Source organism: Acipenser ruthenus, chromosome 49 (genome assembly GCF_902713425.1).
Source record: "Acipenser ruthenus chromosome 49, fAciRut3.2 maternal haplotype, whole genome shotgun sequence".
NCBI lineage: Eukaryota > Metazoa > Chordata > Actinopteri > Acipenseriformes > Acipenseridae > Acipenser > Acipenser ruthenus.
The window spans coordinates 7,069,411-7,136,853 of record NC_081237.1 but is presented as its reverse complement, the minus strand read 5'-3'; the positions used below and the strand labels follow the sequence as shown (position 1 = coordinate 7,136,853).

Here is a 67,443-nt window from a genome sequence, read left to right as displayed (position 1 = left end):
GTAAGTCAGTAAGCTTTGGATCGTCCTTGTGTAAGTCCGTGCCAGTAGTTGGTGCAGGACTCTGATACGCTATGCATTCTAAGTTAGCATAAGGGGACTGGAAAGCTGCAGCTGTGAGGTTTTTCATCAGTACTCTGAGATAATACCCCATACCATACAATCTAACGTGAGAACAAGGGGTGAGCTGTCCATTTTCATTTCAACTCCTAATAGATCCTGATCTATTTCCTCAAATATCTCCCAAAGAATATAAAAATATGCTATCCCTTTTCAGCTCAAGCGACAGCGTCCTTGTTAACAGTCAAGATGCTGGGTTTTGGTGGGTCGACATCAATTTTAACCTTTTAACCATAGAGATACACACAAACATGCAAGAGTTCACCAACAGACCCAAAACAGCAGGGAAAAAGAGGTAAACACCCTGATTGGCAACTGTGATAGACTATTTGAAACCTGAATGTATTGTACAGTAATATAGAACAATTTAGTCTAACATAATTAGTCTTCTAACATGGAAAACTAAAAACATTTCAGTGCTTCAGTGTCTCGCTGTCATATTCTGTTTTATAATGAAACATGAATCCATTGTGTATTACTTCTTATATTCTTCCCATAGTTCAGCGGTGCACTTCCTCAGAAAGACAGGAAACAGCCTTTGTTGGCTGCCTGGTTCATTTACATGCTACAATGATTGTATACCACTTTCAGAGCATGGCAAAAATCACCTGCTTACCTTAATAACTGGTGCTGCAGTAGATGTTTATAATCTCTTATGCTGCAGATATTGTTGCTGTTTAGCATCGGGTCAGTTTGGCTCAACTCTTGCATGTTCAGTTCCGGATCACTCTTAAAAAAAGCCACGTGATTTTGGTTTAACTTTTTTTTTTATTACAATATTTGTATCGCTCGTGTAGAGTATAGGCATACCAAAGCCATCGATTGCAATAGAGAGGAAGGTTGGCACGCACTGTACGTGGGTATGCCCTCAATGAGGGTGCCACAGTGGATACACAAGATTGGGTATCAGAATTCAAGAATTCAAGGCTAGAAACGGGCAGCCTTTATCTAGCACCAGACACACTCGTGGATTAGAGAACGACCCTGGTGCGGAGTGCTCGGAAACGCAGAGACCAACAACGAACGCCCGCTAACACCAGCTATCCAGCCCAACAGAAGGAGCCCCTTCCACCACCTCCAATAACCCAGCCCCCCGACAAGCCCCTTCCCCAGCATTGCCCCCAGCATTCGGATTCTGATACCGGAATCCAGGGACCTTTAAAAGCCAAAAGTCACAGTAATGTAAAATAACAGAAGCAAGTAAGTATCTATTAGACCGTATTATTTCTCGGTAGTGACATCAGATGATTTATAATTTTTTAAACAAAATAAAAAATAAAAAATAAAATCAAATGTATAATCACTGTTTTATATACACTGCCACATTATGCATATCTAGTAGCACTGGAATAAAATACTGTAATGAATGAAGATCAGTTGCCTTGCTTTTATTTCTCAGTATCTGGGCTGTTTACTGCTTTGTGAAAATATTAACATTGAGGTTCTCGTGCAGCATGGGGGAAGCTGCGACACTACAACACACCACCAGTCATCCAGCCATTAAAGAGAGAGCTATTACATTTAATATAGTGTTGACAAGCCAGTGCAGTGTGATATAGGAGCCAGCCAATTTAAAACAGTACAGAGAATTCAGCGCCGGGGGATCTGAGAGCCAACAAACTCAATGCAGCATAGAAAGTGTATCGGTTGTGCACGGTGAGTTCAGAGAGCATGAAAAATCAACACAGCATTAAGTACATGGGAATCCATGAGAGTCAGCAGACTCACAGTTTAATTGTTCATATGGACACGCTGGTCTCTTCTTCCTTACACGGTTGGCACAGCTTCTCCACTCCCCTGCCCCCCTTACACATAGAGTGTGTCTCCTTGGCAGCACAGGCGTTCAGATCTCATCAATAACCGCGCAGTAACCACATGGCACGCTGAGCGAGCAGATGGTACACGCATTCTGCAGCAGAACTGCACTGCTCACATCCATCAACCTGCCCCACAGCACTCATACAGAGAGAGAGAGAGAGAAGGAGGGGGGAATCTATCAACCTGCCCCACAGCACTCATACAGAGAGAGAGAGAGAGACAGAGAGAGAGAAGGAGGGGGAAATCTATCAACCTGCCCCACAGCACTCATACAGAGAGAGAGAGGGAAAAATAAAGCATGGGAGACTAATAGTGCGAGATACAGAGAGAGAGAGAGGAAGAAATAAAGCAAGGGAGAATAAGAGTGAGATACAGAGAGGGAGAGAGAGAAGGAGGGGGGAATCCATATCCGTACCCCACTGCACCACACACACAATACGAGGGGGGACAGGCAGTGAGAGAGAGGAGAGAAATGTTATTTTAATCATTACTCTGAGCTGTGCAGGGAGTCTGTGTGTGTGCCAGAATGAAACTAATGAAAAATCCCCTGTGTAGGACACCCCCGTCTAATGCCTGACAGGGAAAGAGAGAAAAGGAGAGGGGGGGATTTACCGAGAGGAGAATGAGAAGAAAGGAGAGAAAAAAGAGCTGGAGAGAGAGAGTGGGTAATAGAGGTGAGAAACAGAGTAATAGAGAACAAGAGGGATGAGAGTAATTGAGAGAGACATGGTAATAATAGAGAGTTTGAGAGGGAGAGAGAGGGGGTGTCCTGCTCCTTCAGTCTGCACGTGTGTGCGGAGGGGGGGGGGGGTGGAGGGAGTCGTGACAAAGCAGTGCATTGAGAAAATCATGCAGCGAAACACACGCACACACACACACACACGCACACACTGAGACACACATACTGAGACACAACACACACACACACACACACTGAGACACAGCACACACACGCGCACACACTAACACACACACACACTGAGACACAGCACACACACACACACACACACACACACTGACACACACACAGCGGGGAAACAGGGAAACAGGCAATCTCCCAGACAAGAAACCGAGAGACTGCGGGGTGGAAACAGGGCGGGGATTAGAGACGTCTCCCAATTAGCCACTTCAGGAGTCTATCAGTGAAGAGAGTGGGGTTCTATTCCAATCAATGCCACCACCGACTCCAGTACCTGACTGCTTCCTCTTCTCTGTTTGCTTTTCAGACAGTCAACGATTTCCCAGTGGGAGGGCTAAGCAAGCAGTCACCGATGGTGCTTTAATTCAACCCACATAAATATTGCTTCACTTTCGCATTCTTTTTGAAATGATGTTCAAAAGCATACCCACTGCAGTACCGGTACGACAGTTCAAAAGCATACCCACTGCAGTACCGGTACGACAGTTCAAAAGCATACCCACTGCAGTACCGGTACGACAGTTCAAAAGCATACCCACTGCAGTACCGGTACGACAGTTCAAAAGCATACCCACTGCAGTACCGGTACGACAGTTCAAAAGCATACCCACTGCAGTACCGGTACGACAGTTCAAAAGCATACCCACTGCAGTACCGGTACGACAGTTCAAAAGCATACCCACTGCAGTACCGGTACGACAGTTCAAAAGCATACCCACTGCAGTACCGGTACGACAGTTCAAAAGCATACCCACTGCAGTACCGGTACGACAGTTCAAAAGCATACCCACTGCAGTACCGGTACGACAGTTCAAAAGCATACCCACTGCAGTACCGGTACGACAGTTCAAAAGCATACCCACTGCAGTACCGGTACAACAGTTCAAAAGCATACCCACTGCAGTACCGGTACGACAGTTTTGTTGTTTGTTTGGGTTTTTTTTTAATTGTTTTGCTTTATAACACAGTTTTGTTCATATTACAAAACAGGAAAGAAAAAAAAAACAATGGGAATTTTCCTTTTAAAAAGGTTTACTGGAATCGGAACCTCTTTAAAGCAGTTTTTATTTCCGATTGTTGTTCCAGCAGACGCTCGCGTACAGACAGCGATGAGATGTCAACACTAAAGGTCAAAGTGTCGTAGAGCTTGGCTTCTCTGTATGTCTCCAATCCCCTGGTTTCTGCTGCCAGCACAAGCTGTAGGATTAGGGGGCTATTCAGCATCCTTATCTGATATTACCAAACATACAAACAGACCGCACTAAACCCTCTTACACCGCAGTATAGAGGAAACTTATAAAATGGTCTTTTTTCCCCTTGAAAAATGTCATAAAACAACATTTTCAAACACTGATAATATTTGAGATTCCCTTATTGAACCTCAGTACTAGATCGAACAGTAATTGTTTTCTTGGCCGCCATTCCTTAAAGAACGCTTGACGTGATGGTTCTTGAGTTCCGCGTTGCAGGTGCAGTCTGGGATACAGATTTCCTGGATTTTGTGGCCAACTATGTAACAGCTAACTGATGTAGGACTTATATACAGAACAGTCATCTCAATCCCCTTTGATCCTAAACTTGTAAAGTGTCAGTGTTTATGAGACCAATAAATCTTTCTTCTCTTTCGGGAAATAAAATCAGGCTCTATATTGTTTTTAATTATGCAGTGAAGGGAGATCCATGCCAAACCTTTTCCAGTTCCACTGATGGAGAGAAGCACACTTCGAGTTTCATTTTATTTTGTTTTCCTCCTAAAATCCAGCTAAACTTTCCCTTGTTTGGGGATTGCTTTAAAACACACACTCTGCTGTAATATATCCAAGCTGACCCACAATCGTGCAAGGGAATTAACGCTCCAGTCAAGACCAGCGATCGGCACTGGAGCTGCTGAGAGATTCATGGGTGTTTTGGTGTGCCAGGCTGGGTGTAACTGGAGCCATGGGCGATGGGCTTTTTTGAAATGGTGAGCCTGGCTGAGATAAATCCACCCACGCATAGCTCTGCTCATGAGTAATTTGAATGAATTAGCATTGAACCTAACACAGCAGAAAGCGAGTCCCTTCTGCGCAGCTCTGTAGCTCTGTTGCAGCTCGTACTGCAGCAGAAAAGCCCATTGAAGTGGTTGTAGCTATACACTTGTGTTAGCTGCTACGACTCTAAGCCCTGTGCTGTACCAGTTGCCAGCCCTCACCCCTTCCCTTTGCTGCACCTGCACTGCAGACATTCAGACAGAGACTCTAGTTCTGCATGATGCAATCAGTGGGTTTTAAATTAAGCTACTTATGCACCCTTTTTGCGTATTTGTAAATTGCAGTTTAATTTTAATTTCGATAGATTTCAGCCCTAGCCATGTTAAATTCCAGTAAAGGTATCGACATGCAATTTGTGATGACAGTGCTAGTTCTAAGTATGTGCTTGACGGTGCAGCTGCAGTGGAAGTGGAAGGTTTCTGCACTGTCTGGCCACGCTTTGCAGTACCCTGTGCCAGTTTGATGGTGCTGTTTGTTTGTTTTTTGGTTAAATACTAAAGTTGTTTTCCTGACAAGGCTGTCAGGGGCCTGCCGCTCCACCAAAAGGTTTTTCTGCCTCGCTAGAACCACTGGCTTTTGATCCCCCAAGACATCTTTGAAGCCTAACATTTACAGACAAGAAAGGGGACCCCCAGCGAGCCTGCGCTGGCTGTTCCCTCTGCAGAGACACAGAGAGAGGAAACCTTTTCATTTCCTTATCATCTATCCCGGGCTAGACAATATTAGGATTTAAAAAAAAAAAAAAAAAAAAAAGGATTTGGACAGTATAACAATTTGTCAGTACTTTTAAACATTCAGCGATCAATAAAGCACTTATAGGAAACCAAAAGGACATATTTCCAAAGGGATTCCTCCAGGCATGTTGCAAACCCTGGTATATTATAAACCTTAATGACCTTGGAGGGGTGATGTACATCGCTGAGAATTACTCTTTAGCAGCATTGCAGAACTATCGCTATATGATCACTGGGTTGGTGCAGGTGAAGTGATCGTTCGGAGCATGTTATTTTATGTCGTATTAAATATTTTTGGTTTTGAAAAAAAATACATCACAAAAAGTGTTTAAAAACAAGAAATGCACCCTTTGTGGAAGTCAAGCAGGTATTATCTGACAACGACAGTAACGTGTTTGCTAAAGAATTAGATCAAATCAGCACAGATTTTGATACAGGCAGTGCGGACAGCAACCCAGAGGATTAATGATTTCTGAAAATACAACAGCATAAAATTTTGAGCAATTCAATTTCCAATAGTATACAGACTCCAGTTCAAGGATAAAGTAGAATTATTGAGCGTTACCCATCTACCTAACCAAGCAGGCTGATGTTCCATTGGCAACGAAGGATTGGGAATGAGAGGGTTAATTCAGTATCGCCTCCCATCAATAATTCAAGAGAAAGAAAGACAAAAACGAAACACAAAAACACAAAGCCCGTTGCCCTTTTTTCAGTTGCTTGATTGTGTGCCAGGTATGTGATGCGACTCTTCGAAGCCTGCTTGGACGGCCGAGAGTACAAATCAATAAGTGCATCCACTCGACTCGCCCATTTCAGCGCGTCAGCAGATGAAACCGGATCACTTTCCTCACAATTTCTCCACTTCAAACAGCCAATCAGACTCCGCTGCGGGCAGGTTAACCCCTTACATGCCACGACCCACCCACTGCTTAGCACCTGTGAACCCGTGTCCACTGTGGTTCTCGTGAACCCTTTAAAGGGGTATTCAAAGTTGTTTATGGGTAGTTGATATTGTCCACAGTTACTGAATCAGAAGGGAAGTGGTAAAAACACGACCGTGGGGTGTGCAGGGTGAGTCATGCAGTCAGGGAAGCGCAGGTTTGCATCCTGGTAGTGCCGAGTTGTCGATCTTGCTTTGGGATTGCCGGGCGTCCGGTGAGATCGGAGGACGCTCCCGAACCTCCCGTTCTTCTCCTTTTTTCGGAACATTGACAAACACACTTGACAGAAGTGAGTTGTTTGCCCAATGCTTTCCAGCCTGTGGGTGCGATTCCTGCCTCTCTAACTCTCTTTCAAAGCGGGCTCGTGCAGAGCAGCCAGCTAGTTCTGGTGTCTGTTTACAGGATCATTGGAAATGGCAGCTGAGGGGTGGCATCTCTGTTTACACATGTAAACAAGGCTTCTTGTTTAATCCCTGAGAGGTAATTGTTGGAGATGGTGACAGGAATTTATTAAATTACACAACAAGCCTTCAGTAACAAAGGGCAGGGTTGCTGTGGTACGTTCGAGAAGCGGGGTGGGGGGGGGCAGATCGTGTCGCAGTAGAAAAAAGGGAGATGATTGATTTAATTCCATGCCAAGTACCTCCATCGGCCACAGATTAATTACTGCACGCTAATACACAAATATGCAAATGAGAATTCAATTCTTTTATAACATGTTCTTTGAAATGAGGGCAGGACCCCGGCAAACTAGCTGGATATTTATGGGAACGGAAACAAATGACTGTTCTTTCTAAGGCAGCAATTTCAGTGCTCATTTATTAGAGCTGCAGTCCCCCCACACACGCTGTGAAACAGTTTGATAATTAAAATCCTATGATTCCTTGGTGTACGCTAACCCATTCCCGAAATTCAGTATATTCCCATACCTGTACAATCGACCATTCCTGCAAACCTCTAATTGAGTTTCACTCCCTTGCTAGCAACACTTGATTGAGAGTAGTCAACACACTACCCTCTATTCCAATACTTTGTTCTCCACATTGCCTTGCACAGACAGCATCATCTCCACATTGCCTTGCACAGACAGCATCATCTCCACATTGCCTTGCACAGACAGCATCATCTCCACATTGCCTTGCACAGACAGCATCATCTCCACATTGCCTTGCACAGACAGCATCATCTCCACATTGCCTTGCACAGACAGCATCATCTCCACATTGCCTTGCACAGACAGCATCATCTCCACATTGCCTTGCGATAGGGTTAGGGACGGTCATGCTTCAGTGAGAAGGATGGATGGGTTTTTCCCATATACAGCTTTCTAGAAGTTTTCTGATCTCTTGGAAATTGTAATGCATTTTCTATCACCAGCATCGCTCAGTGTGATCTGCAGCCTCTCTGAAGTGGCTCTGAAAAGCAGCAATGCAAATCTCACCACCTGACAGGCAGTCGGTGTGTTTGATTCTCTTCCCAGGCGTTGATGCATCGCCCGGCAGCCCTTTAAAGGCTCTCTCCAGAGCGCCACTTCAAGAACGTTTACAAATCCTAAATCATTTCTCTGCTCGCAGCCATCAAAACAGCGTGATAATCAGGATCCTGACTCCACAAAACAACTGAAACCTGAAACTTTCAACAGTTTGTGCTGAAACACTGACACAGGTCCTACATACTGTACCCAGCAAGAATGCCTACACAGAGACTTTAGAAATATTTGTAGACATTTACAGTTAAGTAAAGGTTAGCACTTAGATGCCCTTTTTAGGTAAATTATTGAATAGTTATTTTTTTATGTATAGTTAAATATGACCTTGTAAAGGCGCAGCGCTGGGGAATTCATTCAGACCAGGGAGTTTCATACTGGAGTGATAAGAGAGAGAGAGAGAGAGAGAGAGAGAGAGAGAGAGAGAGAGAGAGAGAGAGAGAGAGAGAGAGATAGACTACATCAGCAGGGATAGGGTAATGAAAACAGATTTCTGGTTCTGTAACCTTCTGGGATCGAGAGCTGTCTGTGCAACATTGGTACCAACATGAGCAGCCACTACCCTCTGCTGGTCAGTTTGGGATAGTGGAGAAAAGTTTCATTTGTGAGAAGCTTTTAACATCAAACTTTCACATTTTCACCATTTTTTTCTTCTTCATTTCCAAAATCAAAATAATTGCACTGGGGGCTTTGAAAACAAAAAAAAAGCATGATAGAGTTTGATGGCAAAATAGAATCCAACCTATTGTATTTTGTGATCGAAACACAACATTTGCACTCAAATTTCTATAATCTTATCGTAAATAACAATAAAAAATGTACAACCTGTTTCCAACATTGAACTACACGTATATCAAACAAATGCATCACTGTATCTTGTGATACTTCAGCTGTTTAACGCAACTGGTCACTGGTATGGAGAGCGATGCATTAATGAACCCCCTTTTGGGGGTGTGATAGCTAATAGTGTGACAGGCTCCAATCAATGCTTTAGATACACTCTATTAGTAAGACCCATTGCCCAGGTGGGGTTAAAGATCACTTGAGGTTTGCATTAGTAGTGAAACCATGACAGTGTAATAGGAGTTCCATTGGTTGCATCTGTAGTTGGGCGCATGCTATGAACCTCTGTTTCAGTTTTATGATCTTGTCTTTTTGTCACAAGTGGTTTCTTTTTTTTGTTTTTGTTTTTCTAAACGTCAACGAGAATTGTTTTTAAATCATTTTCTTGTTCAAGGACGAATGTTTCAGGACTGCGCTGGTAATGAAGCATACAGCATTGAGAATTCTGATAACTGTGTGTGGGAGAAGCTCAGTGGGATAGTTTAAGCGTAGCTGCCACAGTGTCTAACAAACACCCTGGAGGAGAGTCTGTGTGCCTCCCGCCCCTCTGCAGAGTTCACTGGTGGTAGCAGCCACCTAGTGTTTGCAGGAAGCAGACAGCTGAGAATGAGTTTCAGGTTTAATGTTTAAACTGTGGTTCTGTATTCACTGCTCATAGATAAGGCAGCTGACTCACCTGTGCAGACAGAGGAGAGCAGCCATTTTAACAGTCGCATGTCTCTCAGAAAACAGCACAGAACTGAGGAGAGTGCTCCTGGTTACCTCAACAGCAGCCTCCGTGGACAAGGTATAGTCATTCGCTATGCAGTACTGGACCCTGTCACTTTCCAGAGAACTTTTACCAAGATCTTGAGCCTTTGTTAAAGTTTTTTTTTCAACAAAGATAAATAATTTAATTGTTAAACTCTTACTAGTTTTGTAACTTTACACTGTAAAACTGGACCTCTGTTGTCAGCTAAGACTACAAAACAAAAAAAAGAGTTTTTATATTTACCAGCAGTAAAGCGTTAATGAATAAGGAGGGATGGAGGCAGGGAGGTAGGGGTCTGCTCAACCCTAGGCATGACTTTAACACTCTGAAACTCATTGGATTCTAATGGATTTTTAATAAGTTACTTAGTCAAGAGGAAGTCAATCATTGGAAATTGCGTGTGTGAGTGTGTGTGTGTGAGTGTGTGCTGAATCGAGCCTTTAAAAGAAATGCATGCATGTAATTGTGACTAGAAGCCTCTAGCTAATACTGAATGTATATGCTAGGATCTCACCCTGAAATGTAACTCTCTTGCTTTGGAGTTCACAGTAGATATCGGAATTAAACTGGCCTAACCCAGGGGTGTTCTATCGCTACTTCAGGGTCTGGACGGAGGTTTAGTTGGTTCAATTCAAAACAGAAATATAGAAAATCACTGTCATTTCATTGTGGGTAGAAATGTAAATAAATAGGTCAAGTCTTTATTTGCAGGATAGCCTATGAAATGTACCTGGATTTGAACACAATATGATCTTATGTGTTGATGACTGATTCAGTCTGTCTCCCTGACCGGATTCAAGTGCAGGTTCCTCTGCAGACAACAGCATGCCAGCATCACCACATCTACCTTCCTAGTTAATAGTGATTAAACACAAGAAAACAAATCCTTTAAAGAACTAGAATGACTTCGGAAGACCTACCTTCTTACTCCAGGGCCACTCAGAGCCAGAGGAGGCCAGTTGTCTACCTGGACGATGACCTGGATGAACCTTTAACCTTCCAAAGGCAAGTTTTGCCATCGCAGTTTTTAAAGCAGACCTCTCCGAGGGTCCAGGATTGTGACAGCGATTCCAGCGAGGCCCCCCCTCTCCCGAGCACTCCCCCCGTCGGGAATGTGAACAGCTTCAAAGCCGGAGGAACGGCCAGAACGAACAGAAAACTGATACCACAATCCTGGGGCAACTTCTTCAGGAAGTGGAAGAAGAGAGGCCATTCCCAGCAGGATTCTTCTGAGAACTTCCTGCCAGACGGAAGTGGGGGTACCCCCCCGTTAAGCCCTCTCATGGATCGCAGGAACTTTGGGGAGTACGGGGCCAAGCTGGACACCTGGGGGTCAAGCGTGTCGAAAGAACTTCTGCCTCCCTTCCCGGATAGCTACACCGTGGACTACGACCAGGAGACCCCTTCGGTCTTCAGAGACCCCTTCGAGCCCTCCGCAGACAGCATCCATCTGGCGGAGTATTACGCGGAGAAGATGGAGGTCTACCAGCAGAAATACTCCTACATGAAGTCCTGGCCTGGGCTGCTCAGATTGTTGGCTGGGATTGAGCTGATCTTCGGAGGGATGGTGTTTGCCTGTGTCTGTGCCAACATCCAAAAAGACAACCAATGGTACAACCTCTATGGCTACCAAGCCCAAAGCTACAGCTATGGCGGGTATTATGGGGGAGCAGGGGGGTACAACTATAACGGGCCCATGACCCCCTTTGTGTTGGTGGTGGTCGGTCTGGCTTGGCTTCTGACGATCATTTTGCTAGTGCTGGGGTTGACCATGTACTACAGGACCATCCTCCTGGACTCCCACTGGTGGCCTCTAACGGAGTTTGTGATCAACCTGGTGATGTTCCTCTTGTACATGGCAGCAGGGATCGTGTACATCAATGACATGAACCGCGGGGGGATGTGCTACCTAACCCTCGGAAACAACCCGCTGCTGTCCAACTTCTGCAGGGCGGAAGGGAGCCAGATAGCCGGCACTGCCTTCCTGTTCATCAACATGCTGATGTATCTCATCAGTGGCATCGTCTGTCTGAAGATGTGGAGGCACGAGGCCGACAGGAGGCATGCGGCGGTGTTTGGATACGAGGTGGGTCTGGGGGGGATCACTGAAGCCTTTCGGCTTGTGTTAATGTAAGAGGTTTATAGATATTGGTTTTTTTGTTTGTTTGATTGGCCACCATGAATCCATCTTGCACTGGCATAACTTCCCCATTCTTGGTGCCAAGCATGGAAACTAACAGTGAGATGTCATTATAGTCAGAGTGACAATTCATTTTGAGGTGCTATTATTATTATTATTATTATTATTATTATTATTATTATTATTATTATTATTATTATTATGCTATATATTTTACTTAATCAACCTCGTCATTAAACCAACCAGTCACAAAATCATGTTGCAAGAGCCTTGCCAGCAGAACACAGTGTTGTCTTTCATAGAAACTGCTTGCGCTACATGTATTTAGAGGTCAAGGTCTACATGGAACATGCACAATCAATCAATTCCATGCATTCTATTTTAATTCCCTCTGATGTGGGGGGGGTTTCCTGACCTACCAAAAGGCTGATGAATGTGGAAGGTGAGGAGCTGGCTCCATATAACGCTGACAGGGGCCAGTGAGCAGCAGGGGGACATTCCAGCCCCCAAAACAGAACAGTAAACGCCAGTACATGTAAATCAAAGCCAGCCGTCCTGGGACCCATCACACCGACAGAGGCTGTTATTTTAAAATCGACGATATCTGATAGATTGTGTAATATATGAACGCCCTCTGTCTCCCACAGGCACACCTCCCTGTATCTGAGAACACAGAGGTGAATTATTAGGACGTTAACTGTAAAGGGAAGTAGAAGTGTTTTTTAACAACTGGCGGTATCGCTTCAAATGAATATTTAATTTAGTCATTTTTTAAAATGGTTTTTGTATAGATGTTAGCGCCCTCTGTTTGGGTGCTAAATAGAATATTTTTCCAGCTGTAACTTTGCAGTTGGTGCAATCTCTCACAATAACAGGACTGCTATTACTACTACTACTACTAATAATAATACAAGAAACATGCTTTATTCGAAACATTGTAAAAAGGTGTCATTTTTGACAGTGTTAATTGTTTGATCTGTCAAGCTCACGGTATGAATGAATATATCTGTAGCAAAACATTTATTCGACACGATGCAGAGAATTCCAGTGTAACGAATGCCATTTCCACCCTAGTTCCAGCCGCCCCCGTCTCCTGTCAGATCCAGATCCAAGAGGATCGTGTTCGAGGACGAGCTGAGCCACGCTGGACGAGCCACCAACCAGATCCACTTCTCCGAGAAGGGAGACAACCAGGCTACCCTGAACCGGTCCATCCCCACCGGGCACATCCCCAAACCCCACGTCATCCCTGACTACCTCATGTGAGTGAATCCCTGCTCTCCAGCACTCGGGGAAGCAACCTCTCCATTATCAGGGTTTAACAGGAGCTGTGGCAGCAACGTCACGCAATCACAGCTCTATTCCCAGTGAAGAAGCTCCCATATAAACGGGACTGAGCAGACATGCATGCAATAGTCTGGAAATCTCCTTCTGGGCTTGTTTTAGAGCTCTTAAAACCCAAATTCAGTTTAGCTGAGACATTTTATAACGTAGTGTGCTACTACGTTATTACTACTGTAATTACTATTGCTCCACATGCACTTTCTTGCTGCATGCCTATTCCCAGCTAAAACATTGAATGGAATTGAGCCCACAGCTGGTGCCAGTAACAGTGTCTGTCTGTCCCTACAGTAAGTACACAGAGATCCATTCTCCAGAGGACCGGGAGCAGTACAAGGCAGTCTTCAATGACGTGTACCCTGAGTACAAAGAGCTACACGCCGATATTCAAGCCATGCAGAGGAAATTCACCCAGATGGATGCCATGATGGGCAAGCTTCTACACAACACAGACAACCCCCAAGTCAGTGTCACTATCCCTGCAAGCCAGCAAGTGCCCTAAAGACCAGTGGACGCTTGCAGACATTCAGTACTAAGTGCAGCTCTGGCCAGAAGTTTTGCATCACCCTATAGAATTAACAAATGTTGCTTCATGAAGTCGAATGAAACCTGTTTCTTTTTTTTTTTCTTTGTTTGTTTTTATAACCTTCAACAAGAATTCTTCCTAATTCATTTTCTTAATTCTGTCTCCCCGATATCTAGGAGCACGAGAGAATCAAGAGGGTATTGAAGGAGTACCAAAAGAAAAAGAATGTGAGTTTGTTTCACGGATATTTTTCAGCTTTATTTCGTTGGAAAAGCTGCAATACTTGGAAGGAGTGGGTGGGGGGCAGTACTGAGTGGGTTTAAAGCAGTAACAATGTGTATATAGGTTTGTAAGGAGGATTTATATATATATCTATATCTATCTATCTATCTATCTATCTATCTATCTATCTATCTATCTATCTATATATATATATATATATATATATATATATATATATATATATATATATATATACACACACACACACACACACAGAGACACGCAAACGATATTAACTATATTTGTGTGCAGGACTCTGTTGTCATGGAGAAAAAGGAACGCTGTGAATACTTGAAGGAAAAGCTGAGCCACATCAAGGGGAGGATCCAGGAGTTCGATCGGAAGAACATGGGCGGCAGTGCCGGGCAGTCAATCTGACCGGAGATCTGACTGTGTCAGCCAGGATCCTCTTTATTAGAAACTGCAATCACAACACATACACCACTCACCGCAGGCAGGCCAAGAACCAGCTAGTGCGTGGACTGTACACGCTTAAGATAGAAACCCCCTGCATGCAAGCGCATCTGATGGAAAAAGCGGTTTGAAAACTCCACGTGATTTAAGTTTTTATCAAAAATCGAGCTGTAAAAAAATAAAAAATAAAATAAATAAAAAAGATTGAAACTTCCAATCAATAAACTGTATGTAATACCGCAATGACGTAATTGTTACATTTCTTTCATTGTTATTTCTGACGTTTTATATTGTACAGTGGCCTTTTTTAAATATGTCTATGTATGATAAAAATGTAAAATAAAAAAAGGTTTTGCATGGTTTTGACGTTCAAACAGTTGCATTGAACTGTGATGTTGTATAATACAACTAGTGTACGTAATAGTAATAGTAATTGTAAAACCCTTGTATTATTATGGTCTGGGCTGCATTAATTAAATAATTCACCACATGCTTAATAACAGCTATATATATATATATATATATTAAAAAATATCTACTGGTGTTAAAGAATCCATCACAAATTCTAGAACACATTCGTGCATATCAGACTGTTGCGTTGTTTCATTCTATCATCGTGAATGAATCGCGGTACTTCAAACCCTGAAAGTACCGTCATCTTCGATTATTGGCACGCAAGTCACCGTGCTGCAGTGGAAACGTATAGAAAATGCTGCGCCTGTCTCTATACACACAATAGTAGGCACAGGGAGTGATCGATGCAGGCCGACCTGTTGGGCCGCCTTGCACATTAACTGTAATCAAAAGTGAACTTCAGCCCCGAAGGCACACATTTAATTCCTCGTGGTGAGTCATTGGTTACATAGAGGCCGTTGTTTCCCGTTCTGCACCCTGGAGTCAGAGAGAGAGTGTGTGTGTGCGCGACTGAGAGCGAGGGAGCAACAGGCACTTGTTGCTTACCTGAAAACTGAAAGTCGTCGAAAATAAGAAGTTTGTGAAACTGTTGAGCTCCGTCGCGTGACTCCTCTAGAGCCGTGAAAAGGGATTTCACGTAGAGGTTATAAGAAGTAAACTCATAGGACGTGTTTAAATGCTTCTATAATCCGGCGGAGTTGACTCCAGAGGAAAAGAGTGTAACCCGACTTGCTTTGTTGTATCCAGTCTCTGCTGCAGGGGAAGCAGGTGAGTGAGCGGTGACTTCTCTAATGTTAATTATGAACGCCAACCCAGCCATACTTGGCTTCGCGTGGTTCTGTTGACTGAAATCGAGTAAAAATGCGTTGGTTTTGGAGTAAATTTTGACTCGGGAGTTTTGAAATGCTGAGTTGTAATTGTACATGATTTGACACTAATGTAATGTAGGTTACAGACGGTGTAAAATAACCGCGTTGTGAAATGTAAAGAAACTGCTGGTTTAGCAGCTAAAAAGGATAACAAGGCGTACACACCCTGCCTCTGGAGACCAGGAAAGGAAGGGTACATGTTGCATAAACACTGATTTTATTTACTGGTGATGGCATTTCTGTAAGCAAACGTTTCCTCGTTACATAATAAAACAATGAAACTACCCAAGCGACTGAGGGGCGCATCGTGCAGGAATATTGCAAACTTTTTTTTTTTTCTGAAAAGGATATTATTATTATTATTATTATTATTATGAACATGGAAATACATATTATTTTGGCACAGCCCAGCTTGGTTTTGAGAGGCACAGCAAGTTATGCCTAATTATTATTATGATGTATTTCTTAGCAGACGCCCTTATCCAGGGCGACTTACAATTGTTAGAAAATATCACATTATTTTTACATACAATTACCCATTTATACAGTTGGGTTTTCACTGGAGCAATCTAGGTAAAGTACCTTGCTCAAGGGTACAGCAGCAGTGTCCCCACCGGGGATTGAACCCACGACCCTCCGGTCAAGAGTCCAGAGCCCTAACCACCACTCCACACTAATTACCAAACAAACTTATTAGTGCTCAGGTTAACATGTTCTGTGTTACTGGAAAGAGGCACACACCATCGCAATTGACACACATCCCAAAGAGAAACACCTCAAACAGTGGATGTTTATACAGTATGAGAGAGAGAGAGAGAGAGAGAGTATATGGATAAATAAACTCAATACCAGGAGCTTTAAATAGAAAGGAATAGCAGATTGTTAATTCTTTACTTGTAGTAAATGACGTCACAAACACACTGATAGATTTAATAAGAAATAAGTGAGTGTAGTTGCCATGGCATTCCAAGTGTGTAAATACCTACAGTTTGTTTTCATACACACTTTCCTTGACAAAGGCATGTTAAACATATCATAGATATCTATGTAACATCCTTCTTGTCCTGGAGTCCACTGCATTCCCACTCTCACAGCCCAGCGTTGAGAGGCATGGAAATGGCAAAGCAGCTCAATTATTTATTTCGAGGGAGATCAGTTACAGTTTCTCTTGTTTCCCGGCTCAAAAACACAGAGGCTTTCATCAGACAGAACCTTTAAAGTGTTATACTGCAGAACACAGAGTTCCTCTTCACGTGCAAACTTATCACTTACTGGAGCGTCCCACTGTATCAGAAAATAACTTGTACATGGCTTTGTTTTCCAAGACCTTGATGAAGTGGGACTTTTAAGTGCGTTTTCACAGTGCTTCCTCCCTATGATTCACAAATTCTGTGAATTCAATTCGGTAAGTCCGAAACTATAGCAATGAAAGCCGACAGCACAGGGAAGTAAGAAACGGCAGCAAATAGTGAGTTAATTGGATGGGTTTTCAGTGTACAGATACAGTATCGCAGTGAACCATTCCCAGGGAGGCGAGCACATGTTTGAATAGTGCAGCCTTTGTTCTTCTCAGAAGAATGCATGTCTGCTCTGCTATGACAAATTTTCTGTGTTTGTCGGAGAGTTGGCTAGCCGTGCTGCTGGAAATAAGACTCCTATTGCATAGCTGTTTCACCCGTACCAGGTTTTACTAGGTGCTTGATTAGCCCTAGTGTATAGGTAACAAACTCAGGTGTGTCTTATTAAACTCCTAGTAAAACCAGGAATGGATCAAGCCGCAATGCAGTGGGAGTCTTATTTCCATCCCTGAGTGACTGATGCTGGGGTCCCTGCCAATAAGGAGTTGTACCCTCAAAAATGTATTTGGTTTGCTTAATGATAGCTCAGTGTTATAGTAAACACAAAACCAAATGACCCTGCTTTACAAAAACACCTTCCGTTTATTAAAAAAGCTTCTGCTTGTGAGGACCCCCCTTAATAACTTTTTTTTTATGTCTCTAAAGTGTTCAAAAGGACACTGTAGTAAAATACCTATCCATGCCTTAAAGGTCTTGTATAGCGTGATGCGTCCCCACGCTTTGCTTCAGCTGTGTAAATAACTTGCCTGTCATTTTTCTTTTCATCGTTAACATCCTGACAACTTTTTACACTTATAACTTTAAAGTCTGTTTCAAAGCTCTTTTCAAAGTGTCTGTCTAGTGCTCTGGGGTTTGAGATCTGTCCTCTAAATCACTGCAGGAAGCGATTTAAAAAAAAAAAAAAAAAACATAACAAGTGCTCTGGCTTTTCTGTTCCTTCCCAACAGACTTTAAAGTTATAAGTGTAAAAAGCTGTCAGGATGTCCGCCCATAGCTTTGACTTTCCGGAATCAAACAAGCTCAAGGAGGAGACTTTTTTTTTTTTTTTCTCCAAAGTGTAGAAAGCTTGGAATTGGCAATCGTTAGACCCCATAGTGGGACATTGTTAGAGCCAGCACTGATTAGAACGCCCTAATCTGTGTGTGTGTGTGTGTGTGTGTGTGTGTGTGTGCGAGTGAGCGAGCGAGAGGTAACTTACCAGGGGCCCAGGCAGGGTTGTGAAACCGCAAAAAGAACCAGAGTACTGTGGAAGCAACACACTAGCATCATTGATGGTAGAGGTGCAATGAAAAACCAATTTCCTAATCAGGCAGGTAATAATCGACAAGGGTTGATGCATTGAGAATGCTTTGTTATTCAAAAGCACAGATGCCTTCAGTTACAACTGGAAAGCATGCCTGTGCTGGTAGTCTAAAATATCCAGGCTCTGATTAATCAATCCCTGAATGTTAGAGGCAAATGAAAGTCCATGGCGATCAGCAATCAGATTATCGATTAAGTTGCACGTCTGATTGATGGGATTGTATTATTTAATGAACTTCACAGGGCATGCCATTGCTTTTAATCTCATGCTAACTTTAAAAGAACCAGGTAAAACTGCAAGAGCTAAGTATTCAGGCAAAAGGTTTCGTCAGTCAGCGTGCATGTAGCCCTGCAAAGGATATGTGGCATTTTTGTGTAAATTTATAAAATAATGAGAATGTTAGTTTTGGACAGAATTGTGTATAGCAGCACTTAAAGGTCCCACAGTTTGCATTCTGTTCTCTACTTTATTTACTCCGAGAGCACACAGTAAATAATAATTTGTTGACTTTTTGAGGCTTGTACTATACCTTGCTCTACCAGGCACCCAGAGTACTGAGGACTTCATGCTTTTATGAATTAGCTAGCTCTTTGATCCCAAGTACGAAGCAGAAAACTCTGAAAGGCTGGTCATTGGAATGCATTACATTCCCTGTAGGAGGCTGTAACAGGATCTGAAATTCAGCCGCCCTGTATGTCTTGAGGGGGGACGTTCAATTGTTCTCTATTGTGTTCCCATTTCAGGTCATTCTTTCCCACAACCTGAATCATGTCGCGCTATGACAGCCCGCCCATGTACAGCCCCCCTTACTCCCTGAACGGATACGGACCCCCAGGGGAGCACCTGGACCCGCGCTCCCTCCCTCCCGAGTCCTACTACATTCAGGACCAGCCCCAGCACTTCTTCAAGTGGAGCTCCCCACCAGGGATCATGAAGATCCTGGAGGCCATCAGCCTGCTGCTGTGCTTGGGGATATTCGCCTGTGTGGCATCCACCCTGGCCTGGGACATGGGGTACGGCGGGGGGATGGGCCTGGGCATGGGCATGGGGGGTTATGGGATGGGCGGGTACGGGGGCTACGGCGGGGGCTACGGCGGGGGCTACGGCGGAGGCTATGGTGGAGGCTATGGTGGCTATGGTGGTGGCTACGGTGGCTATGGATCCTCCACCAGCCCCCAGGCTGCCAAGGGCTTCATGATCGCGATGGCGGCCATCACTTTCATCGAGGCCCTGGCGGTCTTTGTCGTGATCGTCTCCAAGTCACAGAGCTCCCGCGGCCGCAAGTTCTACCTGCTGGTGATGGTGTTCAGCGGCCTGCTGGCGGGACTGGAGCTGATCGCCACCTTCGTCTTCATCATTGGCGTCAACCCCATGGCCCAGAGCTCCACCTCCATGTACTACAGCCAGATGATGATGATGTGCCAGTCCGTGTACAACTCGGGGACCTTGGTCAACCAGTACCTCTACCACTACTGCGTTGTGGATCCCCAGGAGGTCAGTGAAAGTACAATCATAAATCACATGATGCAGTATGAGAAATTCAAGCGCTAAACTAGGTCTTGTCCATGTAATTCATAAAAGACAGTTCATTTATCTACACGCTGTGGCTCAGAAATAGTAACTTAGATCCACGAGTCACCGTTTGAACAATGTAATAGAATGTTATTATCAACCGTGGTGCTGGGGGTGAAAATGCCTGTCCCACTTGCATTTTTCTATATATTTATAGAGAGCCAGTCATCTGATTGTTATGAAAGATGGCGCAGTAAACCAGAATAGCACAAATACCAGAATCTAAATGACGGTGATTTACAGTCAACTTGCATATCATTTATGAACTGGGTGATTTGGTTACGTACCATCCTCTTGGGAAGCAATGACCTCAAACGAAGCCTCAGGAGATTGAAATCAGAAGGGATGTTTTCGAGACATTGGGGTTGACGGCAGTCCCAGGCGCCGCGGGGAGTGGGTTTGACTCTAGTTGTTGTCCCTTCTCTCACCTCCAGGCCGTGGCTATGGTGGGTGGTTTCCTGGTGGCTTTCGCACAGGCTCTCATCATCTTCTTCGCCCACCGGACGCGCAGCAAGATCTGGCGCTACGGCAAGCACAACATCTACTGGGACAAGCCTGTAAGCGCAGGGCTGGAGGAGGGACGCGATGTGGAGGACTGGGTGAGTGTGTCTTATTGCAGGCTGGCTCTTCTGAGCTACTGTACACAGTACACAGCCCAACTGGGATAGGCTTGAGCAAGGGCTGGTGTCAGGGTTAGGGGTAGGGTGGAGGAATGGGTCACCATTCAGACTTTTTTTTTTTTTTTTACTGTATGTACCCTTATGTTGTGAAATCACCAATACCAGCTCACAGGATAGAGAATGTGCTGTTGAGCTGCATAACGTGGAGTTAAGACTGAAACCTGTTGTTCCATTCGGAGCCCTTCAATTAGCCTGACGATTTGATTCTCGCTGGATTTGTAACATTGCCAAACAGGTGCAAATTAAAAGCAAAAAATAAAAGTGTTGATAAGCACAGTCTGTTGTGTAAATGTTCATGCTGGTGTATGCAAACAGACGTCTTGAATGTAACCGACAGTGGAAACGCAGCAGCCTTAAAGAGAAATCCTTCTTTTTCGCTGCTGCGTCTCCTGCACACACAGTATGGAAAACAGAGATTCGCAGCATTGGTGTAAAAACATTCACGGGGGCCTGAAAGTCACACTAGCCAGCACCCTTGTTTTGTTCCATTCTTGAAATTACCGGGTGGGTAACTGTCAGGCTCCTGGTCAGTCTGCTCTGAATGGATCTCACTTTTCACAGCATGAGTAAAGCTGTACGTTTTCTAATAGGAGTTGTGAACGCAGCTACATGGGAGGAGCGACGCACTTAACATCCAGGCTCCAGACCATGTCAATAATACATTTAATTGCAGGTAGTTGTGAATCCCAGGGCTGGGTGCAGTGCTAGTATGATTTTAAAGGCCAGGGTTTAAGCATACACATCTAATCCATCAATACAGGCATTCTTTAGCTTTGTGAAAAGGGCCTAACGTCACCAAACTAATAGCAAACTAACTTCAAATCAACCTTCATATTTTTGTGTTATTATTTTGGAACACCTGAAGGTCATTCAGGGTCCACACCCTCTTTTAGCAGTTCTGCCAGGACTGTTACACTGTGGGTGTGCCCATTGCGTGTCCCTGAATGAGAGTCATGTGGCTTATGGCTATAGGCAGCTGATGGATTATTTGTTTATGATATGATTTGGTTTCAGTCTATGCAATCATTAACCCGGGAGATGATAGCGCTTGGTTTCTGCATGAAAATCCGATACCTACCTGTGTGTGTTTTTCTAAACCTATCCCACTTTGTAAAGGTGTCAGAAGGAGGGGGGGGGGTGGAATCTCTGCTAGAGACATGTAACTCTATGCACTAAGATCAAATGATGTGCAAGACCAATTTAAAGGAGCAGTTTTGAACCGTTCTAGTTGGTTGTTGCTCTTGTACGCCCCCGCATTAAAAATATCAGATCAGTAGGAGTTTCATATTTATAACCTCCTACTGCTGCAAGCTGCTTATTTAGCGACATACATGCAGGCAAGCAGGCGGAAGGCTGGTTTGTTTTCATTCCAAGCACATCAGCTTCGACTGAAAGGCTTAGCTGTTTATACTACAGAGAGCCAGAAATGCAACAAGGAATCCAAACATTGAGGCTTATAGTAGAGATGCAGCTGTTCGGCTGGGTCTGTGAAAAACAAAACTGGTGAAAGAACAGGGACTGCAAGGCATAAGCACGTGTAACACACAATTCACGTGCAAGCAGACAGCGGTGAACTGTTTCAAGGAGACTGTTTTTGCAGACTTTGAGTGTGAGGGCTTTGTCAGAGTCTGGCCTCTTAATCCCCAGCTACTGCAGATGAAAACATCTCGGTAACAGACCAGCTCTGTTTGCATCACCGCTGGTGGAATGTTAACGATCTCCTCTTCTGGTTTATTTGCCTTTAATGATTCTTTTTTTTTTTGTTTGGTTTAAGTTGCTGGCGTGGTGGAATGTCGATTTAAAGTCATATGCCAGTCAATTCCTTGCCACCTGCTTAAAACATTCTTCGTCTTGTTTATTATTATTATTATTATTATTATTTATTTCTTAGCAGACGCCCTTATCCAGGGCGACTTACAATTGTTACAAGATATCACATTATTTTTACATACAATTACCCATTTATACAGTTGGGTTTTTACTGGAGCAATCTAGGTAAAGTACCTTGCTCAAGGGTACAGCAGCAGTGTCCCCCACCTGGGATTGAACCCACGACCCTCCGGTCAAGAGTCCAGAGCCCTAACCACTACTCCACCCTGCTGCCCATGTTTAGCGTCTTACTGCCCTGTGTAAGAAAGCTGTGTAGTACAGTGTGTTTGCCATGATTTTCCAGCAATGGAAACTCAATGGCTCTTTATCAGATATTCCACACAGCTTCTGATCCACTGGATTGCCTGTGTGTATTAATACCATTGGAACCTCACAATCTCATTACAGTATCATGCTAGTGGCTCGTACAGTTACAGCTGCCCTTGTGCTACCATTGCCCCTGTCAGGAAAGAGTTAATGAAAAGATTATAAGTGCAGAACTCCTTCCTGCTGCAGTAACTGGTCAATGTCATTTCAATTAAAAACCCAGGAAGCCGCACAGAAAGCACATTTCCCTTTATTCGTGTAGCTTCTGCTCCGCAGCGCTGATAACATCAACAGGAAATTCCTACAGGTCTGACATTTCCAGCATGGGTTCATAAGCTGACCACCTTTTAAAAGCCTAGGGAACACAACCTAGTAAAAGATGATGAAAGTGGGGTAAACCATCATAAACCACAGTAAACGTGGAGGCAAAGCAGTCTTCTTTTCTGTGCAGTGAAATAAATTGATTAAGTTACCGGGAAGGGTTCCAGAACACCCTGCAGTGTTTACAAGAAGCATACACCTTTGCTCTGTCCTGTTTTTAAACATAATCGTGGTTGTTTTGATATTTTTATCAATTTTCTTGGGTCGGCTTACAATTCAAAACTGTAGTGCTACGATTTGGACAATATAGCAAAGGTGACACCTTTAATAACTGCAATATGTTTTGTATTTTCAGGAACTTTTTTTTTTTTTTTACCAGTAAACAAAACTTTGAGATTCAGTGTGTCGTTCCCCTTTATCGCTGTAATCAGATGTCTTCATTGTGAGCAGTTGTGTGATTTACAGCGCACCCCCTGGTTATAAATCCTCTATCAGTTTCAGGCACTCCCTGCAGAGCTGCCTTTGTGCGCACGTTATTAACCCCGTGGTACCCAGAGCGCTGCCCCAGACACAGAGAATTCAAAAGATCATTTGGAGATAACCAACAGCATTTTATTCCATCCTTGCATGTATGCAATTAGGCAGGGAAAGATGAGACATCTGAGCAAAAATAACTGAGACGGAGAATTAAGACAAGCAGTGTTCACTTCGACGGGCTGAGATCACAGTGTGATTACAGGGTGCTGGTGAAGAACAGGCTTGTCTATGCTGGTCCTCAGGACACACTTGACTAAGTGTTTGTGTGCTGGGGATTTAACAAGGAAGGTGTGCTGACTTTACAGCATGGCTGGCTCAAGCCAGCTCTTCAGGGTTATTGCCATATAAAAGCACAGGGGAAAGCATTGCATAAGCACAAGGAAAACGTGGTCAAGTGCCAAATACAAGAGGTTTCAATAGAGCTGAAACTGCCATCGTGCAGCATAAACAAACTGTTCAGCTGTGCCGATTGCACGGAAGGCTACAGTTTGGAAGAATGAAGTAAATGGACACCGAGGTGCAGTCTGGTGTAAAATCCAAAGTGAGACCCTGCTAGTTTAAGAGGTGTAACGTGTGCAATAACGCCTTCCTGTTCCATGAAATGGATGACAAAAGTCTACTGTAATGAAATGTTTCAGGATACGATGAGTAAGAAAATTATACCCCCCAAACCCCAAACAGCAAAAGATTTTTAAAAAATAACTCTTAACTGGTGTTGTTCAAACAACAAGCACGAAAACTTGAAGCATATATGGCAGCTACTGTAAATCAAGGTCTGTGCATTAGGTCTGTGAACATAAATGCTATACATTTCTGCACTCCCAAACTGATCCCTCGTTCCATTTCAGATTAACCCTTAACGGCCACCGTTCTTTACAAAGTACAATAACGTGGACAAAACAATAAGATAAAAAAAAATAAGTGTCAAATACGAAGCTACCTGGAGCTCCCTTCATGTTGGTTACAGATTAGTGGCGTTGGTGTGCGTTATTAACACTGAGTATCGGTAACAAGGGCCCCTTGCAGAGTCTGAAACATATGATTCCCGGGGGAAAGTAATTAGGATGACTAACAGAAATGATGCTTCTCCGAATTTGAATTGCAAGGTGGAGTCCTGTGAGGAATGGCCTTCTGACAGTGCGGGGGGGACCTGTTATTACAAGGTTAATGGAGGTCACAGACAGGACATCACAGAGCAATTTCACACTTCGCTGGGCACCAGAGCTGGACGTGACCTTTAGCTGTGCCTGAGCTGCGTGGGAGGAAAGGTGGAATGAGCCTTTCAAGTCCTTGAAGCTTAAAGGACTAGGAGACTTCATTGGACTAACCCTTTCACCTACTCTTTCACTACCCGGGACTTCTTTCATCTCTCGTTTCTGCCTGTGAAAAAAACGAAATGCTTCATGATTCATGACAACCCAGTACTAGTTAGTTCGACAGTTATAAATGATAAACGTTTATTCTGCAATCTCCGTTTTTAGTTTTTTTTAGTTTTTTGCACCTAGACCCCTATACACATTATTCTGTTTTCACAAAGCGTGTGTGTGTGTGTGTGTGTGTGTGTGTGTGGGTCACTACAGTGCATCGTTAATATTGTGCAGTAGTTTGCAGCCAGGGTGCCTGATCGCCCATCTCTCTCTGCAGGTTAACAATGTGCAGGACGGGAACAGCACTCACGCTGAGACAGTGGAGTACTCCGAGAAGGTCAACATGATCAGCAACAGCACCCCAGTGAAGGCCAGCAGCTACTTCAGCTCTGGCACCTACACTGATGGCAGGTGAGAGGGGAGTGAGGGGCAGGGTGTGGGCGCTCTCCTCTACAGCTACAGCTACAGCATGTTTGTAAACCCCATGCCCAAGTCATACAAGCAGTCATACTAGCAATGTGTGACCACAAGAAGGGACTAGTGTCTTGATTAAACAGTGTAAATCGTTGTCTATTAAAATTAGCTACACCAAACGCGGTGGTATATGTGATCTAGCCTGCTTCAGATGGTAGGGGATAAGCATAGTCTTCTTGTTAAAGAATTCCAATGCTCTTACTCGAACTTTCACGTCATTGGTCTGTCTGTCTGTCAGTTTCCCGGCCGCAACCCCCTTGGACCGCCCCCCAGAGTACACGGGACCGGTGGTCAGCTCCAGCCCCTCGGAGGAGGAGGGCAGGGGGGTGAGGCGCCCCGCAGCCAGGAGAGGAAAGAAGAAGCGACGCAGGAACCCCGAGCTGGACGAGTCCCAGTACGAGACGGAGTACACCACTGGAGCAGACACCTGCGACGAGCTGGACCAAGGGGAGTGGGAGAGGTGAGGAGACACAGCCCAGAACCGAGAGAGGCAGCGTGACCTGGTGCATTGGGAAGGAGGCATTGGACACTACTGCTTAGGGCTGAGTGGTGTGAACAAGGCTGGCTTAGTGTAAAGCAGGAAATTCATTTTGCGTGTGTCTCACTATGGGCATATTTAAAGCAACAAATGTTTGCGCATCTAAACTGTGCATATATTGTATATAAACTGAATTGAGTAATTCTGCTACATGCTATATTTAGCAGATGTTTAATAAAAGTGAAATTCAGGAATGTTTTACAGTATTTGTTAAAGCCGAGGGAGTGGGAGGTAAGCAGCGTGGCACAGTGGTTAGAGCTGAGGGACTGGGAGATGGGCAGTGTGGCGCAGTGGTTAGAGCTGAGGGACTGGGAGATGGGCAGTGTGGCGCAGTGGTTAGAGCTGAGGGACTGGGAGATGGGCAGCGTGGCACAGTGGTTAGAGCTGAGGGACTGGGAGATGGGCAGTGTGGCGCAGTGGTTAGAGCTGGGGAGGTGGGCAGCGCAGCGCAGTGGTTAGAGCTGAGGGACTGGGTAATGTTTCAGAAGCTGATGCACACTTCTCGCTCCCCCAGCCTGTACCCCCCGATCAGGACAGACCAGGAGCGGCAGGAGTACAAGCGGGAGTTCGACTCGGACCTGAAGGTGTACAAGCGGCTGTGTGCTGAGATGGACGACGTCAACGACCAGATGAACCAGCTGAGCCGGCAGCTGGACAGCTTGCAGGAGGGCAGCCCCCAGTACCAGGTGAGCCTGACTCCCCAGCCAGCTCACTAGACAGCCTGGACCCCTTCAGGCACACAAGGAACTGGATGATCCAGCCTGTCAGTACATTTGAAACCCTGTTTCGTGCACCTCATTGCACAAATAAGAAAGTTAGCATCATTTGTATTTGTGGGACACCGTTGTACCTTAAAGGATTAACAGGGCACAGAATATTGACACTGAAAATACTGCCGGTTACATCATACCGTGACTCTCTGTGTCCCAACACTGTCCCAGTACTTGTCAGAGGGTATTTTCAGTTAAAGATGAGAATTAGTCAGTCTAATAAATAGATCACTTTTTCTTTTTGTTTTTATGTTTCTAAATACAGGTAAGAGAAATTGACTACATTTGCATTGGTTTTGCTTTCATTCAATCGTATCCTTAGTTACAGAAGCAGCAGCAGCAGGGAGTTCCAATTATAGTGCTGAAGTCTGCTACCACAAGATGGTGCTAGTGAGCCAGTCTGATCTGCTTGTGGTGTGTTTGTATTACAGGGAGTGGCTGAGGAGTATAACCGACTGAAGGACCTGAAACAGGTGAGTTGAGAACATCGCTAATATACTCCCTGAAGTCATTTGCATAAGTTTGCTTTACTTTAAAGAACTAAATATATACTAGTAATAAAGTAAACACTACAATCCCAAAAATAAGACTTTTATTAAAGCCTGTGAATTATTTTACTGAACTGTGAATCAAACAAATTATTTTATTGTTGTGAACTAAAGATTGGTGCACTGTATGATTATTTTTGATCTGTGAAAGTTACCCTTTAACGTATGAAAGAGGGTGTGGTTTGGGGGTCTAGGACCCCGCACTCACTGACCAGTATCCCCCTCCTTCCTCAGACCCCTGACTACCAAGCCAACAAGCTGCAATGCAGGCAGCTACGAAGCAAGCTGTTTCACATCAAGAGCCTGGTGAACAACTACGACAAACAGCGCCCCTAGTGGGCACTCGAGGAACCAGAGAGCCGCAGCTTCAAACCCACCTCTGCCTGAGGGAGGCAAGGCTTTGTAAATAGATACCATTGAGAAACTCTTGGGGTGGGTCTGACACAGCGTGCCCCTTCAAACCGATCCAGCCACTAGTCCCGTTCAGATCTCTGCGTGTGACCGCGTTCTCTCCATCCCGATGAGGTCACAGCATCGGAGCCACGCCCTTTTAATTGCAGAGCTCTAAAATAAAAAGCACTTTGACCTGACTTTTAAAGTCACCCCCTCGCCCCAATTGTGTATACGACTATGTACACAGTATGCATGTTTTTCATCTTGTTAAGGAGTCATTTTTGGTCACACCCACAATCTCTTTGGCTCAAGTAAAAGGAAACAAGGCTGCTGAGCGAGTAGATTATGAGCCTCACTCTTTTTTAGTTTATCATGTTTTTCCAATGCTTGTGCGATGCAATCATCGTGCTTATCTGTGATTCACCGTGTGTGCACAGTGCGTTACCATACTTTGCTATGCTGTGCTATGCAAGCAAAACGAATCGAGGTTGTGAGTTTAACAAATGAACAAGGGTGCAGTTTTGCTGTAATTCTGTAACATTAAGCTCAGCTGCTATCCTTGGGTCCTCAAGCCTGCAGCTGTCAAACGTGTCACCATGGCATTAGCAGGACAGGATCCAAAGGTCTGCACTTCCAAAATGTACGAAGCTTGCAAAGGGGTAATGAAAACACGCAGAAGCTTAATGGGCAAAACAACTGAACAAAAAGCTGAACAAAGTTTGAGTTCAGATTGCATCCTATCCAGATCAAACTCCACATGTACAGAGCAGCTGGATTGCCAAATTGCTGCCATATCTCGCTATTTTGATGAAGGAGGTTAAAGTCATGGTTGTTTTGACTGTGGTAGCTTCTGTTTCTGATACCGGGGCAAGGCTGCCGTCCTTCAGAATCATGCTCCTTATACTTGATGATTAATTTACTAGCCCAACTTTGCTTATCTTCTGAGATCTTTCAAGGTAAAACAGTTTATTGTACAGCGTGCAACATTCAGACAAGGCTACTGTAGTTCATTCTCCTATTTCCACAAACAAGAATAGTGCAGAGATTCTTATAAAGTTATCTTATTATAATTCTGCAACGTGCACAAGTGAAAAGAAACGAAAGCGCGTGGGGAAAATGTTACGCAAAGCAGGCTCAAAACCTAAAGGTATTTTTGTATTGTTTTATCAAGATATTTTGACAAGAGACAAATCCTATGTATTGCCCAGCACTTTGAACCATTATCCAGGTTTCGGTACGAGTCTTCGTTGTATGTGTTCTATACAAGTGCTGTATGGGTTCTGTTATGCAAGCTCAGGTAGGAGTTTATTGAAGTTTGTTATAAAACCTGGAATGGCTCAAACAACCGCGATGCAACAGGAATCATGTTGCCAACCCTGGGGTCTTTTTTATATATAAAAACATTTATCTTCAGTATTGATTCCCTTTTTTTTTGTAATCCTTGAAAAATCAGTTATAAAACATAATTCCAACATTAAAAAACACTAATACAGTAATACAGTAAACTTAACTTTACTACTGTATAAAGAAAGCTTGTATTTTTTATATATATAATTGCTTAAAAGAGTTGAAGACAATATAACACTGGTAGATCTGTGTTTAAACATTACACTATGATTGTATATTAGAATAGCAGACTTTTTTATATTATGAAGCGAAAATTTCACTCTGAGCTCTACAGTAACAAAGACTACATTTATATATATATATATATATATATATATATATATATATATATATATATCAAAGCTGCAAACAGGGATCATAAGATAGTGATGCATTTGTTTGACATACATGTAGTTCAATGATAGAAACAGGTTGTGCAATGAGATCATTTTATTATTTACGATAAGGTTATTGCAATTTGAGTGCAAATGTTGTGTTTCGATCACAAAATACAATAGGTTGGATTCTATTTTGCCATCAAACTCTATAATGCTTTTTTTTTTTTTTTTTTTTCAAAGCTCCCAGTGCAATTATTTTGATTTTGGAGATGAAGAAAAAAAAAAAAATGGTGAAAATGTGAAAGTTTGATGTAAAAAGCGTCTCACTGTTCTGCACATATAAAAATAACCACAAGACAGCGCATTCGTTGTGTAAGCAGAAGAAACCCAAGCATTACTGATTGCGGATGAAATTCCGATGTACATTTTCAAACTGATCAGCGCAAAGATCTTTGTAAATAAAACATTATGAAAAATGTTGATCATTTTTTGTGTGTAGAAGTTATTTTTTTTTAGTTTGTGAGACACCAAGGGGGTTATGCATATCCAGTGGCGCCTGTGTGTCTTGCAAGCCACTGTGCAATTGTGATCACACTTGGTACTGACACTCCTTAGCACAAGGTCCAGCGCGTTCTAGTATAGCGAATGGAACTGCTCTGTAAAACTATTAAGCTGTGCACAGGAATTGCTCACCAGCTGTTTCACATGTTCCAGCTGTAGGTTACAATCCTGACACCCGACTGGCTAAGCTATTGATTGAGGCTGTATCTTAGGAAGCACTTGTGCATGATTCTTTCTCTCAGCTCTCTTCGTAATGATCTACTGCCATCTGTAATTTATATTCTTGGCTGGGTTTTATATTTATAGTAGTTATATACCTTCAAAATGATGTGTTCGTCACCGGAGTAAAATCACACATTCTTCCATGTAAAATATTTTTTATTGCTTTCAATCGTACATTATTAGTTGTCACTTTTGCACACAATGTAATTGGTGAATTCCTCACCACACCCCTTCACTTAACATCAGTACTGAGCAAATTGTAGTGCAGTAAAGCATGGTAAAATCAAAGTGTAGTAAAATATGGGGAAAGTACAGGATGCTAGCAGAGCAGTGCAGTAAACCATGGTAAAAGACAATGGGAATCTGTGATAGATGCATGAGCAACTGCAACATTCCTGTGCAAATTTCATCGGTAAAGCTACAGTCTAGTTTTAAAGATTTCAGTAGACGCTAAGGGGGTGCTTTGGTGTCCTTCAATCTAAATATCTTTACCTAAATAAATCGAATGAATAGTTTCACACAATCATAGCAGTAAACATGTGAAATGGTCGCATTGTGATCTGTTGATTTAAACTCTTGAAGTCATTCCTCTGATCGCTTCAAAGGGATTTAAAAATTAAAATTTTTTAAAAAAAAGTCAGTCTGACATTCCAAGTATTTCTTCTCTTCTTGTGTGGCCTGCAGGGAGTCTTCTCCTGAGTCTCAGCCTCTGTTTCGGCTCTCTCTCTCTCTCGGAAGGCACGGGACAATTAGTCCATCCGCCCTTTACTTTCTACTAAAGCTGTCCAACCGTTATTTGAATCAAGCAGCCAAGCAACAGCTAATCAAATTCGCTGTCCTGAATATGCGAAGACCTTCGGGTCCACAGAGCTGTGTGCAGATCAGTGAGGGTGTGTGTTAGTGAGGGGGAGTTCACAGGGCCCAGTGTAGTGTGCAGTGCAGTATTTGAAGGCATTGCAAACCAGAGGGATACAGATTTAAAGAAGGTCAGCTCTAGCACAATTTGTTGGGATTACATGAAACGAACAGGGAAGTGCATTAACTGAATTATTGGATCAGAAACAATTCCCAGTTAGTCTAAATCCAAGCAGTGTTCTTTTAATCTTGGCAAAGCAACGGCACCAATCCTGACATTCCGGACAGCGTTCCTACTTCTAAACCCCAGTCCAATCTGTGTGACCCTGTGGGTTTGGACAATAGCAGATCTGGTGTTTTGTACCAGTTTCGTATCAGCAGTTCTTCTGCGGTCGACAATGCCCCAAACCACTGTCCCTGATCCTCAAGGATCACAGTCCTGAAAATCCCCAGAGTTTCCCTCTGTGTTGCCCTTTGGCTCCAGCTGTATTAAAGTCTGTTCAGGGAGCTGCGTGAGCCTGTTTTATGACATCATCAACATCACTTCAGAATGCAGGGATATTAACTACTCTTTAGCACTACTGTGAATTCACGTTGCACTTTTAAATACAAGCATGCACTCAAGGAGCTGATTCTAACAACATGTATTTAAAGGCGATTAGATATATACACCATACGGAGGGGGGGGGGGATGTAGGCTTCAGAAAGTACAATTAGGGAATGTAGCAGACAAATAGTTTTACTGTCAGTATTGTGCTCTTTCTGTCTGATACAGCTTAGAGTTCACAGAAGGCTAGAGTGGGGAAGATGCAATTAACACAAAACCAAGGAATTGCATTTATAATACACACGCCCCTCCGCTCTAAACTAAAAGCAGTGTAGTTACTGCACCGGTGTGCTGAAGTGTATCTTTATTGATGTTGCCCTGGGGCAGCTCCTCCCACCCCCCTCAGGTTACTGCCCCGGGACGTAGGGCCAGCTGATGGAGCTGCCGGACAGCTGCATGTCTCGAATCAGGGTCTCGATGGGCGTCTTGCCCACCAGCCTCATGAAGAAGAGCTGTGAGATGAGGGATGCGGGCACCGCTCGGAGCGCGGGCAGTCTGAGCAGCAGCCGGCCGAAGCGCTGGGGCTGCCCCGGGTACTGAGCCCTCACGTACTCCGTCAGAGCGACCTGGGCCTTCTCCTGCAGGCTCTCCACGTGAACCGGGTCTGTGAGCCCGCAGGCGTCTGAGACACGGGGAGAGAGAGGGTTACAACACAGCCAAACAGGGCTTTGTGTAAGAATCGGCATAAAACTCACTCAGACACATTTATATATATATATATATTAGTAATGCAAACATTCACTGCCTGTTATAACCTCACAGGGAAACGAAAAAAAAAACATTGCATTGTTGCAGCTTTGGACCACTAGGTGTCACTGCGTCACCTTCTCAAAGGATTGGCAAGAAAAACAACTGTATGAAATGAGGTGCAAGGAGCTGCTCTCCTGTCTGTCATCATCATCGTCATTATTTTCAGCCCCTCCCATTACATGACGTAGTTTCGAGATTGTCTCTTCTAAACTACGTCTCCCTGGCAAAGGAACGTGTGAAGCAGCAGGCACAGACTAGACCGCGAAAGCTTAAGAAATGAGGAAAGAAATATTCCGAAGCTATCTTCTTTAATGGCTGTTTCTAATAAGTTATCTGTGACGATGAAAGCACCACCTCACCTGGGGAGAAGAGCGCGATGGCTTTGAGGCAGCTGTACTCGGCCGAGTCAACCTGCAGGCGGCTCAGCTTCTCCACCTGGTCCTGGAACACCCGCACCTGGTCCATAAAGGACACGACGCGCTCCGCGGACATGGGGGAGGAGTGAAAGCCGGCCGCGGCCAGCAGGGGGGCCATGTGCAGGGGCAGGGATGACTGGGCGGCGTTGAGGATGAACAGCTCGCTCCAGCTGAGCCTCAGCAGTGCCACCTGCTCCGACACGGGCAGCTCTGGGAAGAAGGGGATGCTGCGCGCCCACTCGATGGTGCTGAAGAGCAGCCGTGCCGCCAGCTCGCAGATGCTGTCGATGCCCATCACGCTGCCCCCCTGCTGCGGGTTGTACTGGGAGCCGTAGCGCCCGCTGGGGTAGGGCTCGGCCCGCAGGAGCTGGGAGATGAGCTCCGAGACCGGCTGTCCATTCAAGAAGTCCCCCCCTGGGGTGGATGTGGGGCTGATTCCCAAGTGGGACGGAGGGATGCGACCCCTCTGCACGGCTGTGGAATGCAGAACACCACAGAGGGTTAACACATTAGAGGCACGCCATACCAAACCGTCTTTATGTAGCTTTTTAAATCAGGTTCTTTGAATGACCAAGAGATTTGGAACGAACCTTGGCAAATGAGCGGGACGCAGTAAAAGTTTTAACTCATTAAATTAACCGTTATACTAAAGTAATGGGAATTTTGAAAGAGAAACTAAAAACTGTGATTGAGAGAAACAGGCATGAGTTCAAACAGTACACAAGGTCTCTCTGTCTTTTATTTGCGTAACAAACAGGCTCTGGTATTTGGCAGAGCTCTCGCTCCAGCCGGTTAGGGTTGACCTTCAGGTAAGATAAGCCAGCCCGGTCACGTGTGAGCAGCAAGGCTCCTGCTGTCCATAAACAACACCTGTTTCTGGGCTCAGTCAGTGTCACAACAAGGCCCTCTCCAGGGACAGCCTGAGCAGAACATACAGGGGCGATAAACAAAACATCTGAGAAAAATGAATCAACCCAAAGCAGTGAACCAGTCTGGGCACAGAACCATACTTTGGATTCAGTACCTTCTTTGCGCATCCCAACCCGAAAGCATTTCTTGAGCCGGCAGTACTGGCACTGGTTCCGGTGGTGTTGGTCTATCTGGCAGTCCCGGTTTGATCTGGGGGTGGAGACAGAAACAAATTCAGCGTCGACATAGCAAAGCTGCACTAAAGAAGCAGCTGAGGGGGGGGGGGGGGGGGGCAGCTGTTTATATCATTGCATGACGTGCTGCCTTGCAGGTAAAGCCTACTTCTTCTGTCCTTGCTTGCAGACTGCACCGTTCCTCCTGTTACAGCAGCATGCCTCTGTCGTTTATTCGCTTGCTTTTGGGTGCTTCCTCATTGGTAGCCCAGCACAGAGGACACGTCTTACTGCCTGTACCAATAACTGTCTGATTCTGATCTTATCAGGTCTCGGAGGCTAAGCAGGCTGGGGTCTGGCCAGCAATACAGTGTATAAAACACAGGCACAGGATTTATACTATTAAGATATCAGCTGATGCCAGACTTCTTTGATTCTAGGCAGCTTTTAGATTTCGCAAAATTATCTTCAACAGCAGCGCAGCAGTGACACAGTGGTGGCAATGCTGCTGTACTAAGGGGGCAGCTACAGGAATGCTGGGGTTTGTTCAGTAATACATTCAGACTCCCCCACTTTTCTATAAGCAACTCGAACATGTTCTTATTAATAAAGATCTCTCAGTCGTATCTGAGCGAAACATTAAATAGAACATCAAATGTTGTCATGATATAATAGGAGGCGAAACCAAAAGCAAGGCAAACGTTTGACCTAATGCCCTTCAACGGTTGAGGAAACCAGTAACGCAGATGTCTATCTAGGCTTGCGGTTAAATCACACCTCAGTCTGGTTTACCGTCCTGGGGGAGCATAAACTACCCTTCTAAAAAGACTTCCATTTTATTTTTTGCATTGCCTGCTTTTGCTGTCACACACTCCCTCCTTGTGACCACCACCCTGGGCTCCTCCAAGCCTGTGCGTGGCTATGCCTTTGCCATGCTGCTTACCTGCAGGTGTAGCTGAGGTTGCGCCGGATGCTCCTCTTGAAGAAGCTCTTGCAGCCCTCGCAGGTGAAGACGCCGTAGTGCTTACCGCTTGACTTGTCCCCGCAGACCCCGCAGTCCACCACACAGCCCCTGTCATCCACCACAGGCTCCGCATCGCTGCCCCCAGCCTGGGGGGACCCCTCCTCGTCCTCCCGCAGGTAGCCCTTCTCTCCCAGGCCGTTGGTCTCTCCGTTCGGGTCGCCCCATCCCCCGCTCACCATTGCCATACCGCTCCGAGTCCAAACTGGAGGGGGGGGTGGGTGGTCTCTGCTGGCTGCTTCTTTTTTAGTTTTCTTTTAGTTGTCCAGACTAGGGGTTTACAGCACCAAATGAAGTCCCAATTGACCCAAGCTAGTGTCTAATCCCGTAGTGCAAAATGTAGGATTCTCTAACTGTGCTTGTGTTCCAAATCCCTAGGTGCTCTTAGTGCACCATAGTTAAGAGTCCTCTAACCTCCCCCAAGCTTACCGCTGGTGCCTAAGTGCACATGTGCTGCTCAGATCAGGAAGAGATCACTCTGGATAAACAAAGCTTGCAGTCTTTAAATACCAACCACACCAGGAACCAAGACACACACACACACACACACACACACACACACACACACCAGCTAAAAACTATATTTAAGGGGTAAGACAGAGCAGATTCCCTAAAGCCAAAGCTTTTTCAGTCCTCCTGCACACAAGCAAACCACCATCTAAGCCAACTTACTTATTTTGCAGTCAGTTAGCCGGCCTCCTTTGCAGCTCACTGCCCCTACCCTCTGCTCTTCAAGCACAACAGGTTCACAGTGTAAGGAACAGGCATAAACTGCTTTTCACAGGAAACAATAAATTCAACTGAACTGCTCAGCCCCAGCAAAGTTCCTCGCAACTGAACGAAAGCAAGACACGGTTCAGCGGGGTTAAGCCAAACCTCTGACGAACGAGTCAAACCAGTTCCTTCTGCGAGAAGGGGAAAGAAGTATCTTGAAATCTGACAGAAGCCAGTATCGCTTTACTACGCCCCTTTCTCACTCGACAGGAAAGGCTGTTTTCCACAAAACAGGAAAAAAAAAAAGTTAAAACTTTTTTTTTTTTTCACCCAGGAAGTTTTTCCCTTCAGAAAAAGGACAAAAATTCTGTCTCCATTTTTCCACTGTTGTTTGTTGTCGAAAAATCCTACGTGTACCCAAACTTCCTCTACCCTTTTTCAGTTTTCTTTTTGTCTTCCAGGTCACTTCCGAGAACCACAGTAACTGAAGTCTGCCTTCGTTTAGTCCCCAACAAGCACAGCTCTCTCCAGAAGATTGTAAAAAAAAAAAAAAAAAACAGCTTATCAGGGCCTCAGAAATCCAGCGAAACAGCTATCTGTGTGTGTGTCCAAACAGGAGCAAAGTTCAAGGAACTCCTTTCTGTGTTCTAGGGCTTGTTTGTAATAAAACAAGGCCTAACGCTGCGGCAGCCACTCCAGCTCATTCCACACACAGCAGGAGAGTCTTCTGTTCCTTCCCTGCAAAAAAAAAACAGAAAAAACAAGACAAACCCTGTCTTGGTTTCTCAATTAGAAAGGCGAAAGCTCACTGTTTATCGAATGTGTCCTTGTGTGACACCCTCCCTCTCTCCCTCTCTCTCTCTCTCTCTTTTCTGGTCCCTGTTAATCAGACAGAAGCAGCCACTGTAGTGCCGGCCGTCCAGTGTTGTGTTGTGAGTCAGCCAGTGGCCAGAGAATGCTAGAGAGATTAGTTTTTTTTTTTTTTTTTTGCTTTGGGAGAATAAATTAAATGAACTGAAAAGAAGAACAGGCCAGCCAGATAACCTCTTTCCCTCTCCCTCTCCCTCTCTCTCTCTCTCTCGCTCTCTCTCTCGCTCTCTGTTTGTGTGTGTGCGTGTGTGTGAGTGAGTGAGTCTCTGTGCTCAGGGATTTGACACTGCTATTCAAGCCCTGTGGTTGCCATGGCGCTCTCTTCCTTATATGGACGTTGGAGTCAAAGAGCAGTGAGTGGGCTGCTGAGCTGCACACACACAAAAGGAATGCGGTGGCCTGCATCTTTTGCTTCTGTCCCAGGCCCTGACCCCCGGGCCTGCTTGCCTGCCCGGCACATTGTCTGTGTTAACCCCTACACTGCTGGGCCTCTGGGTGCAGATACTCAACCCCGCTGCCCTGCTCTGAGTCCTGGCTGTGCTCCAGTATCTGGGCTTGGCCTGGGTGTGTGTGTGTGTGTTATGTCTCTCTCTCTAATCCATGTTCCTGAATTGCCGGGTCTCTTCGAATAAGAACTAACGTTGCAGCAGATTTAGAGATTTGTGTTCGTAATGTAATTAGGAAAGTGCTCCTGAGGATACACCTCAGCCTCAGGGCAGCCCGGCACGCTGCTATATAAAAATAAATGTATCTGTAAATATGAAAACTTACATTTGAGACCTTACTATTTGTTGATTGGTCCTGTTGCAATTTTTTTTTTAATTTAATTTTTTTTAAATGTTAAAACAGTCTGGGGTTAGAGTAGTTGCAATGCCATAACTCTGAAACGTCTAAAAGAAAAATAATCCTAGACAACCAGTCTGTTTTTCATCCACAGGCCCCTGTGTTTTGAGTGCTGCTGGGTTATTTAGGAGTGCTCTAATATTACAGGTAGTGATACTCGATCCACACCCTGGCGACCCCCTTATCTCCACCAACCCCGTGGCTGAATCTATAAACTCAGTAACACCTTGGGGCTGCAGACACCCTATCCCCTTGAGTCAGGGAGCCCAAGGAAGGAGTCATGTGTCCAGGGTGTGGAAGCTCACTAACTAAAACCCTTGTTTGCTTATTTCTCTATCCATATTTGCTCACCTGCCTTTATAGTTTTATCTAAACTGCATTATTTAGAAAACCTCTATTTGTAGCCTGATTCACGCGTTCATTGCAGAAGTTAACTGTGATTAATGACAGCTCTAATCGGAACCCTTTGTAATGCACCACTGGAAATTTGCACAGCAGTTTTCCCATGGATATATTATGCATTTACTGTACTGTAGTTCACCGTGGTAATAGGCTTTTTTAATTAGCTTTGCCAGCTTACAGTACCTCTGCTTGATTACACTTTGCTTTGCTTTTACTATGGGAAGGTTATTGATAAAAAAAAACTGCAACTGTTTCGGCTATCATTTTTTAGACAAATCTTTAAAGCAGACAGCAAGCGAATGTGGTATTATAAAGGGATTTCCAGATTAGCCCGTGTTACCCCCCCCCCCCCCCCCCTCGCTGACCCTGTTTTAACCACGCTGAGCTGGCTGTCCTTTCCAACAGCCAAAGGTCCTTTGGGGTTCCCATTGAACTCAATCAGTTTGTATAGAGCTCTAACGCTCAGCATCAGCAGTGAGGTCTCAGAGAATGGAACAGCTCTTATCCGTCTTTAAATTTCCAGGAATCCACGTGTCTGGCGTGACAGGTCTGAGCTTCTGTTGGGAACATTTTTAATGCTTTTTTTTTTTTTTGCATCTGGCGCGTCTGTTTTTCGCTGGCCAAAAAACATCTCCTCAAAAGACCCTGTTCATATTCAAGGTTCTGTGTGGTGGAATACAACATGGAATTCACAATGCACCAGATAAAGCAGACAGCGAGGGCATGATAGGAACTCAAGTCATTTGGTGTGGTCTGTAAGGAAGTACAAAATAACCAAACAAACAGAAAGTATGGGTGTGATCCTTCAGATTTACACAAGGTTTTAAAATCCATTGCCTTACCTGTTAGTAGCAGTACTATCACTATTTAATCATATCCTGATGTAACTTTCACTATTATCTGCTGTATTATTGAATTGTGGTTTGTCACACTTGAAAAAAAATATTGTATTTCTTGCTCTTATTGTATGACTTGTATTGTAACACTTGAATGTATTTGTATTTGCTTGCGATTGTAAGTCGCCCTGGATAAGGGCGTCTGCTAAGAAATAAATAATAATAATAATAATAATAATAATAATAATAATATGAGGTATAGTAAGTGTATTAATAAACATGGCAAACCAGGGTAAACTCTGGCATATGCATAGTGTAACCATGGGATTAAGCATTGTAAAACTGCAGATTAAACCTTCATAAGGGTATTAGCACTGCCCACTGCCCCCACCCGCCCACTCTAATTCTGTATATATGTTGCATCAATTTGCAAATATTTCAAATTGTAATGATGCAAAAATGCGTCCGCTTCCTGCTTCGTTACCACTGCATGTGCTGCAGTTCAGCTGCAGCTAGGTCATGGGGCCTGCAGGTAATGCACTGGCATGCAGCAGCTTAACTGCAGCCCTGCATCTGACATCTTTCCATATCCTGAATTAACATCAGGGGAAAATCTCTACTGTTTAAAAATGTTACAAGAGCTCATAAGAGGTAAGCAAATTCCTATTTTAAGGTTTACCTTTGAGCTTCAGTTAGGAAACCAAACGCATCGATAGAGGGGTGCTGCTGGATCTTTGCTTGCATGTCTAAAAGCAATCGAGTGCAGGCACGTTGCAAATAAAAATAGTCGTTTACAACTTGTCTTTACAAGCGCTAGGCCTTTATTTCACAAGTGCATTTTTAACCAGCGCACCACCATTTATTCCATAAAGATAAAGCTTTCAAGTCAATGCCTGGGAAATCAATGCAATTATTACTGGAGTGGAAAGCTTGGCAGACCTATTAGGACCCCATGAACGATCAGCCAAGCACCTAATGTGATTGTGCTGTGAACAGCACAGCAGATCTGAAGGCAATGCATCTGCGGTGCTATATTCAGAGTGCGCGTCTCAGATAGAGTGTGTATTACACAAACACAAGAAGACATGGCAAGGCTTTACTTTGCGTGGCATGGTATTGAATAGATGCAATTAACCGTCTGCTGAAGCTTAGCTACATGTTAAGAAGCAGTCAATAGACAGGCATGTGTGTGTGTCTATCATTAGGCTGCCATTTGAGCTTCTATTTCATATGTACGTTGAGTATGCTTTTTGCTAGTTTCCTGCTCCAGTTAAAACAAGAGATACAAAGGCAGGTATGTAAAGCTATTCACGCAATCATCACAATTTGAAAATGTGATTGTGAATGGCGATCATGTGCTTTAAATGCAGATTATTTAGAGTGATAGCTTATAGAATAATATATCTTTAATGCTACATACCAGTCTGTCTTTCCTGGATTTACTATGAGCTGAAAAAAACTCACCTGAGCTTGTTACCTATACACACCATGGCTAATCAAGCTCCTAGTAAAACCTGGTACGGGTGAAACAGCTATGCAATAGGAGTCTTATTTCCCTCTCTGGAAATAGCTTTGCAGTGTAAGTCTGTCCCTAGACGGGGTATCCCTGGTGACAGTGTGTGAAAGAAAGCCAACATTTCCTGAGAGGAACAAACCTCTTCTGGGAACCAGGACTGGCTCAGAGTTCCTGGGTGTTGGGGCATAAAACGAGAAAGGAGCTCAGTGTGGCGTGAGAGGGGCGCTGAGGGGAGCAGAGCACTGCTCTGCAGGGCTGAGGGGGGATGGGCCAGGGCAGGAAGATAACCCCGCCCCCTCCTCTCTGAGGAACAGCACAACCCCCAACCCACCCTCCTCCCGCAGAAACAGCACAAAGCAAGACAGAGACAGGCAGAGGGCTAGAGACCCACACAGAGCCTGTTTACAACAGTTTGTGGTCAGAAATCCAACAATGAAGCCCCCTTCGGGAACAATAGTGTGAATACGAGCCCTTATCCCACACACCACTTATCATAAATCACACAAAAACTAAACCAAGATTGTACTCAGGAAGGGCTATTAAACTTGTCGTATGTCACATGTTCTCTGCCCGAGAAGACATCTATACACAATATAATATAATGCCTAAATCAGTTTGAATATCTAGCATTTCTAAATTCAGCACTATTCAGTGTTTAAGAGGATACACTGGAAATCTGTAACAGTGATTTATAATAATGAGTATCCAGACAGAACACATATCGCTCACCCTGCGTTGGGCTCTCACAGCTCTCTCTGTGGGGTTTAGGGGGTGTAATGTCTTCCACATGGTTCCACATGGCCCTGCAGAGTGCCAGGCTGGGAGACTGGTCCTGGGTGTGAGAGGAGAGCAGGGCTGGAGTGTTTGTTTTTTTAAACTTTGCTGCACAGCCAGGGGTGCTGTTTGATCTCCGCTCAGGAATGCAGTCGCTCTCCACTGGGAATCACTGAGCTGAGTCTCCTTTTCCAAGGGGGTCCTGGTTTAGAGCAGCAAACACCCCCCCCTTCACAAAGACACACAGAAGCGGCGTGCCTTCTTCAGTACCACCGTAGCACGCAACCACACTCACTTACACACGCATCACCACAAGAAAAGAACATTATTATGTAGTTATTTATTTGGGTTGTTTTGTCATTTTCTTCCGATTAAAGCAGGACTTTATTTCACACACTCACCCAGCTGCAGTACATAAAATGGCAATTCAATGGCTAACGCTATGATATATTATTATTATTATTATTAGCAGTCTTAGCTGTAGCAGTCAGTCATTCAAAAGTCGATTTTCACACTATGTTGATACTGCAGTGAGCACCGATGCACACAATCCTCTTCGTTATCTATCTGTCAATAAGTGTATATTGTTCAGCAATCAAAAAATGAGTAGGTTTTGGAACTCACCTTATCTATTAGTGTGCATATCCATTGAGATTGTATACTGAACTCCAAGCCATATATATATATATATATATATATATATATACACACAGGGTGATTAGCTAGTGAGTGTAAGTTTACCTCATCACTTTGCTATACTTTTACTATGGTAAACTTTGGTAGTAATGGTAGTATTTAAGTATTTATAAAAATAAAAAATCCTAGGCCTGGGCTGCTGGGGAGATGCTAGCTGTGATAACTCTGTGCTTGCTCGTTCCTGTCTTTGCCTGCTGGCTCCACAGTTAGATTGGCTGTCTTTGTTGTGGTATCATCGCTGTGGCTGACCTGAGAGCTCTGAAACCTGACCCTGACTCTCCCAGCAGCTGTTTTCTGTAAACTGGAGATTGTGAAATGTTACCCCCACCTGCCTCCCAGTCTGAGCCTGGCGTAACGAGCCAGCGTTATTCAGGGGTGCGGACCTGGGGGTTAAACCAGAATTGATAAAATCAGGGTTATTGTAATGATTATTAACCTCACTGTGGCTATTATGTACAGGATCATTTTTATGGTAATTGCTTTGCAGTAAGTGCTGGACATGTAAGTATATTCAGATACAAAGCTTGTGGTGTTTTATTTGTGCATTGCCAGCATTCATATAGATATAAATGAGAGTTCATAAAAGGTCAAATAAATAGTACATATCAAAATTCAGACATCTAATAATTAACTTCAATGGAAGCTTTGAGAACTCTCATTCAATAGCAAGACAAGCAGACTCTTCATGAAAGCCTTGCTATACACTGAAAACATGCATGTGCTGGTAATGTAAGGCAGGACAGACAAGGAGTCATTTGTATTTGTTACACTGTTTCTCCGCCTTTAAATCACACATTTCAATGAATGCACGTTTGCATTTGGCCTATTAGGATTATATTGATTGGGGTTGACCTATATGTAATGGATACAGGCAGTGAGAATGAGAGAGAGAGAGAAATGTGAGTGTGCACTGAGGTGTTCTGATCCGATAACTCCAGGCTCGCCCAGGTCACGCAGTTCCGCTAGCGATCGTAAACGATTGTGAAGCTCTCTGCTGCAGACAGCCCCGCAGCGCTGGCTGTGTCATCTCTGGGACTTGAGTGATTTCAGGTGTGCAGGAATGTGAAGCCTTGGAAACAAGTTGAAACTTTAACTGCAGTTTAGCTGTTAAAAGAGCAGCAAGCGACCTCAAATGAAGACCATTAGCCTTCATGACCTCAGACCCCCCCGGAGCGGTCGATTCAGTGGGACCCGGCTGACTTCTGACCTTGCTGGACCTGACAGGTCGAGAAAAATAAACAGGAGGGTGAATGATGTGGAGGGAAAACCATCTGCTGGGTGACAGAGGGCTTCATGAGAGATGGAGGGTCATTTAATAAGCAGAAAAATAGAAGAGCAGAACAAACAGAACTCTAATGAGAGAGCTTCCCCACCGCCACCTGAGATAGGGAAGCATCTGCGTCAGCTAGCCATGTGGGCCCATCGTTTCTGATTGTTATTACATACTTCCTCAAATGAACCTAGTTAAACATCTGAGACCCAGTGAAAAGAAGGTGGAAGGAGTTTGTGGGATGCACTGCAGATTTGGATTCTGTCCCCTGTCGTTGAGATTAAGGTTAGAAGCTCTAGAACCACGAATGCCGACGAGTCCGGCTCTTTTGCAGTGGTTTTGCAAGATGCTATCTGGGTGCGGGATCGCTGGTTCGCGCCCAGCCTCTGCCTTGTTACCAGGGCATAAGTTCCCAAAAAGTTCCCCCAAAATGCCCTTCTTTCCTGGGTATACTTCAGTTGTGATGTACTGATGCAGCAGTACACATCAGAAATGCTATGTCATATTTTGGACAGCAACATGCACTGTCCACTCAAATAATTATACAATTTGGGATTTGGGGTCATGACCCTTTTTCTGAAAGGGAAAACTAAATAGAATCTGCAAGACTTTCTTTTATACACCCTTCTGAGTGCACTAGAAGTGAGTTGGATAGTCTGCAACACTGCTGTGGAGCTACTGTCTCCAAACTGCTGCATTGCTTCTGCGTTTTTTGTTTTGTTGTTGTTGAAAGAGCTGCGGCACCAAGCTGCCCTCTCCCGCGACCTCACAGACGAGGTGTGTGTGTGTGTGTGTGTGAGCATGAGTGAGGGAGCCCCCTAAATCAGGGCCTCTCCTGACCTCTGCTTTCACAGCGACACGGCCCTGCTTGTCTCTGATAGAGATCTGTGATAGTGACGCACAGAGAGGGACACAGGGGAGAGAAAGTGCCCCGTGGAACAGCCAGGCCAGGCACTGATCTCTTCACACCCTTCACACACAACAGAGACGCTCATTTCAATGAGAAAGAACCGCAGAGTAAACGCGCTCACCTTACACCCTGAGGTCATGGCCCTCGGCTGGGCTGCAAAGGGGGGAGGGGGGGGGTCTCTCCCAGGGGAAATAAAGATTCGCCCTGCTTCCTGTAGCATTGACGGGATAAATATTGTCTTGTAAAACTATGAGAGACTAAGTCAAGCAGACTAATGCTTCACACTGAACATGGAGCAAGCCTAAACGTTTTAACAATCTCTCACTCGCTTCTATTGATCTTTGTACATTTCTTCCGGACGGACGGGCAGGCAGGCATGCAGGCAGGCAGGCAAGCAGACAGACAGGCAGACAGGCAGGCAGGCAGACAGGCAGGCAGGCAGACAGGCAGGCAGGCAGGCAGGCAGGCAGGCAGGCAGGCAGGCAGGCAGATAGGCAGGCAGGCAGGCAGATAGGCAGGCAGGCAGGCAGTCGAAGGGTTTCTGTGCAGTCAGTCCCAGGCAATGAATCAATTCCCGTGCTGTTCTGATCATTTCTGTAGGATTTCCTTAAAAAAGGCTTTGCATTTCAAAGGAATAATATGAAAGTCACATGGATCCCGATCTCTTTACCTCTGCTGCAGCACAGACTGGCAGCCCTGTTACCAAATGATTGCATATACAATGTTACCAATGCAAAAAAAACACATTGTACATAATTTGTAATATCATTTTTGTAAAAAAAATGTATGAAAAAGGTGAATAATACAGAATATTACATTATTTTGGTTCATGCATTCTACTGGCAGAATACAGTATGAACTATAATTATAATCCTTGCATTTTGCATATGCAATATACATTTCCACAAAGGGTATACATTGTACACAGCCGTGTCAGGGAGGGTTTAACCCCTAATGAGCTTTCTGTTTGTTAGCGATGTGAAATGTGGGGACAGCAACCTTGTCGGGGCGTCCTTTGACCCGACACCCTGACACTTGACCCCCGCCGTGGTCTTCCTCAGGATTTAGAGCAATCAGCGGAGGGCAGCGATGGACACATGGAGAGGGAGGGCTCCGGCCACAATCACTGCCCTGCAGCTCGGGGGTCATTTCAATAAGAGAGGGGAGGTCTGCTGATAAACTCCAATAGGTTTTCCAAAAGGAATCCCAATGAGATGTTTTGATAAAGCAACAGTCAACGTGTCTCAGCGATTGCTAACAGAAAACAAATGGTGCCGGGCTGCGTGCAGAGCTGCCCCAGGCTCCCGGATAATGCATTCAATCACGTTTGTTGCTTTGTGAGTTTGTTCGTTAATGTGTTTAGTTAGTTACAAAATTTTCATTAATTAGCCAACCCTCTTGTCCTCGTTATCGCTGGCAAACATAATCATTCCGTATCAGTTTAGATTAACTTAATCCTTTAAAATAAGAGTAGGAATTTGGGGATTTATAACATAAATAATGTAATAAAAATATTGAATGTATATAAAAAACAGAAAGAATCCGGACATTGACTGTAAAAGGGGCTACGATTACAGCTGTCACAATTCAGACAGTGATTTATGTACGTGGTTTTTTTAGTAGCTGTTTAATGTGAAAAGCTTACAGTGCTTAATAAAAACAATACATAATTCAGTTTTTTACAAATATGCACATTAAGGGAGAGGATCATGGAGTCCAAACACCCTTCGAACAAACTGTAAACCTGACAAACCTTATATTACAATGCCATAATGTCTTGCTGTATAAATGCATTATCAATACATTTCATATGTGGCAGCGAGTATCTACAAAGTGTTAAAATGTAGCAAACAGACACCAAGGAGTTATTTTGGAAGTGTAAAATTAAACAAGATATCTGTGCAGAAAAATACTTTTTTCTCCTTCGTAGAAGCTATGGCAGCTATTGTAGTTTCTGATTAAACAAAATAATAATTATAATCTAGCACCCTCTTGTGGGGAGCCTGCAGCAGTGCACTCTAGAGTTATTTATTTATTACAATCAAACCTGTACAGAAAAGTACTGAAAATCTAATGAAGGACGAAAAAAATGTAAGACCTTTGGTTTCGCACTAGATCCAATTTACATTGCCCTTACTGAGATGAAACACAATAAAACGAATGGGTGTGCTGATACCTGGACTCTGAATTCAGAAGCCTTTATCGGCAGGTCTTCAATAAATCCATTCATTGGCGTGCTGATTTCAAAACAGGAAAAGCTGTCCTTCCCTCGCGTTTACAACTGGATACCAGTCAATGTCACTTAACTTCTGCAGTGTTAATTAGTGTTTCAAAAGCCGTCTGGAAGATTATTTTCCTCTGATCTGGGGAGCTGACATTTTCACTGCCGTACTGGGGTTCCGAGTCCGTAAACAGACGATGAAAAGGCAGACGTGAGGGAAGGACAGCTTTTCCTGTTGTGAACACGTTAACGAATGGATTGATTGAATACCTGCCACTAAATACTTCTTAAAGGCAATTCGAGTAGCAGCACAGCCCTAATAAAAAGGATCCTGGTTATCTTTCTTCACTGTGCTCGGGGTCTGTGGTGCAGTCAGAGTGTGGTCTCGGCTCGCCTCCACTCCAGGGCCTGCAGCGCCCCCTGCAGTCCACCTGGGCGCTGTGCCTCTGTGACATCACCACGATCTGACGCTCCAGACGGCACAGCTGCTCACGGTACTTCATCCGGGAGCTCTGGTAGGCTGCTGTCGCTCTACTGCCAGGAGAGAGGGGAGAAAAAGAAAGGAGAGGGGATGAGAAGAGGAGAGGGAACGGAGAGATAGCTTACTGCTTGAGTGAGACAACTTGTTTCCTGTTTTTTAAATTTTGATTACTTTGCTTGATAAGGCCTTTCACTTTCCCGGTCAGTATAAAGCTGAGGGCACACAAAGACACTTTTTCAGGAACAGCGGCTTGAAACCTGGTTCCAGGAGACCACTGGGAGACCTAGTTTGAGTTTGCTGTATCAAATCCCCAAGTCTCCCCTGATGTGCCATGCAGTGGCCCGAAACCTAGTATCCTGAAACTAGGTTTCGGACCAGCTTTAGTGACCCCTGGTGGTCTGGAGGTACCTGTGCTCCCTGGCCAGCTGGGCGGTGATCTCTGCACTCTGTCTCCTGCGGGTGGCGCTGTCCGTCAGAACCACCTCCAAAGAGCCGCGCAGAGCAGACACTCGCTTACTCAGAGCCAGCTCCCTGCGAAGTAAAAAATACCGCGCAGGTGAGACTAGCGAGTGAGACACAAGGATCCTTTTCACAAAGAGCTGTATATGTCTAAGCACTCATGTACAGTATTTTGCAAGAGGTTGCTCTTGCTAGTCAATTAAATCATGTCTTCAATGTGTACATTCCCACATGAATACATAATATATACATTTTCTCACTTACCGTCCCAGTGCTGCCTGAATCTCTTGCAGGATTGGCTCGTTTTGGGGTCCCGGGACCCCCACACTAGGGGCTGCTGGAGCCGCCCACTCTGGGGGGATCTGCGTGAAAGACAGGAGGGTGAGAGAGGAGGGGGCGCAAGGCTACAACACTGCAGGCTCCGACAACAGCATTTGAATTCCAGCACCTAAACAAAATGAAAACGTCTGTCTCCCTGCCTCCACAGTACCCCTCCCTGTGGCTCTGTGCCTGCCTGCCTGCCTCCCTGCCTCCCTGCCTCCCTGCCTTACCCCCCTGCCTCCCTGCCCCTCAGCTCCGATGCTCCGTACCTGTATCCCTGCCTCCTCTTCCTCCAGCTCTGCCCGGAGGCTCTCCAGTATCAGTCTGCTGGCTGTTTCCTGTGTCTTGTGAGCAGCCAGGGTCCACTCCAGACTCCTCCTCTCCTTCTCCGCCAGCCTGATCTCTTCCCTCAGCTCGGCCATCTCCTCCTGCACACAGACAAGCCCACAGCACAGCATCACACTCTGAACCTGTGTGTCCCCTGACCCAGGAGCGAAACTGTGAACCAACGACGGGCCAGCTGAGAGAATTCGAATACTGAGCTTAAGATTGAAATCAGTTCCTAATGGCCCGTCTGTCTGCACCTCTGCCCCAAAACCTTGATCTTTTTTTCAGCAGAAGAACGAAAGTCTTGAGCAATTGAAAATGATTTAAGAGCAGACATTGAGAAAGTGGGAGTGCTACCCTGACGTTGACAAGCTCCTGGAGCAGGGCTGTTTTCCCCCTCTTGGGGCTGGGTGTGTTGCCTGGCTTCGGGTCTCTGTGTCCAGGCAGGGTGTCTGTGTCCTTGCCCCCCGTCTCCCCAGCGCCTGGCTCAAGGACTGGAATCTGCACGGCCTCCAGGTCCTTCCTGAGCTGCAGGATTCTCTCCCGGAGCGCACTGTCACGATCCCGCCTGCCACAGAACAGCACAGCAGGGTTAGCGCCTGCACACCGACTACACTGTCCACTGAAACACTGTGATCAGCATGAGCATGCAGAATAAGCATTCGTTTTACTGTCCAGGTGTCTCTGCATAGTCTCACCCGCTCTGTGCTGCAAGGGTTTGCTCCACGGCGCCCTCTGCTGCTGAGTGAGAGGACTCTCCGGTCTCTGGGCTTCTCTCAGCAGAGTCAGGGCAAGCAGTCGGCTCTGGAACAAGAAAACAAGCACGACCGTCTAACAGAGAATAATGACAGTTCAATCTTACACAGATCTAATGGGAAAGGTACTGTAGGTAATCCTTCAAGAGATCACATTCACAAGAAAATACACTGCATACGTTCTCTGTGTAGTTCTTACCTGCAGCCCCTCTTGTCTCCAGCAGGGCGGCGCTCCTGGCTTCACACAGAGACCACAGCTCGCTGTAGGCTTCCACAGAGTCCTCACTGTTGATCACAGGACAGACGAGGGCATTAACAACACTGGGGCAGATCTACCGGCAACAGCAGGTGGAGTCGATCTCAGATTTACAGCATTAGGAATATACAAACCAGTTTGAATTCAAAATCTGAGACCATCTCAAAAGATAAGCATAGCCTACAGATAACCTACACCTCTTCCCTATTACAGGGAGCTTGATACTGTTGTAAAATGTTAGGGACGCTCCTCCAGTTTGGATAAGGGGGATTCTACTGTACTTGTTTGAATGATAAAGGAGTTCTTTGTCTGTATCCGAGAGCCAGCATCTCGCTACACTGGTGTAAATATCGCAGTGCTATCTGTGTGGCACTGCAGTCAGTTCAGTGCAGTTCAATGGCATACCTGTATCTCAGAGCCAGTTGCAGGGCTGTGTTGCTGGACTCGTGTTTGCCCAGTAACATGCTGAGCCGCTCCGACTCCCCCTTCCTTCTCTCCAGCGCTGCAGATAGACGATCGTTTCGAGACCTCAGCCTCTCGATGCACCTGAGCGAGATGAACAGGAGTGACGTCACTGAGATACAAGCAACCAATCGCGGGCTCACAGAAATCACTGGACGTTCTCTTCCCCGTGAAAGGTACAGGGCACTGTGACGTCATCAAAGTTGTGACCTTGCTAATCAGACAGACAGACAGACAGACAGACAGAGTCACCTGTGCAGCTGCTCAATTCCGTTCTCAAAGACAAGGACTGTGGGTGTGGCTGGAGTGGGTCTCTCACCTCCGCTGGCCAGGGCAAGAGCAGGGAGGGGCACAGGAGAGCCAGGGCAAGGGGGTGAGGCCAGGCAAGGGGGGCTCATGATTCCACTGGGAGGGAGGGGCACACTGCCCACTGCCTGCAGGCTGCACTGGAGAGAGATTACCTACGCCAGGGAGGACCGGAGAGCAGGCAGTTTATTGTAACTTATTTTATTTTTACAGCAATTTAATGTAAGATGCTTTGCCATGATTAAACCTATAATCTGCGGTGCTTTTACAATATCTAAAGCAAAGTTCCACATAGTTAAAGCACACTCACTCACACACCTTATTTTTGAGTCTGTCACGCTCCTCCTGCAGGCTGCTCAGCATGACCTTCGACCTGTGAATCTCCTGCTCCCGCTGCTGCAGGGTCGTGCGGAGGTCGCGGTTCCCCTGGCGGGAGGCGAGGACTTCCCTCTGGAGGCAGCTGCGCTCCTCGGGGGGGAGCCCCGGGACAGAGGGGATCCCCAACTCCGTTTCCATGTCATCAAGCACCTCCCCCAATAACCAAACCAGAAGGGTTGAAATGCGGAATAACCAATGCTGTAGCACCTTCTTATCTCGCTTCAGAAGTTCTCAAGTCGGTTTTATTTTATTTTTACTTCAGAAACGTTCTGACACAACACTTTAATTTCACTTCCTGTGCTCCGGATATTAGGACCCCCCATCTGAACTCCTGCTTGGGTTCCTATTACCTGTAACACAGGAAGTGAGTGGCGAGAGAAATCTACAATAGGCCGCCGAGTTGTGACTCCCCTAACCTTTATCTGAAATCTCATTTATTTGGTTCTAGATCCATTTCTAATACATAATGGGATCTGTGTGCACAGATGCTTGGGGCAGGTAAAGCACTGGACCGCACCAGCATATGGAAATCCCTTTTCAATTCCCTGTTCACACCTGGTATCATTGTAATTGAAGCTATTAGACACACTGCTGAGTCTGTTATGCGTCGCACCTGTGTGACGTGGACCCAGGTTTCCCAGGCTGCTGTGAGGTGCTCGATGTGACTGTCACTGTCCTGGAACGTGCAGGGGACAGCCCTGGCCCTTCTGCTGTTGATGGAGCTGTCCAGGGCGTCCAGTAACCTCTGCACCTCCGTCCACAGCTCAGTGCTGCCTCCTAGTGGAACACAGAGGAATGACACAGCTAGCAATGTGCTATACTGTAGGAACGGAATAGCCCGCAGCACAGCACTGACACCTGGAGGAATATAGAGGAAAGACACAGCCACCGCCTTGTGGAATACACTGGAGCTAAACAGCCACCAGTGTAGCGTACAGAGGTCAGCGCTGCCCCCTAGAGGAGCACACTGAAAAGACACAACAAGTCGTTTCTTTAACGCTGTAGTTTCACCGGAATGGAATTCATGTCTGTACTGTGAACTGTATGCTTGCTTACCTTGCCCTGGAGTCTCTGTGCTGCTTGGTGGACCTCCATCTTCTAGGGGGCTACACTGAGGCTCTGGGCTCTGAACACCGGGCATCTCTTTAAGGGGGATGGCATCACCCTCTTTGGCACTGCAGCACAGAACATTGGCAGTGAATTCGAAAAACAAGAAAAAGCCATTTTTCCAAGTTAAAATACAATTCCGAGGTGTCTATAGATTCTCCTGTAGTTTGCCATTCTAGCTGTAGGGACATAAGCTTCCTAAATATTGTTAAATACTTTAAGAACTACTTTTTTTTATTAAATACTGATAATATTTTACAAGAAGGACCGTCAACATTTTCATCAGAAACCCTTTCAGCACTGCGCACTGCACCCTTCATGAGATGACACTCTCTCTTGTGATCTCAGTCGGTCTGGTCCTTCTCATACCTGGCTGGTCCCTGTAGCCCCCCAATCTTCCCATTGAGCTCAGCGACCATCCTCAGCAATGAGTCAATATCCTGATCGTACTGAAGCAGGTCCAGACCAGGGGGGTCACTGCCTGCGTCTCGGGGATCCTGCTTGCATTTTGGGGGCTCCCCTATTCTGTGCACTGCCAAGCAGCCCTGGAGATTGAAAGCAAAGAGTTAACACTGTCTATACACTCAGTTCTGCCTGTTCCCATGCCTGCACTAGATGTCCCACGCTTGGATGTGTTTGAAGATGCATTCACCGTGCTGTCGCACAGTTTGGTACGCTTTTACCTCACTGTAACAAACACACTACAAGACGTGTACTGCTGGACTTGCTGGGTTTGGGACAGTTTTGGGAAGTCTCTCTCTCACGCTCAGCTCTGTGGAGGAAGGGGGCAGTCTGTGTTTCCTGAAACGTGTGTGTGTTTTGGAAAGAGGAAAAGGAGGAAACAGGAAAAACCTCCTGTTGAGACAACAATGACTGAGACTCTATGGGGTGGATCAGAGAGAGAGAGAGAGAGAGAGAGAGAGAGAGAGAGAGAGAGAGAGAGAGAGAGAGAGAGAGAGAGAGAGAGAGACTGCAGTGTTACAATTCTGAATTGTTTTTTTAAAGTAGACAATTCCACGATAATGGATCAATGCTTACGGAACCTCGAAATGTATTGATTAGCAGTTTGGCTGCAGTTTTGTAAAATCAACAGGTGCTTTTCTCCTTTCCAAAAAAGTAAAAGTAAATTAAAGCAATGGCTAAAAAGTCTGGCCCAGCATCAAGAGTTACTGTAGCCTGTGGCCTCTCACTTACCTCACCCGAGGCGGCTTCCAGATCAGCCTCGCCCTTCTCCCCACCTGCGTCTGCAGAGTCCATGGGGGGACCCTGGATGGCAGACTCCCAGAGCTTGCAGTTCTGCTTTGCCAGGGCAGCAGCCGGAGCTTGTTCCAGTAGTCTCTCTGTGAGCTCTAGGAATTCTTCTCCAGTAGCGTCTAGGCTCTGCCCCAGCGCTGGTGTTAGTCCAGTGAAGGTTCAGCTGAGAAGTCGCAGTGTATCTTCCACGGCTCTGGTCGAATAGTTCCAAGCTGTCTGCTGTGTGCCATCAGTCCTCCCTCCACCCCGCCCTCATAAAGGAGGGCTTCCTGCCCGATACTGAGCTAGCTGACCGCACCCCCCTTCCCTATGACCAGCACAAACACATGCACACATGAACCCAGGACCTGCTGCACACACACACACACACCCTCTGTCTGTGTCTCTCTCCAAGTTCATTCAGTTTATCAAAGGAGTATTGTCTACAGAGAGATTTACTGTTTAAAAAAATGAGGGTTGCAGAGTTATATAACACAGATCAGTTTCATAACAGCCGGCACATTACCTAGCTGTTGATGCCTCCCCCCCTTAGTTGGCTTTTTCCACTGTGATATGCCTTTTCACAACGGGAAGCACGAGGGATTAATAACAGACCAGTATTTAATACCAGAATACAACCAATTATAAAAAGAATTACAAACCAATGACCCCTTGCTCGTAAATATTATACACACTTAAGTTTAAAGAACATTCTAGTGCGAAAAAACAGGGGGTTATTGATTCTGAAGTTGCCCTGCGTTTCAACTTTAACATTTGCAACAAAACACCAACTCCCGGCATACGACATTTAGAGAACTACAATTCCCAGAATCCCGCACAAGCTTCCTGTTGTTGGGTTGTTTTTTTTCCCCGGTAAAGAAGATGGCCGCCTACATGGAATAAAAGTATTTTCCTTTTTTTCTGGACAAGTTTGTGCATTTCCCCAGGTGTTCTTGTCGGTATATTAAAACCGTGAGTGAATTTGTGCTATTTTAATATTCTGGAGTAGCCAATGCATGATACTGCATTGTTGAAAAGACGTTTGACGGGTCAGAGGGCCTGAGTTCTGTTCAGAATTGGTCAAACTTGTGCGTGTACGTATAGAGAGCGATGCTGAAACTGAAGTACGGTAATACAGCTTGACGATAGCTACTTGTATTGACGATTAAGCAACTAATAAAGCGGCAGCAGCTATTGTACACACACACACATATATATATATATATATAGTACCTCGTTTTCCAGATGTATGGCTTTGTAAGTGCTGGAGCCCCGCTGTACGGTACAGATGCGTGTTATTTATATGTACAGATAGTAAACTTGACTGCTGCAGAGGCTTATCAGGTACTTGCATGCATTGGTAATATGCGTTAAAAAGAAGAAAAATAAGTGACCCACAGTGTCCCGGTGAAGATATATGGAGAGACAGGTTGTCACCTTATGCGCAGCAGCCAAGTTACAAAAATGAAATTATATAAAATTGTGGAGTGCATCCGAGATTCATGTTGAATTTCGGTATTGACCAAATTCCGTGGGGGGTTGCCCTCCAGCTCCCAAATTTTGGAAGTGAGGATGTTTCAGGGATGGAAATAAGACTCCTTTTTGCACAGCAGTTTCATCCATTCCAGGTTTTAATACAAGCTTGATTAGCCCCAGCGTGTATAGGTAACAAGCTCAGGCGTGTCTTATTAAAGTCATAGTAAAACCAGGAATCAAACTACTGTGCAATGGGAGCCTTATTTCCATCCCTGTATCTTAAACGCTCACAGAAAATCGGTTGACGTAAACGGCCCCCTTTTCTCTGGTCTTGGTTCCCCTCGGAGGTTGTGGTTCTGCAATGGAAGTCCCGGAGCCTGGGCCAGCGGATGGGGAGGAGCGGCTGGTGGAGTTGAGACCCCGGACCCGCTCCAACCCGGAGGGGGCAGAGGACCGGAGGAACAGCAACCCCCAGACCACTGTGGGCAGCAGGAGCGAGGGAGAGGGGGAGGCAGCCAGGAGCGACAGCCCTCCCAGCTCAACCAGCAGCACTGCGGCCACCACTACCGCCACCGTCACCAGCACCAAAGACCGGGCCAAACCAGTGCCACCGCCCTCTGTGACCACTGCTGCCTCCCCAGCCACAGAGTACCAGCTGCGCACGCCCAGGGTCAACTGTCCAGAGAAAGTGGTAGGTGAGGCCATACCTGGGGTAGAATTACAATTACAGCAGAATTGTTGGCTGAAATTACCATTCCAATTCCAATTCCAATCCTCTTATGTTCAGTTACAGTTGTTCCAATTATAATTGCAATCAAGCTTTAAATTAACAGAAACAGCTCCACACATTAACATGCTTGCTCTGTTTATTCGAAATAGCCCAGCAATAATCGCAGGTACAAATGAACATACTGTAGAACTTTTTATTTTTATCTTCAACCACTTTTATTTCCAACCACTTTTGGGATCACCAAAAGTGGTTGGAAATAAAATTTTAAAAAAAAAACATATATATATATATATAGTCATGTGAAATAAAATCTGTAATTGAACTGTAATCGATCAATTATATGGTATAATTACAATTACGCAGGTGTGCCCAGGATCAATTACAGTTACAATTACATTGCAGGGGATAAAACTCACAAGTTGGCAAAAGATGTGTGGTGGTGGGGTGGAGATAGTGATACATTGTTAAGTGTAGATTCACAACATCATTTCTCCCCTGTACCTGCCCAGACTCGCTTCAGACTCACTGTAGTGAACGAGGGAAGCGCACCTTTGAATGCTTCCATCAGTTGCATCTGGAATACAGGGTGTTAGAAAAACAGCAAATGGAGCGCTGTGCTTCCCTAATAAGGAGTTTGCTCGTTCCCCTCGGCTAAAGCTGAAGCAGAGCATGGCTGCTTGTTTCATTATAATCGTATAATATAGCACAGGACAGCGCTAGACGTCCAGGGAATATAATTGGCTTACGCTGGTATTGCTGTGTCTGATCCTGGCTTTCTTTTCTAGATAATCTGCCTTGACCTGTCGGAGGAGATGTCCCTGCAGAAGCTGGAGTCCTTCAATGGGTAGGAACACCGTTTACAACACAGCCCAGAATATTAACACAGACGCTTGTAATCATTAGGGACTGGCCAGTGGGGTCTAACTACAGTAGGTGGATCTTGTGTAGACATCTCAGGACAACTATATTTTGTATTCTACATCTTTTTTAAATTGTTCTGGTATTACAATTGTATTCTACAAAAAAAAATTAAAAAAAAATAGGCATTTTAAAGTAGTTTTTCAAACAGGGATACACACTTCCGCTTTTGGTTATGTGTTGAGAACCGCTCATTCAAATGAGGTTAAACTCTCTGGTGGTTGGTAACCCTCAGCCACACACTTTTGTATTTTTCTGGCGCCTGGTTTTCAGGTCGAAAACAAACGCGCTGAACGTCTCCCAGAAGATGATCGAGATGTTCGTCCGGACGAAGCACAAGATTGACAAGCGTCACGAGTTTGCCCTGGTGGTGGTCAATGACGACGCCCTGTGGGTGAGTCTGGTGGAAAGAGAAAAGGCACATTTATTTGATTTAATCAGCCTTGCCTCGAGCCTTTAAGTTAAACTCTGGTCCTTCTCTATAGCTGTCTGGTTTCACGTCCGACCCCCGGGAGCTGTGCAGCTGCCTCTACGACCTGGAAACAAATGTCTGCGAGTCTTTCAGTATCCTTTGAAACACAGAGTCCTCCACGAGGAAGACTGGCTCAGCTGACTCGGGAACAGATCAGTGCAAACACTGAAGCCACATCTGTAGATTTCACTAATGTTAACAGTATAGTTGGCACAATTTCAGAGATAAAAAAACAGATTCAAATCTCATCAAGATTATCATTTAATGTTATCAATTAACTTTACATGTAAAGGCGCCTTTATCCCAGGTGTTACAGGGCAGTACAGGGTTACAATGTAAAATCAATATTTAAATACAGTGTAGTTTACAGAAACTGCAAATTATGCTACTAAAATGCAATATGTAATGAGATGCAAAAGGTGTGCCGGTTGCTGAGGATTCAATATTAATATTATTATCATTAGTATTAATAGAGCATCACACTTTGACATGCTCTTAATAGTCAAGCAATATTTTAATCATTAAAGGATTCTTGATCATTTTCCCTTAACACTCTGTCTCCAGATCTTGAAGACCTTTTAAATGTAATGTAAGTTTTTAAATTATTACCAATATCTCCTTGCAAGGTCTGTGTTATTATGGATGCTTGCTGAGTTGCTGTGTATCGCAGACAGTGGATAGAAATACAGATTCTTTACTACAAGAAAATAACAAAAACAACATATTAAGTCATGTAGTGTTTCTTTAAGCAGTAGCTGCATTCCCCAACAATAAAAGATCACGTCATGCAACACAACGGTTTGTTACCCAAAGTGGCAACACAATACCAAGGTTAGCCCTGACCTGTGCCCCTGTCCTTACAGCCACCAGAAGATAGAACTGCCTCAGACGGAGAACGTCCAGACAATCCCCCCTCCCTACGTGGTGCGGACGCTGCTCATCTACGGCCGGCATACCGGACAGCCGCAGTTCAACCCCCCCGACGCCATCAGCGTGAGTGCTCATCGTGTCCGCTCTAATCACGAGGCCACGCTGCCTCCCAGTCCCCCATCCCAGACCACCGAGCTACACTGCTTTCCTCGCAATCTTGATTCAACCTGAAAAAATGTTTTTTGTCTTGCACTCGTATGTTGCGGTGAGCCTTAGTGTTGCAAGGTCCATCTTGACTCTCTCTCTCTCTCTCTCTCTCTCTCTCTCTCTCTCTCTCTCTCCCTCCCTCTCCTGGTTTGTCTCCCCTACAGAAGATGCTGCAGTCTCCCTACTTCTTTTTCGATGTGGTTTACCTTCACAATGGAGCCGAGGAGCAGGGCGAGGAGAGCAGCTGGAAGGTGAGAACTGGCAGAGTCTGCTTCGCCGGGGGAGTGGGGGGAAAAAAAGTGACATACTCTTTTAAGGGAAAGACTTGTGCTTTGAATTCCTGTTTGTTCCAGTGACTCTCTGAAGCCAAGCATCAGGCATTCGTTTTGCAAATGCAGTTACAATTTAACCGCTTTGAGACTTATTCAGAGTGCTGCACTGGTGAAAATCCATGTAGATGCTGGTGGAAAATCTCTGGAAAAGGGGGACGTTTTGATAAAGGGGGTTTTACTGAACCACATCTTGCTATTTAATAGGCCTTACCAGAAGCATTAAAGTCCTGTGCCAGAATTAAAAGGGCTAAACCACTGCCAGTGTCCCGAAGGGGTGTGAAGCTGAGGGAACGCAAAGCCACTGTGTGGTTTGGCACTCGGTTTCAGGAGACTCTGTGTCACACCAGGGGATATTTGGGCAGTAATACAGGAAAGTTGCCTCAAACTGTGTCCTGGAACCAGCTTTCATGCCGCTGTTCCTGAAAAAGTGGCTTTGTGTTGCCTCAGCTTAATGGGCTTTGCTCCTGTGCCTGCAGGATGTCTACACCTCATTCTGTAACCTGGACTCGAAGGGGATTTGCTACCGGTTCGAGGTGTCTCTGTGCGGGCCGGCCATCGAGCTGCACAACTGCATGGCCAAGCTGCTGTCCCACCCCTTACAGAGGCCCTTCCAGAGCCACGCCTCCTACAGCCTGCTGGAAGGGGAGGAGTCCCAAGAGATCGAGGCCACTGTCTAGGAGGGAGAGGGAAAGGGGGTGGAGCCAGAGACGGTCCTTCCATAGCCCCACCTCTATTGACTGCTGGAGGGGGAGGGGCAAATACAGGTCAACGTGGTGGGACCGGAGTCAGTCTGACCTTCAGAAGCCACGCCCCCTGTTGACTGCGAAGAAGAGTTAGACGCTACCAACTTCCACAGCCATTACAAATGACTGGCTCGCCTGCGCTGCAGTGGGTACTGTGGCTGTGAGACAGCCATCTCCCACCTGGAAATGTGCAGGCGGCTTGGGTTCGACTTTAAGAGTGTGTAAAAATAACAATAGTGTAATTCCAATACTCGGACAGGTGGCAGTATGCCTCGTCAACAGAATCTTTGTATTAGTGAGTGTATTTAGCCACTGTGTATAATTTGTGCAAACTGAAACCTCCTTATGTGAAATGTACGGTGCTGTATGTCAACACAGCGAACACACTGGAGTTGCAGATGTCTACAAGAGGTTTGAAGAAATGTCCCTGAAGTGAAGCAGCTGCCTGTTTGTGTGCATGTGCAGTAAATAACAGAAATAGTGCTACAGCTGACAACTTGTTTGTTGAATCTTTTTTTCTTCCTAAAACCACACTGTCAGGTGATGTTAAGTAACCCATTTAAAGTGGTGTGAGATTTGAATCAGCAAATCATTTTACAATTTTATTTTTATAGCTGTGCTACAAATGCTTTTTTTTTTTTTCTTTAAGCAGAAACCTTTCAGCGCCGTTAGATAACAGATGGGTTTACATGAGCTAGTTCTGTCACGATAAGATGTCTAAATCGGTTCACTATACACTGACTGACTTGATCATTTGGAATCTATTTAAAAAGAGCAACCTGCTAAGAAAAGCTAATCTCTCAGAAAGGTGACATTGAGGAGACTCACAAACCCTGTTCTCTCAGTTCACTGAACTGTATTTTATATAGTTGTCAAACTTCATTCTAAATAAACAGATGCACTGGAGAAAAATATGTGTGACTCTGGATTTTCTGATGGTATAGAATCGTTTTATCAATTGCAAAAAATGATGATAACTAATGTAATAATAATAATAATAATGTAATAAAATAAAATGTACAAATAACCATGAAATGAACAAAGGTATACCATTATATATGATGGTAAACACATAATTAAAATGCAAACTAATAGTTGGGGATGATAAATTATTTACCCTCCCCCCTCCCGTATTAAGCGAGCGTAAACAAAAGCAGCGTCGCAGCCAATCAGCGCTGTCTGATTTGACCTGCGCGGCAGACCGACCGATTCGTAGCCGGGACAGTCCGTCTTTCGGGATTGGTTCCTGTCGGAGGGACTTGCTTGGGCTGACCCAGTAAGCGTTACAGGTGGGCGGGTCTGTAGCTGCTGGAAATGAGGGCGGGAGCAAACGCGTATAGTGAATTTAAGCAGACAACAAGGACATCACTACACAGGTTTGTAGATTTTAAATTGCAATCTCGTTATACGTTGATAGGTGACATTCAAAGGTGGCGTCAGAAATCCTTGCAAATCTAATAGCGTAAGGAAAAAGTCTGTGTCCAAATAAACAGGACGTGTGGCCACACAATAAACAATAACAAAGACACCATAAATGCGTTATATGAATCAAATGTAAATAAGCAAAACAATTGAACACTATGTACGAATAATAATATGGACGAAAAAAAAAATCTGCATTAAACAGACACGTATCCAACGTCACTGATGGCATGTTGACGGTGGCATGGCTTTGTCAATTAGAGTTGTTTGTAAATATGATTTACCCAAACACGTGTGCTGGAGATCCAAAATAAATACGTGTATTCCCTAATCGACGGGAAGACAACATCACGCCACGAACACGATGCAGCAGCAGATTAGCCAGTTTGTCATGTCGAATCAAAACGTTGTATTGTTGGTTCGTCCACAGAATCCTGAGACTGAGGCACAGACCAGGATGCGAGCGCTGGAGCACTGGAGCAGAAAACAGAATTTGCCATGAATATTACCCGCAGGAATCTGGCGCTGCAGCTGTGCAAGGCCGTGAACGATGGAGATCCCAGGTGAGTGTGTTAGGAGGAAAACAGTGCGTGCAAATTATTATTTACTGCTAATGCTACTGTGTTGCAAAATTATATTCAACAATCTTATGCTGTTGTCAGCTTTATTGCACATTCATATATATTTTAAAATGCTACTGTATTGCAAAATGATGTTCAATAATTTGCTGTTATCTTTAGAGGAATTGCATGCATGCATACACAGCGCGACTGAAGTACAATAATTATAGTGTTTACAATATTTATTGATCTAATAATAATAATAATAGAATACTCAAGCTCACTGTGTTTTGATTAAATCATGTTTTGGTGCAACAATGCCACAAGCTTACCACTGTGTCAGTGCAGTGCTATGACTTTTCTATTTCCTGTGAACCCTGCATCCTGTGCAAGCCTGGACATGTTCTGCTAGGCTACTTTGTCGTTCATGGAGATACAGCCAAAATATCAATCAATTCAAATCAGTTCACATTTCCAGGCAGGCAAATTATGAAGAACCACTTTACAAAGCTTTTGATCCAGTTGTAATAAACTAAAATAGAAAATAAAAAAGGCACAAAAAACAGAAGAAAAAACCCAGGTCTGGTTATAATATCTAATTTTTTAAACATTTTTATTCCACTTAGAAACAAAAAAATGACCCAAACTTAGCATGGGAGCAGAAGCTTGCAATATAGTAGATTTAATAATTTTAAAAAAAATAATCAGAAATAAACAAGAGTTTCATAAAAAAAAAAAAAAAAAAAAAAAGTATAATATGGTTGTATCTGGGAGTCAATTTCAGGTATTGCTGGGGTTGTGCATTGCTGGGGTTGTGTATTGCTGGGGTTGTGCATTGCGGTTGGTAAACCATTGTGTTTTCTGGTGGGGATGTTGTGTTTGTACAGTTTGTATGCCTCCAGGTTATGCATCTGGTTTTTAGTAACCTGTGATCTCTCTTTGTGCAGACAGGTGGAGGTGCTGCTCAAGCGGGGCGCAGACCCAAACCTCGTGTCACCCAAGGGGGTCTCAGCCGTGCACCTCGCTGCTGGGAAGGAGACCGAGAAAAGGATTTGCTGCCTCAAACTCCTCCTGCAGCACCAGGCTGACCCCAACGTCAGGTGGGACGCCCAGCATCAATTCCTCTAAAGTCATATTGTCACGTGATTTGAAAGGAACGTGGAAGGCTGTTAAAACCCGGCACTTGCAGTTCTCCAGACAAGCTTGAAACATGTTTTGCAAAAAGCAGATCTTTGTATAATAACCCATTGCTGAACCAGAATGATTGGCAAGAACGAAAAAACATGAAAATGACATTTGAAGCTGCTTAGTCTTTGAGAAGGGGTGCTGAAGGGAAAGGCTTACTGTCGAGGGTGTACGTCAGGCTGACTGTCGTTGAAGGAGGTTTTTTCTAGCAGGCAGCGTTGTTGATTTTGCTCTTTTTTGCTTCAGGTCTGTGGATGACCTGACCCCTCTGCACATTGCTGCCCTATGGGGGTGCTACCAGAACCTTCACCTGCTGCTTCAGAACGGAGGAGACCCCAGCCTAGTGGACCAGGTGAGCTGAGCTGTGTGTTTCGAGAGCAGTGCTGTGGATCACTTCACTGCTGGCTGGTTTCTGATCGACGGCACCTTGCTAAACAGACGGCCGTCCTGTTCCTCCGCAGGAAGGGAATACGGCAGCTGATTTAGCGAGCCAGCAGGAAAACCGGAAGTGTGCCCAGATCCTACAGGAATATCTCTCCTACAGCCAGCTGGAGTCGGAGCACGAAGACCCTTCCAGATGCCAGTTCTGTAAGGAATAGGCTTGCATGCTTATTAAATCTTTATGATGTTTTTTTTTTCCTGCTCTAAAATACTGCACCGCCGCACATAACATACCGCATGGTTCCTCGTGAAGATTGTTGGTGATCAGTGTTCTCTGATTTTTTGTTTTTTCCGGCAGCGTTTTATCGGAGCTGCGGTGGGGACGGCTCATTCTTTCATGAGCTTGTAGAGGACGGTGTCCTGGACGACAGCAGTGAGTCAGTCCTTGGTGACTGTCCCCTCAGCAGTACCCGGAGATCCCTGCAAGATTCGGACCACCTGGACCTGTCTGCCATCAGCGCCAGAAACAGCTGGGGGGGCAGGGGCAGCCTTTCAGGACAGCCCGCCCAGCAGTGGAGACAGGGCTCAGACCAGGGTGGCGGCGTGGCTTCGGTGTTGTCCAGCACTCGTGTTTCAACCTCGGGCAGAACGGACAGCCAAGCTGTCCGTGTGCTTCTGCCCGTGCTTCAGGAAGATGTCGCCTTGTCCGATTCCCATTTTCAACCAGGAGCCACAGATCGAGGCAGCCCGGAACCTGTCCATAAGAATGCGGGTGGGGTGTCTGCTGTCAGAGCCCCTCTCCCCGCTAGACGGAAGAGCGTGAGTTTCAGAGAAGTGGATGAGTATTTCCCAGCCTGCCGCGCAGAGTCGCCCGTGCATCCTGGCTCTGAAAAGGACCAGCCCGATTCCTCAGTGGACACCACGGTTGACTTCTCCACATACTCTGATTTCATGGATTCTGAGCGCATGGTGACCGTCATGAAGTTTCAAGGCTTGGATGTCACGTCTCCGGATCACGTGTTTGTTTTCTGCCAACAGGACAACTCGACCTCTCCCAGCTTGGATAAGACAGTGGTGGAACAGTATTTCCCAGAGGAGGAGGAGGAGGAGGAGGAAGAAGTGGAGGTTCAGCAGGCTGCAGATAGGGGGCCCCCCATCCAGGCGCTAACTCGGGGCAGCAGTAGCAGTAGCAGTCAGTACAGCAGCTGTGAAAGTGAGTGCTATCATAGTGTAATGAACACTTCCCTCCAGCACAGGGCTGCTTCAGCAGAGGAAGCGGTGGAGGGGAGTTTGGCGAACGGAAGAAATTCTCCTCTGCCTCTCACTCCTGGTGTTCAGCAGGGAAGCAGTGCGTCAGGCGGCTGTGTGATGGTCAGGAGCCCTAATCCACGGAGCAGCCTTCCCTTCTCCCTGGCAGGAGACTGGGAAGCCGAGAACAGGTCCCTGTCAACTGGGGGAGAAGCCACAAGAGGAGAGGGCTCCTCCCAGGAGGAGGAGTCTAAAAGGGATTCCCCCAGAGTCAGGGAGGTCAGCCAGGGATCCCTCAGCCCTTCCCAGGCAACGGTCCCGGTTCAGAGGAGTGTGGCCTCTCCAAGTCTGGGCTCCGAGGAGGCCGGTTTCAGGGAGATGCTGAGGATCCTGATGTTGTCCACCAAAGTTCCCCAGCCTCTTCCCGCTGCTGATGGGCAAACTGAGACACGGGAAGACCCAGAAGGAGAGGAGACCCTTCCAGATACGGTCCCCATCAGTGCCTCCAATGCAGTCAGCCTGCGAGGTGGCAGCGACCATCAGCTGGAGAAAGAGATCCTCCTCTCCTCAAAGTTCTCCTCTGGGAACAGAGTGACCCCTATGGGAGTGGAGGTCGCAGAGCAGAACTCACCCCCGCGGTCGCTGACCCCCTCCTCCTTTGTCACGGGCAGGTCCAAGATCCGACAGTCCCGCTGCTTGCTCAGAACCAGCAGCATCAACAGCAGCACGGCCTCGTCCTCCTGCACCTCGCTGTTTGAGGAGACCATCCCCACCCCCGTTCGCCTCCGTCGCCGCGAACGCAGCCCCCCTGGGGACCCCCGGGAGACCCCTCTCCAGGAGAGCCACGATGGAGAGGAAACGGCATCGGGAACGGGCAGACTCGGGACTTCTGAAGAGGCAGCTAGCACAGGATTCTGGTCTAGAGGCTGGGAAGGGAGTGAGGGGGCTGGAGCCAGCCAGGCTGACACGGTTCTGATCAGTGGACCAGGATACAGCCAAGCCAGCACTGTGATGATTGAACGGAATCCGCCCACCGAAGGCACAGGGAATAGAGGCAACCCGGTCGCCACGGTGGTCGTTGAAGAGTCTGTCCGTGGGGAGGACGTAAATGATGTCTTTCATCCCAAGGGTCTGTTTCAAGATGATGAGGTGACGCTGCCTAACGGAGACGGCACTGACATCGCCGGGTTCCTGACGGATGACTGCTCAAGCATCAGTGGGGACGGGATCAAGATCGCTCCTCAAGAAGCTCCCCGGTGTCCCTCCGACAGCAGCGCCCAGCGGGATGAAAGCTGGATGACTGAAGATGGAGAGAATACTCGACTTGAAGAAAGGCTACAGTTTGCTGCCAGGGATAATCCAAGCCGCCTTTACCCTCCAGGCCCCTCCAGTTCTTCAGACAGCGGGAGGGAGCATTGCGGTTCCCAAGTCTCCTCCAGGTGCGGTTCAAGGTACAGCATCAGCCGGCTGTCTGGAGCCCCCCAGGCCCTGCGGAAGTTTGAGGCTAACCTCTCGTTCACCCCTGGTGGCCGGCCCCTGATCCTGGGCGTGGCCGAGCCCGTGGAGTTCCTGTACACAGATGAGGAGGAGGGCCACGCCCTTATAGAGTGCCACGTGCCTCCCACCGCCAACACCTCCGCGTGCTCGGACACCTCTGCGAGCGAGGAGACGGTGCTGTACGACTGGAGGTCCTTCCACGTCAGTCCTGGGAAAGGGAAGGAGAACCGCTCCCCCGACAGAGAGGTCCCCCCCCAGATCCGCAGGCTGAAGGACGGAGAGCTGAGGCAGAGACTGAAGGAGCTGGGGGAGGAACCCGGACCTATAAACAGCATGACCCGGCCCGTCTACCTGCGACAGCTCTCCCGTCTGGAGCAGGAGCCCTGCGGGAAGGCCACCAAGCACAACCCAGGTGAGACTGGAGCCTTGAGTTCCACTCGCATGTATTGTTGTATTTCTTTTTCCTCCTAGTGGCAAATATTTCTTGGTTTTAAGAAGTTTACAAGATGTCAAATCAAGAAATCTTAGCACCTACTCTAACTTCTTTTTTTTTTTGAGTGTGTGTGTTACTTTTTATTTATTTCAAAAGTTTGCTATTGACAAAATGTTTTTCTTTTTCTCTTCTCGTCTTTATTAACTTTTATACCTATTATAGCTTAATAAAAAAAAAAAAGTACATCCAGATTTCTCTGTATAATAGCACAGTTGATGAATAAAATATATATTAAAAAAAATAATTAAAGAAAATTGATTAATGTTTCAAAATTAAACCGCTAACACGAGTGCCCTGTTTGTGCCCGCGCTGCCCCTGTCCAGGGTACAGTCCGGAGCTGGCTGCCTGCCTAAGCACTTTCACACCGCCCGACTGCCAGGCAGACATGATGGCACTGTGCCAGCAGTTCGACCAGCCCGACCTGAGCAGGAAGTGGCGAGAAGGGGTGGTGAAGTCCAGCTTCAACTACCTGCTGCTGGACCCCAGGTGAGTCGGGGAGGGGTGACACTTCTGTCATAGGGCTGTGTCAGGTTTAAAAATGATGTTACCTGAACCACAGAGCGCCGTCGGACGCTACCCTGATGATCTGGAGGATACAATATGGATACAATATCAAAGTCATTTGTGGTTTTAAACTTGCCAGTGCTGCACAGTATGCAGATCAGCATTGAGCTTAAAACATGGTTTCACTGCTCCATTAAATCATTTTAATGTGGTACTCTCCTACCCCCCAGGGTGACAAAGAACCTGCCTTTCCGTTCCTCTACCATAAGCCCCGGCGAACGCTTCGAGACGTTCGTCCGCGCTGTCTTCTACGTGGGCAAGGGCAAGCGATCCCGGCCCTACAGCCACCTGTACGAGGCACTGGAGTACTACAAGGGGGACAAGACCAGCAAGGTTAGTGAAGGGAGAACACTAGGAGGGGGGTCACTTCATGGTGGGGGTCTGTTAAGAGCATCCAGGAGACGGTGGATAGAAGAGCCGCTGATCCACGGAGCAAGCGGAAGAGGAGGAAGGGTCCTTGTCAAGGTGGGAAGTTTCAAACTCCGTTCATGGAGAGACGCAGTGTCTTCTGGCTTTCATTCCAGAAATATAATTTTGATTAATTGGACAAATTTAGCACTTCTCTCCAGACCTCAAAATGTTTTATAGGTCATGTACCTTGGAATCAACTGCATATATATATATATAATATAATGTATTTTTTTTTTTGTAAAAAACCTTGGAAAAAATATTCGACACGTCCAATTGAACAAATAATGAGATCAATGAAGTTAATGGAGAGCTTAAGTTGGAATAAAAATCAGAAGACCTCGAGGACTGGAGTTTGACACCCCCTGTGTTTTGAGTGTTTTGTTTTGAATGCAAACCGTCCTGAGTTTTCATGGTTTTGTTTGTGTTAGAAGCTGTGCTCCAAGGTGCAGCACATTCTGCAGGTGTGGGCCGCTGGCCAGGGGGTGATCTCTCTGCACTGCTTCCAGAATGTCATCCCTGTGGAGGCCTATACCCGCGAGGCCTGCATGGTAGACGCCATAGGTGAGGTGGAGAAGGGTTGAGGTGGGATTGTGGGATAGGGGGGTACAGGGCAAGGGGTGGGCAGCAGGAACAAAGCAATTTAATGTCTTCGGTATTCGGGCCAGTTTAAGGATTGTTTGCGTTTCTTTTTGCTCTAAAGAGGCAGATGCTACTACACTTTTCTTTGTCCTTTTTTTTCCCCCTCCCCAACTTCGTTTTGAACGTGCCCCTTTTTCTTGTTTTTATAGGGTTGAAGATGCTGACCAATCAGAAGAAGGGAGATTATTATGGGGTGGTGGCGACCTGGCCAATGAAACGGCGGCGTCTGATGGGCGTGCACCTGCTCCACAGCGCCATGCACATCTTTCTGGCGGAGGGGGAGAGGCAGCTGCGGCCGACAGACATCCGCGCGGGGCAGTGAAATGGTTTGATCCTCTGCTGCTTGAACCCTGGCATCTACGCGGAAGCAGAGCAGTGAGAGAGAGTGCCACGGTGACTGAGCCACCACCAGCACTACACTACAGCCCCGCGGTCTGAATCAGTTTGACCCTGGCACCTTGTAGCAGGACTTCTGGGTTGCACAGTAAACTGAGCAGGATGCCTTGGTTGGACAGAGCATTACAAAAAACGATAATCTAGTCGACTGCCTGAAACCGTTCCTGGCTGTTAGACTGCGTTCGTGATTGGACTTGGTCAGCCTGTGGTATTGAAAGACGTTTCTAAATAAACTACTGAGGATTTTGTAATTGCACAGAATGCAGAGGCGCTGGCCCAAAGTTTTGCATCACCCTATAGCATGAACTAGTTTTTCTTTGAATGAAACCTACTGAATAACGTTACGTTAATGTATTGAATTACATACCACTTTGTAGTTTTCCATATGCTGACAAAAATGGAAAAATGTGACCTTTTTAAATCTAACATGAAATACTACTGTTATGGCTGCCTTTTGACTTTTGCGATCTCATTTTGTAGTTTCTTTGATTTACACGATGTTAAATAAAATATCAAAATTATGGTCATGTTATTTTTTTTATTTTTTATTATGTTTCAATCCTAAAATTCTAGGTGATGCAAAACTTTTGGCCACAGCTGTATTTACGTGGAAAACTACAAAGCGGTGTGTAATTCAATATGTTAACGTAACGTTATTTCAGCCGGTTTCATTCGACTTTATGAAGCAAAATTAGTTCACTCTGTAGGGTGATGCAAAACCTTTGGCCATAGCTGTAGGCATTTTTTTTTTTTCAAGGATCCCTTAACCAATACTAGCGGTGTAGCAGCAGTCATGGATGCATTCCAAAACTGGATCTTGTATTGTTTTACTGAGCTGC

The 67,443-nt window shown here is 45.5% G+C and overlaps 4 protein-coding genes and 1 pseudogene across 6 annotated transcripts in view; 3 read left to right on the top strand and 2 right to left on the bottom strand.

Annotated features, from left to right (window-relative positions):
- Positions 1 to 9,438: 9,438 nt before the first annotated feature.
- LOC117966204 (uncharacterized) lies at positions 9,439 to 29,889 on the top strand. Its single transcript, XM_059014827.1, has 13 exons — positions 9,439 to 9,678; positions 10,448 to 11,728; positions 12,857 to 13,044; positions 13,415 to 13,586; positions 13,826 to 13,876; positions 14,184 to 14,306; positions 19,055 to 19,783; positions 20,296 to 20,460; positions 25,240 to 25,373; positions 25,675 to 25,896; positions 26,489 to 26,660; positions 27,176 to 27,217; positions 27,527 to 29,889. The coding sequence occupies exons 2-13, from the start codon at positions 10,544 to 10,546 to the stop codon at positions 27,626 to 27,628; spliced, it is 3,285 nt and encodes a 1,094-aa protein (XP_058870810.1). The 5' UTR covers positions 9,439 to 9,678; positions 10,448 to 10,543; the 3' UTR covers positions 27,629 to 29,889.
- Positions 29,890 to 30,327: 438 nt separating this feature from the next.
- Positions 30,328 to 36,976, bottom strand: LOC117401257 (nuclear receptor subfamily 2 group F member 6). The gene is made up of 4 exons (XM_034001820.3): positions 34,846 to 36,976; positions 33,845 to 33,939; positions 32,764 to 33,294; positions 30,328 to 32,276 (listed from the first exon to the last, which is right to left on the bottom strand). Exons 1-4 carry the CDS (start codon positions 35,109 to 35,111, stop codon positions 32,002 to 32,004), a joined length of 1,167 nt encoding a protein of 388 aa, XP_033857711.1. The 5' UTR covers positions 35,112 to 36,976; the 3' UTR covers positions 30,328 to 32,001.
- Positions 36,977 to 45,124: 8,148 nt separating this feature from the next.
- On the bottom strand, positions 45,125 to 52,818 carry LOC117962592 (colorectal mutant cancer protein-like; annotated as a pseudogene).
- An 84-nt stretch (positions 52,819 to 52,902) lies between these two features.
- LOC117966180 (BRISC and BRCA1-A complex member 1-like) lies at positions 52,903 to 58,719 on the top strand. 2 transcript variants are annotated; one of them, XM_034911733.2, is made up of 9 exons: positions 52,903 to 53,032; positions 53,884 to 54,227; positions 55,052 to 55,110; positions 55,458 to 55,578; positions 55,670 to 55,748; positions 56,221 to 56,245; positions 56,520 to 56,649; positions 56,898 to 56,984; positions 57,542 to 58,719. In XM_034911733.2, the coding sequence occupies exons 2-9, from the start codon at positions 53,898 to 53,900 to the stop codon at positions 57,740 to 57,742; spliced, it is 1,032 nt and encodes a 343-aa protein (XP_034767624.2). In that variant the 5' UTR covers positions 52,903 to 53,032; positions 53,884 to 53,897; the 3' UTR covers positions 57,743 to 58,719. The 2 variants fall into 2 exon arrangements, with proteins under 2 accessions (XP_034767624.2, XP_034767623.2); XM_034911732.2 differs by having other exon boundaries at positions 53,830 to 54,227.
- A 281-nt stretch (positions 58,720 to 59,000) lies between these two features.
- LOC117966193 (uncharacterized) overlaps positions 59,001 to 67,443 on the top strand; it is an 8,514-nt gene continuing 71 nt past the window's right edge. Inside the window, exons 1-10 of one of the 2 annotated variants that reach the window (XM_034911773.2) lie at positions 59,001 to 59,184; positions 59,661 to 59,793; positions 60,738 to 60,890; positions 61,222 to 61,327; positions 61,437 to 61,563; positions 61,715 to 64,513; positions 64,918 to 65,080; positions 65,329 to 65,491; positions 65,998 to 66,130; positions 66,358 to 67,443. The exon at positions 66,358 to 67,443 is cut by the window's right edge and continues 71 nt beyond it. In XM_034911773.2, the coding sequence (XP_034767664.2) occupies positions 59,729 to 59,793; positions 60,738 to 60,890; positions 61,222 to 61,327; positions 61,437 to 61,563; positions 61,715 to 64,513; positions 64,918 to 65,080; positions 65,329 to 65,491; positions 65,998 to 66,130; positions 66,358 to 66,530 (3,882 nt within the window). In that variant the 5' untranslated portion in view covers positions 59,001 to 59,184; positions 59,661 to 59,728 and the 3' untranslated portion in view covers positions 66,531 to 67,443. Of the gene's footprint in view, positions 59,185 to 59,204; positions 59,271 to 59,660; positions 59,794 to 60,737; positions 60,891 to 61,221; positions 61,328 to 61,436; positions 61,564 to 61,714; positions 64,514 to 64,917; positions 65,081 to 65,328; positions 65,492 to 65,997; positions 66,131 to 66,357 lie in introns of those variants that run through there. The other variant, XM_059015097.1, reaches the window with a different exon arrangement.

Bases quoted from the DNA above. Each gene is read 5' to 3' on its own strand.
- LOC117966204 (XM_059014827.1), top strand. From the start codon at position 10,544: ATGACTTCGGAAGACCTACCTTCTTACTCCAGGGCCACTCAGAGCCAG. The intron at 19,784-20,295 runs GTCAGTGAAAGT...TCTCACCTCCAG, and splicing joins GCGTTGTGGATCCCCAGGAG to GCCGTGGCTATGGTGGGTGG. The intron at 27,218-27,526 runs GTGAGTTGAGAA...CTCCTTCCTCAG, and splicing joins GACTGAAGGACCTGAAACAG to ACCCCTGACTACCAAGCCAA.
- LOC117401257 (XM_034001820.3), bottom strand. From the start codon at position 35,111: ATGGCAATGGTGAGCGGGGGATGGGGCGACCCGAACGGAGAGACCAAC. The intron at 33,940-34,845 runs GTAAGCAGCATG...CTCCACCCCCAG, and splicing joins AACCTCAGCTACACCTGCAG to ATCAAACCGGGACTGCCAGA. The intron at 32,277-32,763 runs GTGAGGTGGTGC...CCCGTGTCTCAG, and splicing joins CATCGCGCTCTTCTCCCCAG to ACGCCTGCGGGCTCACAGAC.
- LOC117966180 (XM_034911733.2), top strand. From the start codon at position 53,898: ATGGAAGTCCCGGAGCCTGGGCCAGCGGATGGGGAGGAGCGGCTGGTG. The intron at 55,749-56,220 runs GTATCCTTTGAA...CTCTGTCTCCAG, and splicing joins AAATGTCTGCGAGTCTTTCA to ATCTTGAAGACCTTTTAAAT. The intron at 56,246-56,519 runs GTAAGTTTTTAA...CTGTCCTTACAG, and splicing joins GAAGACCTTTTAAATGTAAT to CCACCAGAAGATAGAACTGC.